The sequence below is a fragment of the Thermobia domestica genome, chromosome 8 (assembly GCF_964235325.1).
Source record: "Thermobia domestica chromosome 8, izTheDome1.hap1.1, whole genome shotgun sequence".
In the NCBI taxonomy this organism is placed as follows: Eukaryota; Metazoa; Arthropoda; class Insecta; order Zygentoma; family Lepismatidae; genus Thermobia; species Thermobia domestica.
This window is the reverse complement of record NC_137461.1, coordinates 106,184,268-106,256,356: the sequence shown is the minus strand read 5'-3', so window position 1 is coordinate 106,256,356 and position 72,089 is coordinate 106,184,268. Positions and strand designations below refer to the sequence as shown.

Genomic DNA, 72,089 nt, shown 5'->3' with positions numbered 1-72,089 from the left:
TGCAGACTAGTTAGGGATAGACCATACCACCGTCGAGTGGCGGCTTCTTGCAATCGGTAAAGTAGTAAAGTTGAACTCATAAGTGTCACATCAGTTGACATCAGCCAACAAGAATCACCATCTGAAGATATGCAATCCTCTGGGTGTACGTGGTAAGGAATAACTGGGAATGTTTTTTGCATCGGATTGTCGTCTCAGATAAAAAAGGAGTTTAGTATAATAGTCGTAAATGGTAATGGTAATGGTAATGGCTAGATTATAATTAACATTCAGGAAGGTGTCCTAAATTACTCCTCCAGCCACAGTGTGTTGTTGCTGACATGTTGATATACCTGTATAGTGGCAGTGATCTATCATAGGCAAGGTGAAACCATCAATGTAGATAGTTACAGTACTGACTTCCATGAAATGTACTGCGAACTTGGCCGCCAGCATACAGCAATGCTCAACAGGCATGGTGTACTTCAGCGGATGGTACAATCCGCGGCAAAAAAACCTGCAATATGAGGATGTAAGTTTATTGTGAAACTACGCCTAACAGCACAGGGAATGAACATAACGTCTAAGTGGAACGAATCACTCCAGGATAAACCTCGGCCTCCTCCCGTACACACTTATTTTGGAGCAAAAGACTTCGTCATTTCACAATAAACTTATATGCTCATGTTGCAGGTTTTTTTGCCGCGGATCGTACAAATTCTCCGTGAGTCGCAATATGAAATCCTTCCTCAACCCTGATATCTCTACCACTGACTATCATCTCTTCTGCGTCTCGCTTACTTCTTGGAAGGGAAGACCTTCCTTGATTTTTGACAGATGGAGTGTGTGGCTGAGGAATTCTTCGCATTGTAGACTCCAGACTTCTTTCGACAGGGAATTCAATAGTTGAGACTGAGCGATGGTAAAAGTGTGATTGAAGATGGCGATTATTTTCATTAAGCAAGTATTGTAGTTGACATTTCTTAGCCTTAGGAAATGACGCACCTGGAGTCGGTATTTCATTAATACCAAACCTAGTATAAATATTCTTAATTTACTGTAAACATCCAAGTATTAAACACGTTTAATAAAGACATAAAACTTAGGGGAGCAGGAAATCGTTTGGGGAGGCGAGTTCGTATCTGTCCTTCTCCCCTTACCCCTTTGCTACACCCCTGTTGCTATTCCATAAGCTTCGATTAACCTAATGCAAGGGGTTATTTTCCATACACCACAAACTACTCTAGGCATCTAAACAGCCTTCGTCCGTGTAAACAAGCAAAATATACATTTTAAATAATTTAGTTCTCACAGAAAGTAAAGAAGCGCTGTCGAAAAAAAAATAATTTTTCTAGCAATTCGGTGTGCAACATTCGACTAATCATAGACCTGGCTTTAATTTTTAGCCAGTTGAGCAATAAGATATTTGGTTTTCTCAAACATTTATACTTTCTAATGACCAACTAGATTACAATCGTTAGCTCTTATGAAGCAACTACGAATTCCTAGATAGAAGTGATAGTTCAACCCTTTAGTTATGAAGTGCTTTGATCATTTTTATTCTCAAGCAGACCAAATTAGCTAATACATCCTTCATACATTTCTAAATTATATTTTAACATCGAAATTTGATTCCACCTTATTATGAAAAAACTTTTCTTTGAAGTTAAATTGTATGGCTACTGATCTAGCTTTGATCCACATATGCTAGGTAAGTTGCTTTTCCCCACTTGTAATCTTTTCACTATTAATTGTCGTAATGCAAGTATTTCTTCCCTTTTCCGGTGTTCTTCTTCAAACCAGTAGTCCTATGATAGTACTTCTATTTTGGCTTTCAATCATCTATAGATTATTTTTGTCAAGATTTGGTAACCATAAATAAGTAAGCTTATTGCCCTGTGATTCACACATTTTTAGCTCTTGCTGTTTTTAGCACTGCCCCTATGTTCCTCCTCTGGAAGTCTGGGGAGACATCTTCCCTTCTTCATAAATGCTGTTAAAGAATTTATACATCTGTCCTGAACCATATGTCAGGCCGTCTAAAAAGTATTGAGCCTTTTTCGTACGAAATGGCGTTAGTGTCCCAAATCTCAGAGTATGTGATACACAGCGGGTCAGGCATAACGTCATTTGAAATCTGGCAGTTGATGCTAGTAGATGTGCAAAAGTTTTGGAATTCATAGGATCAAACGAAAGGTAGCTAATGCGCCGTGAAGACGAGTAAATTTTCTGCTAAACTGTGGCGGAAATGCTGCACAGGCCCGTGAAGAAATTTATGCTGTTTAAGGGAAGGATACATGATCTAAAGCAACAGCAAAAAATAGTTCAATGACTTTCATTCTAGAAATTTCGATGTTCAGGATGCTCCTCTAGGTGGGCAACCAATCATAGCAAACGTGGATGATATTCTGCCAAAAGTCGAACAAGACTGGCATGTAAGCAATCATGACATCGACAATAACCTAAACATTTATCACCAAACAGTGTTAAGCCATTTGAAGAAAGCTGGCTACGAAAATTAGCTCGACGTTTTGATGCCATATGATCTGACTTAGAAACACGAACAGGATCGAATTTCTATCAGAGAATATCTACTAAAACGATACGAATTCGATCCATTTGTGAAGCGGTTGATCACGAGTGATGAAAAGTAGATAACCTACGACAAAAATGTGCGAAAAAGATCGTGGTCGAAACGAGAAGAAGCTCCACAATATGTGGCAAAGTCCATACTGACGCCCGATAACGTCATGCTGTACGTTTGGTGAGATTGGAAGCGTTGGAAGCGGATCGTGCAATACGAGCTGCTTCCTTCGGGAAGAACGAACTGTCGGCAATTAACGCAAGTGCACCTAGCGACTGGAAGTGTAAGTAGTAGGCAGCAGGAAGAGTAAGTAGTTGAACAGCAAGGGTGTAGTATACCACTTGACAACGCCAGATCGCACACATATTTAATGACTTGTCAAAAATTGAGAACTTGACTGGAAGGTTTTAATGCATTCACCATATATGCTGAATCTGGCATCGTCAGACTATAATTTGTTTCGGTCTCTGCAGAACACTCTAAGTGGTGTAAAGTTAGTTGACTTACGAAAATTAGTTGTAACAGTTTTTTCGCCAGAAACCACAAAATGTCTATCGCGTTGGGATTATGGTGTTGCCAGAAAAATGACAAAAGATTATCAAAACGGTGTATATGTGATTTCATATTAGTTCCAAATAACAATGATAAATGTATTAGTTAGATATCCGAAGACTTAACACTTTTTTGACAACCTGATATTACATGAACTAACAATATGACATGTTGTGTTTATATCATATTTGAAGTTTTTTATAAGAAAGAATTGTTGTTATTTAGAAACTAACTAACAATGTTTGTTTTATTATGTTGAAATAGGGATCGGTGGAGTATACAAAGGTGTTACTGCTACTATTTTGAAACAAGGGAGCAATCAAGCGATTAGATTTTTCGTTGTGGAGTCTTTGAAGGATTTTTACCGTGGTGGAGATGCCAATAAATCCGTCCCAAAAGTTGCCGTAGGATTATTTGGAGCGATAGCTGGTGCAGCATCCGTGTTTGGAAACACTCCTATTGATGTTGTTAAAACTAGGATGCAGGTTGGTATTCTTGCATCCTCTTCTGTAAATTTCAGTTATAAATTTTGGAATAAGTACCCACAATGAATAACTAGTTATGTTGCGTAACAAAACAAAATAGTTGAGAATTTTTCAATTATGTAATAATATGATATACGGTATTTAGTACATGCTTTTTTTTTTTCATGTTCCTTTCTGTCTCTAATTCTATGTACATTTTTTTAACCTAGTCTATGATAATTACGACGATTAATAACTTGTATATTTGATTTCGTTTCTATATTTAGTCTTTCTTTAAGATACCGAAAGAAAGTTTGGTATTGACTTTCCATGTGGTCATATCGCATACGTTCTGTACATTTCCCACTTCAAGGTAAAAAAAAAAAAAAAAAAAGTTACTAACGTGCTTCCTCTTGTAGTCGAGTACTTGAAGGCATTTACAGCTAAAGAAAACTTTAGTGATAGCAGGTCAAACAAGAGAACCGTAAACAGTGTTATAAGGTCTTTATGCTTTATAAACTCGAAACAAACAATATTGAAGCAGGAAAAATATGCCGAACATTTGGTAGGAAGATGGTAAATGACTAAACAGTGCAACAGTGGTTTCGCATATTTAAGAATGCCGATGAACCTCTCCAAAATGCGCCACATATGGGTGTTCATAAGCCATAGATAACTGGGCAATAACTTAGTTATTAAGGCCGATGATGGCAAAGGTATTGAAAGAGACATTTAATTGCAGTGCAGACACATTACAATTTGCCAACCGTCCACCAGTTTACGAAACTGTATAAGTGGGACGATAGCTTGCACATGAGTTGATTGTGCCATAGAGAGTAACACAAGTAAGTGTCTGTGTTTTTTCGTCAGATAGGATCTATTTCTGGACAGAATGCTAAAGTAGGTTCTTTACGATATTGACACGACACCACATTATTTTTGATACCAATAAATTTGCTCTCCAAAATAACCAAGCCTACTACTGCACCAGCAGAAGCTTCGATGTGATTGATGGAGGGCGCAGGGTATCGTGTATCGCACCCTGACCAAACAACTAATACAACTTAACAAAAAATTGGCTACTTACCAATGAATCCTCCCTTGAAAAATTTAAAGATTTTGAGGTTTCGGAACTCTCAGCTGGTTCCTTCCTCAGTGGCAAGGTAAAAAGGATTAAAACGGAAAGGAGAAAAGAGGAGTAAAACCAGGAATACATACCACTATATAAAAGTAACGTACTAAACAGATCCTAAAATGAACAGAGCAGTGAAAAAAGAATGAACTGTATAAAAATGAACATGGTGTCTATGTTGGGCCACTATTGCCAGATCCAAAGTATGCATCAAAGGTAGGTACCCAAGTTCGATCAATGTTGCCAGTATCAAGGTTCAATGCAGGTTTGTATTTATGAATAAAGAACGATTCTTTAATTTCCCGTTTTTTTTTTTTTTTTTTTAAATTTATTATTTATTTTCTTATTTTACTGAACCTATTACCTTAACCTGTTTTATATTATGTGAATGTTGTTTTAGATGAAGCGCTAAACCCGACATGCCTTCTTCTTGTGACTTTTTTGATTGTCTAACATGTTCCTTCACACGCGTGTTAATATTACGTTTAGTTTGACCAATGTATGAAGAATCACATTCGCAATGGACGCGGTAAATACCTGCCTTATTTAATAGATCGACAAAATAGCTTTTAAATCCAGTGAGATGTTTTTGTAAATTTTGGGGGAATACTTGAAGCAGATATGTTATGCTTTGCAATAATACGTTGAATTTTTATTGAAAGTTGTGGAAAATAAGTAATTTCAATCCAAGTTTTTGTTTCTTTGGAAGTTACCGTTTTGATTAAACCATTTTTTGTAAAATACACCGCTTATAATCGTTTTCTTGTCCTATTTTATATAAAAACTGTATTTCTTCATTGAGATCTTTTTGACGGTCACAAATTAATAATGCTCTACGAAAGAAGTTCTTCCAAATATTGGCCTTGTACATTGGCCGATGAGCTGACTGTTGATGTATGTAAGTAGTGCCTGCATTGGGTTTTCGGTATACTTTTGTAATAAATTTATTATGTGATCGGGTAATCAATAGGTCTAGAAATGAAAGGCCGTTATCAGATTCACGTTCAAGGGTTAACTTCAGCCTAGGATGCTGATTGTTGAATTGTTCAAATATTTGTGTAAGTGTATTTTCGTCACGAACTAGTAGTAGAATATCATCAGCATAACGGTAATATCTAACGTATTTAAATGTGTCCTGCCGTAAAATAGACGTTTCAATCTGATTTAAAACGATATTTAACAATATTGGGGATAATGTGTTACCCATGGCTAAGCCACCATCCTAAGAAAAGTAATGATCTTCAAATTGGAATATATTAGTTGTTAAACAAACCTCGAGTAATTGTAATAAAAAAATAATTTCATAGGTAGAAGCGCCATTTTGTAATAACCAGGATCGAGTACTATTAATAGTAAGTTCCAGTGGTATGGACGGATACATATCAACATGGTTTTAATAAAAACCTTTCTAAAATCAATAAATAGTTGATGTACCGGGGTATTGTATTCTCACTTCTTTTCGAGTATTTGTCGAATGGTAAATATTTGGTCAATAGTTGATCGATTTCGCCTAAATCCGCACTGATAATCTCCAATAATTTCATTTGCGTGTGGGGGTCAATCTTGCTAATAGAATGTTTGAGAGGATTTTATAGGATATTGACAGAAGAGAAATGCCTCGATAATTATTACAGTCAGTTTTGTCGCCTTTCTTGTGAATTGGAACAATGATTGATTCTTTCCACTCTTGTGGCAGTTTTTCCTTGTTCCAGATAAGGAGAATGAGTCTGTGTATCCTGTTCCACAATTTTTCAACTCCAGCTAAAATTAACTCAGCAGGAATTTCGTCTTCACTCGGAGATTTGTGTTTCTTTAATTTCTTTATAGCGGTTTCTACTTCTATTCGGTTAGGTTCTGGGATATACAGTTCTGCGATGTGTATGTCCCTTTCTCCACGAATATTAGTTTTTGACCGCGTGTTAAGCAATTCGTCAAAAAAATCTTTCCATCTGTTTAAGATGTTATCTGTGTCAGTGAGGACTGTTCCGTCAGCTTTCTTTAATATATAGGCACGAGGTTGAAAGCCTTTCTTAAATTCGTTGATTGCCTTGTACATGTCCCGAATGTTTTTATTTTTACTCTTATCTTCAAGTTCCTTAACTTTAGCTTTCAAAAAATCTCGTTTCTTTGTTCTAAAAGTTTTGGAAGTTTCCCGCCTGATGTCAACGAAATTTTGTGTAGTTATTTCATTCGGATTTTGTAGCCAACGTAATTTTGCCTGTTTTCTCTTCTCCGCTAGTTGAACGCATTTCTGATCGAGCCATGGTTTGTTCCTACGTATTTCCGCGTGTTCTAATTTTTCTTTTGCAGAAATTTTAATGCTATCTCTAATTTCAATCCAAGTATCCTCAACACTAGTGCACTCCGAATCTTCTAAAACTGAGAATCTATTCGAAACTTCAATTTGGTATTCCTCTCTTACCTGGCTCTCTTCTAATTTCTTTAAATTAAATCTCTCCGTTTTCTGACATTGAATATTTTCTTTATTCAACGATAATCTCTCTCTCATTATTGCTGCTACCAGGTAGTGATCAGTGTCACAATCAGCACCTCTAAACGACCGAACATCAATAATGCTAGATTGTCTTCTTCTATCTACTAAAACGTGATCGATTTGATTATGTGTTTTACCGTCTGGTGAGGTCCAAGTATACTTATGAATGTCGCGATGTGGACACTTTGTACTCTTCACGATAAGGTTTTTGGATGTTGCGAAGTTCAGAGTCTAACACCGTTGTCATTACTTTCCTTATATGCAGACTTTCGTTCCCTATAATCAGTTTGAAAATATCCTCTAGTCCTACCTTCGCATTGAAATGACCTAATAGAATTTTCATACGGTATCGCGGGAGTTGGTCAAATATCCGTTCCACTTCTTCGTAAAATACATCTTTTATATCGTCATCCTTATCTTCTGTTGGGACATATACATTTAAAACAATAATATCACACCACCGACCCTTAAGAGTAATAAAAGAAAGTCTATCATTAACAAATTCAACCCGTTTAATTACTGATATTATTCGTTTGTGAACGAAAAACCCTGTTCCTGATTGGTGATTTTTATTTCCTTCCCCGTAAAAGAACGTAAAATTTCTGGAATACACAAGTCCATTTCCTTCCCACCTAACTTCCTGAACTACTAGGTCCATCCTATATTTCTCTAACTCGTTCGTTACTGATTTTAACGTCCCTGCCCTATAAAGATTTCTAATATTCCATGTTCCAAATCTCAAGTCCATTTTCTTTTGCTGAGGTCGTGCCAAGTTATCAGTCCTGGTCCGAGGCTTCTGTAAATGTTTCTGAACAAGTGCCTTTTTTTTACAGTATGAGGTTGTTAGCCTCACCCAAACCCCCAAGCTGGAGGACCACTCCTTGTCGTCTGTCCGCGACGGCTTATTCAGTATATTCGCAGCTAACCTCTCTATCTAAAGGCCTTCTCCTCGATCCGCAACCTGAGGACGCGCCTTCTCGTAGTCACATTCGTTTGCTTCAATCATCCGTCTCCTTTAGTTTAAAGGATGTAACCGTGCGACGTTAAATCAAAATAAATAAATAAAAAGTATGTGTACATAGTTCGAGAAATATTCAACAATCCTGTCGCATCTGTCTGACCTGAAAATGGCCCATATTTAAATCTAGTTGAAATTCTGTGGGACTATGTGGACCAGTGAGTAAAACAAAAAATAGAAATTCTCATTTAATTGATACGGATCTACTGATGTAGTATTTTAATGTAGTATTTTTTTTCCATGAGGGATCCGTTTATGAATGACCAGCATTTAAATATGAGTTCTTGCACAGTCGGATAAAAAACTATTGCTTATGAATCATAAACGGTTAAGATAGTACGTGATATAAGGAAATATAGGGCGCATTGAATGGAGATTACTGTTTTCTGAACAGGGGCTTCGATACTGGAGCACTGGAGATCACTCGAAATTTTAAATGGAGAGGTATGTTATTTATGTATCATTGAAAATATTACAAATACAAACAATTTCGTACTAACTTTTTGTGTAGAAAGGGGCACCCTTTAGAAGATGTCCACTACTCAAACGTGAGCTCTTGCACAGTAGCTGGTAATATAATATGATATAGGGGAAAGACTGCCAAACCAAACCAGATATCATTACAAAAGTCATAATTACGCAAAGTATTCAATATAAAAGTGTGTTTTGGGAAGTGTAATAGAAATCGCATGGTATGACTATAATAAAGCATCGAGTGTAAGTGCACATACTGTAGTAAGTACGAGTGTACAAGAGTGTAAGTGCAAATACAGTGTATAAGAGAATAATAATAGTACTAACACGGACAGCATACAGATATCTCCACTAACCATTTAGTTCATACATAAGATCGGATGGGCTCCGCCAAAATTGGAATATTCTGTCTAAGTTAACTATTTTAAGTATTTTGTCCTTTTTCTGTTGTTCATTTTAATTAAGAGGGCTCATCCCGGCGGAATTAAAATACCGCTAATTTTACAGTAATTATGTGATATCTTCAAATAGATAAAAGAGAATTGAAATGAGGAAACAGAGTGCCCTAGACAATATTATTTTGCGTGAGGTACCGTTATCACAAGTCATCTAGTACCTTTCCGTTTTCAACCGTTTAAAAACGTGAAAATAAATGCCGATTTTCAAAATGGCTGGAAATCGAAAGCAGATAAGTGAGTCGTGATAACGGTATCTCATGTAAAATGATACTGTCTAGGGTGCTCTTGTTCCACATTTCAATTATCTTTTATCTATTCGAATATATCACATAATTACCGTAAAATTAGCGCTATTTTAATTTCGCCGGGATGAGGCCTCTTAAGGAAACAATTTATGAAGCTTGAAAGTAGCACTTTGACTTTGAGGCATTCGTAAAACTATTGAATAACGTCCAAAGAAATCAATGTACTTATTAAATTTGAAAAATATCTTGCTTTGCTCAAGTGTTAACAATCTCAGCCGTTGGATCTCCCCAGTTGTCATAAACGGTAACCTACAAGAAGAACTGTCTGCAAAAAATAGTTTGCTTTATCCTTTTTTTTCTTTCTTTTCTTTCAATGATGTGTCCAATACTTACTAGACGTTTTATCTAACTGCAAGAATTCACATGTAAATAGTGGGCATTTCGTAAACGGTACCCCACACGAAAGTACTTTTCCTACAAAAGTTATTTGTTTTTCTAAGATCTTTTCAATGATATGTTATATAACACATCTTCCCATTTAAAATTTTCGAGTAACCCCCCAGTGCCCCACGCTAGATGCCCTGTGAGACAGTACCCTTGACTCAATGCGTCCTGTAACATATCTCATTTTTTGTTTTATCTTTTAATTTTCATCTGTTTATAACCACGGGGCGTTCTATGTGAAACACTGTGTATATTTTGTTCATCGTTCAAAAATAAATAGTACAAAGTTAATAAAATGAAAAATAAACTATCCATAACCGATAATAAATGATAAAACCTGACCAAATCATAGCTGTATTAATAACAACTCGTGTTACATTTTCGGCAATTTATTGTTGCCCTCATCAGATAATGTGTCTGACGAAGTAAATGATAAATTACCAAAACTGTAACAGATATTATTAACGTAGGTAGTGCTGTGGTCAGATTTCATTATTTATTCTCACTTAAAGGATCTTAACAAATGCTGAAAGTAGCTTCACAGTTAGTTTTAATTCAAAATAGTAAGTTATTATTTTCTGGTCCGTTTATTATCATCTAATTTTCACTTCTGTAGGGCTTAGAAGCTTCAAAGTATAAGAACACTGTAGACTGCTTTATGAAAATTTGGAAGAACGAAGGACCAAAAGCGTAAGTAATTTATTTTTATTTTTTTATTTTATTTATTTTATTATTATTATTATTATTATTATTATTATTTTTTTTTGGGGGGGGGGAACCTCTGAGCATGCTGGTAGATTTACAGCATATTATTATTAGTATTAACCTAAGGAGTATCTAAATAGCTTGGTGGATATATGGATCCATAAATGCTGCAACTACTAGGGGTCATAAGGGTTTGGGAAAGGAAGATGTAAGGAGGAAACCTTCACAAACCATAAGTTTACAGCTCTTTTCCTTTATCATACTAATTTGTTTACAATCGTTTAATTTAAGGATAATTGACTAGCTCCTTTCATAATTTAGGAATTAGAGACAAATGAGTGATAAGTTGTTTTGTATATAGTCACCAATAGAGGAAAGTAGTATACAGTTAGGCGTCCGACTGTATAGGCGTCGTTAGGTTACGACTTAAGACCACCTGCACTAACAACCGCTTGTGCATATTAGGTTAGGTGATTATTATTATCAACTACCTATAATAATAATAATAATAATAATAATAATAATAATAATAATAATAATAATAATAATAATAATAATAATAAAATAAAAATAGTAACAGTAATAGCATAACAATAATATAATGTAATATCACTAATATAGAATAACTACTGTCTCTTGAGATTGTAGATATATAAACAATTTTGTAGATGAGAGGAGCGAATTCTGATAAATGTGACGTAGCTTAAATTGTCGGCCGACGATTGGTCAAAATATGAGTTTATACTATAATGTATAGTAAGCCACCACCTGACCGATTTAGACCGCGCAATTAGATCCGAATTCGGACGACTAACTGTATTTTATATGCAATATGGTATTTTCTTTCCTCGTAGTCCTCGCAATTTTTCTCTTGACTCCAAAAAGGTTTCCGTTGCAATCAATGATGATTTCATATTTTCTCCGTGGGATTTTCAATACATGAGATGAAAAATAGTACTGCGAATAAACTAGTAACTCACGTTGAGCATAAACAGAGATACTGGGATGAGATGGATCCGGCCACCACCTGTTATTTTGCTTTTCCAGAAATCTCCACTCGTGTTACTGCTTTTGTGAAGACTAATCTTGTATGTATGGCCTTATCTAGGTGGTATGATTTTAAAAGAAAAATAAAAGTAGTTTTTGTTAATTCAAATATATCTTTTTGATGTACTTTCATTAGTACAAATGAGTACTTTTTATTGGCCTAACAGTTGTGGAAACCTTCAGATTGACAATGATAATTTCACGTAACACAAAATGTTTACGTAATGAAACACGCAATCCGTAACTCTCATATAAGTTTTTATCCTTATTTTTGAAGCAGCTTATAATCATGAAAATGGCTTAGACCCCATCAGTTATATTTTTGAAAGGAACCTACAGAACTGTTTAACTTATCCTTGTAGGTACATCTCAGATATATCATTGTAATGACTTCGCCCATATTCATTACAAAACTATACTAATGTCCGTACTAAAATTGATCTTGTCCTTTGAACGTATCATTTTTCTTGTATAGACAGTTATTATATAGGAGCTCAAAGTGGCATCCCGTTCCGCGTTCGAGAGGATGAATTTCTAGCATATTAAATTGGGTGAATACGTCGAATTGCTAGATGAATTTAATTGGAACCCTTAAAACAGGATTTTATCAGAAAATGCTTGCTCAATGTCAAGAAATTTTAGGAGAAAGAATCATTCCGTTTTTAAAATATGTCACATAATTCGTATTGCCAAATAAATTTTTAAAATTGGAATCTGGGGTGATCTGTGGGACATTTATACATTCTCCACAGAAAGAGACTTGATTTTTCACAGCTTGTCAATTGCTTCCAAAATAATATGACACGAAGAACTACTACATGGAGAACAATGTGCAATTTAGTCAGGGGATTTTAAGTTGCGGAATAAATACAAGAAAGCCCATCTTCGCCAGTGCAATTAGGTGTTGGTTCGTTTGGAGTGTAGCATTTCTTTTCAGCACTGAGACTATCTAAGACCTGGACGTATAGCTCAACGTGAGATCCGAACCACATGAGCTCCAATCTTTGATCCAGGCAGGTCTCCCACACAGAACGATATAACAGTAAGCACTTAGAAACGTAAGAATTCACTCAGTGGAATTAGAGATATTAATAGTAAGAAATCACAGAATCCTAGCAGTGATGGGAGCTTCGGTTCAAATATTGGAATAGGTTCTTTTTACTCATCTCCTTTGGATCCTCTGAATTGAATCATTGGATACCATCAAGTTGAATAGAACTCCTTTGCGTCCGTATGGTTAGTTTACGTGCTGTCAGCGCGGAAGTACCGAATTTGATTCCCGGTGCGGGCTCATGTGGTTTAGATTCCACTTTAAGCTGTAGTTCCATGTCTCATATAGTATCGATAATGAACGGAACGCTAAACTCTAAATTCGAATAATTTTTCGAACGAATTATTTCGGAACTACTCGTCACATTTCTTTAGTAAAGTTTTCCTTTCCAACGAACAGAATAGTGTCAGTGTTCATAGGTTAAATTTACAAAGGGCGCTCAAAGTTTTGCACAATGAGCCGTAACTTTTTTATTAGTGATACTAGGACATGAAGTTTTGTGTGCATATACTTGTCCTCTATGTACACTCATGTCCAAAATTATTGTCGCATGTCTATAAATATGTTGGTGTAGAAATATAATTTGGTAACGAATTCGCCCGGTATTTCTTATAATGTTAGTATGTGTATAATCGGCAAAGACATGTATATGGCGAATTTCATGTCAAAAGAGCAGTAAATAAGAACAATGAAACGAAAATAAAACTTTCTTGTCCATTTAGCAATATTTTGTTTTACTTATTTTAATTTTCGTATGTATAATTCTTTTCGTATGAAATTTACCATAGATATACATTTCCCGATTATACACATAGTATCAGTATTAAAAGTACCCTGCAAAATCATTATCAAATTATATTCTTACAAGAAGACAGTTATATATATGCGAGAATCATTTTGGACATGAGTGTACGTACACATGTTACTTAATGTATCCTCCACCCACTGTAACACACTTAGCCCACCGTTCTTTCCATGCCGTTAATTCACTTTGGTAAAACTCTGGACGCTGACTATTAAGCTACCATTTTATACACATAACGAGGTCTTGTTTACTGACAAACTGCCCACCACGAAGGTGACCCTTCAGACAACCAACAGAAAGAAATCAAACGAGCCTGGATCCGGACTGTAGGGAATAGAATCACTTCCCACTCCATACTTCTGATTATCTACTGTGAGATCATCTGAGTGGGCCCTCACATTATCTTGGTGCAATTTGATGACTATTTTGGAGCTCCGATCTCTGTCTTTAGAGCACGTATCAGCTTAGTCCGTAACAGGCAATATAACCCAGTAGCATCAACAAGCTGTTGTGTGATTACACGTCTGTCATTACTGATCAATGTGGTCTGCTGGACCGTGGTTGGTCCAGCATACTGAAGTCACTGTGAAACCTTTGTATCCATCACTGGATATTGTGATTCAATGTCTCATCTCCATGCAGAGGAAACAGTTCGCGTCGAATAGATGTGGCTGAGTGGTAGCCAGTCTTGTACAGGAATTCATTGACCTACCGTTGGAGAGCCAGGCTGTCTACTTCCTTCTCCATTGTGGGCGTATGTATAAATAGAAGAAAAATTTATAAAGCTTCAGCATAAAGGACACAAATACACGCACAAAAAAAGATTATGATACTAGCCCTAATCATAAAAACGTTATGGTCCATTGCACAAAATTTTTGAGCGCTCTTTGTAGTTGTGAAGTACGGAGTAGAAAGAAAGCAATATGCTCATATTTGTAGAAGGTGAGTCTGCATATATCATTAGTTTAGCTTTGAGCTTACCTTTTTCAGAGTAGTCCATTCTTTGGAGGAAGTAATGCTGTCCATATTTTGTTAAGTTTGTGCGTAGTAACATGAATTTACGTATTCAAAATCGTTGCAAGAAGAAGCAATTAGTGAATTCCTGTCCTTTCATTTTCATCATTTTACATTATAGTATGTAAATAGTCTGGAATTCAAACCGAAAATAATTGAAATATCCAAAGAGAAAAAATGTCAAAATGTATACAAAAGTATAGTAATTTTTGGAAGAATTAAGACTAGCTTCAAAACAGAGGAAAGGATTTCTGGAGTTGATTGTTTTGTGTATATATATATAGTGTTGAGAGTGGAATTTGTGCTAACATTTTTTAAAATTTTGTTTGCAGCGAAATGTGAAAAATCTATGATAATTTGCAAGAATATGTATTCTACCAAGGTAAATTCACAAATCGACACGAGATGTGGCACGGAAAGTGGAGTTTTGGATAGTAATGTTATTACAAAATTCAGAATGGCGAAGAAAATTTATAATTTTCAGGAAATATTTTAAAATTTCAGCATAATCTCGGATTATGTTCGCAATTTACAAAAGTATGATTAGCTCATTTGGAATCCGTCGTGTTTGTTTATTCATTTATTTATTGTTTAAATTATAAACAGAAACTTTTCGTAATTATTATTTTGCTAATAGAAAATTTGAAAAACTCACCGAAAACTAAAATAAGTTTAAAATTAAAAGAGAGTTAGTTATAATTTCCTAATTTGAAAGTATTAAAAAAAGTGTAAGTTCTAACAAAAAGGCCTTGCAGCGCATGTCTTCACATTATATATTATTAATTGATTAATTTATTTTATTTATTGAAGTAGAACAAAACATATTATACGTAATTACAGTGCTCATATTTTGTGATAGAACTTTACTTTTTATCCTTGTAAGACAGACAGCATAAATATTTGAATTACTTGTCTTTTTTATGAATTTGTTTTAGGGTGCAGTCATCCTTGATGATGAATTATTTAGCATAATAATTGTCCTTGTATTAACGCTACTATTTACTGGAGCTGTACATATAGTGTAGACAGATGCAAACTTATAGATACTTTCGTTGTTTGAAAACCAGGTGCTCCTATAAATAATGGAACGGAAATGACTTTCCAAACTTTATCAGTTTGGTTGTGAATATGGTTTCTCTCTCTCTTTTTTTTCTTTCTTTCTTTCTTTTCTGTCTGTATGTATATGTGTTTTATTCCTGATTTATTTTATACTTTCAGATTTTACAAGGGAACAATTCCTCGACTTTCTCGAGTGTGCTTAGACGTAGCTATCACCTTCATGATATATGATTCATTCCTAGATTTGTTCAATAAAGTGTGGAAGTGAAGTAGATCCCGTCTTCCTGAAGATAATGGTATCTCTTATGGTGTAGACTGGTACTATGCACATTCCGAAACTTCATTTTATTGTGCTTGGAAAGAATGGCCAAATATTTGCTTTCACACTGGGTAATGGTACACAAGCTGAGGAATGTTGTAATGCATTTACTGCTAATTCCTTTTTATTTCCTACTTTTAAAATAATTCTTTATTTTTCTAAGATTTTAAATATTATATGTGTTATTCTTCCTTTTACAAAGTTTATTATAAAGTTGAAGAATTTAGTTTGTTACATTCTCTACTTTCCAAATCATTTTGTTGATTGTTTTATTTAATTATATAAATTGTTTGTAGAGTCTATGATTGTTGCACTGTTTAAAATTTTATTTTGTGTTAAACACGCATAAAAGTGTAATTGTCGCTTTAGAGGTGCAATAGTTGAAATGTCTATGAAGGGTATATATGTGTTTAATGCAGGAGTACTAAGTGTGATATAATTTGCAAGTATAAGATAGTTATTTTTAGTACGAAACCTAAAAATCATTTAAAACATAATTTAAGTAACGACATTGAATATGGTTGGATTTTGTATTGGTACAAAAATCTACGCAATGTTTTTTATAAAATTAACAAATTACATTTTGAAATAATACAAACTTTTTTATAGGAAATATTCTTTTTTTCCTACCGTAAATTAGATATAATTTTTTATAAATTTGAAATTACGGAATATTCCGTAACCGTAACGTATATTCTTAATATGGGGTAAGTTTTCTGTCAGCTCAGGAATCTTACTTGTTTATAATACAGTCAACAAAATATACAATGAAGAGTATTTTGTGAGAACTGTTGTATGCGAACAAATTACATATATGTATATTTTTTACATATCAGCGCACTTTAAAGGCATATATCTAGTAAGATACATAAAGTTTAAAGAAAAGTCAAGCTCAAAGTCGCAAGCAGAAGCGAATTTTAAAATGAAATTGCAAATTTCCATTACATTTGTATCTGCTCTATACAAGGTTACCAGATTTTTATTTATTTATTTATTTATTTATTTTTTTATTTTTTTAAGTACTGATACCGGTTTCTATTTCTGAGTGTGCAAAGACCATAACGTCGCTGTTGATTACTTCTTTATTTCCGGTTCAGAAAGTTTTTAAAACATGTCTGTCGTATATGTATATTATTTTTGGATACTAATGTATATATTATATAGCATAATATAAGTTATTGTTTTCTGTGCATTTTAGCACCATTAGACACAGAACAATAATGAAATAACATAAGTTTTTTTTTTTTTTATCACAAAGGAAATGAAAAAGTGAAAAGATAACAAAATTCAACTAAAATTTGGAAGGTCTGGAATCGAATATTCCACAAATAAACTTTGAAAATTGTGAAAATAAATGGTAATACAGGAAATTGTCATCAGGAAACGGGGCCATCTGGTAACCTTAACCATGAGGGAAATTTCATTTTTAAAACAACAAAATGAAGGTTATGTTGAAAATGATTTTTGTTAGCTAGCTTGATTAAATTGTTATTTATAATGATTGTAACGTTGATTACACTGTACAACCAACAAGAAACAGATAGTTGTTTATAGATGATTGTTAAATAAATTGATTTTATTGCAAAATATGTATTCTTAACCACATTTGATTTAATGGTATGTAAAATTTTCTTGTTTGGCTTTAATTACTACTTTTTTCCAATTTTCTTCTAAAAATCACAGAAACGTATTTTCCATGCTCCAAATGTATTTTTACATTCATAATACGTTCAAATTGAAAATATGTAATAAATATCACCCGTACTATTCCAGTTAGTTTTCTCTGGGACTTTTTTAAACATAAGACTGTTTGCAAAATTGTGTTTATTTATTCTATGCATCTTTGATAGAAGTCATAACTTTGTCATTTGGCCAGATGATCACGACAATGATGATCCATCAAAAAGGGATTGTTCGCATGTGTCTATCTTTTATCCTCTAAATTCACCAGTCTTCTAAATTGGAGGTTAGACGTCTCAAACATATCACTGACAACGTTTTTGTTGTCCCCGTACATGATTTGACAAATACACCAAATGAAGATTATATAAACCGATATGAGCCTTGTCTAATAAGGAATAAGCAGACATATTATTGCTTACCTTTTTACGAGAGTTATTGTTAAAAACTTAAACTCTGTGGCATATTACCAAGACAAGATAATAAAGGCATATTGTATGTTCATTGCTGACAAATTGACTCGTGAAATGAACGATTGGAGATAATTCCATATATTCTCTAAAGTTTCTCCAGATCGATTCTACAGAGTGTCCAATATACAATGCAACCCGGAGTTTGGGATAGTAGAACTTTTGAACCTGAAGAGATACACAAATAATGGTTATACCAAAATGAAGCTTTGTTCATGCATATATTTTTAAGCTAGGAAGCAATGATAGAAGTACACTAGGAACCACACAGTGTTGCCAGATGTAACCGAAGGTGTAAATCAATTTTTTTGCAAAACATGTAAATTGACTTAACTCATACGTATGGATGCTCTATCGTTAACTTCCAGTTTGTTTAGTTGGAGTAGCTTGGAAATTATGAAGCAGAAAAAAAAAATCATTTTCACCGATAATTAATTGGATGAGGCCTCTGTAAGGAGGAAATAGGGAAATCGTAGTTTTCATAAATTAACAATGTGAATTATTCATGTTTCAGTGCATCAAAAGGTGTGTGAAGAATCTGTCTACATTATGCAATTCCTGAAAACAATGAAAAATAAACTTTGAAATTATCATGATAAAACTTTTACTTACATGCACCCGGCAACTTTGTTACTATGAGAAATGAGCTACCAGCTCTACAACAGATGCCGGAATTGTCCCCTGTTTGATCCAAACACTGGTACACATGTTTCGCCAGGTAGGCAGCAACTTTATGAAAGGAGAAGTGTTAATGTTCTCAATTCCAATGCGAATGTTCGTTTCCAGGACTTGAATAGTTCGAGAATTGTTCTTGTATACCTCTTGTTTTAAGTAGCCCCACAAGAATGAATAGCAGGGTTGCCGGTGCATGTAAGTAAAAGTTTTATGATAATAATTTCAAAGTTCCTTTTTCGTTGTTTTCAGCAATTGCATAATGTAGACAGATCCTTAACACACCTTTTGATGCACTGAAACATCAGCAAGGTTGTCAATTCAGAGTGTGAATTTATGAAATCTACGATTTTCCTAGTTTCCCCATACAGAGGCCTTATCCGATTAGTTATCGGTGGAAATGAAAAATTCTTTTTTCTGCCCCATAGTTTCCAAGCTACTACAACTAAACAAACTGAAAATTGATAGAACATCCATACGTATGAGTTATAAGTCTATTTACATGTTTTTCAAAAAAAAAAAAAAAAACACTTTCGGTTACATTTGGCAACACTGTGTGGTTCCCAGTGTATTTCAATCGTTGCTTCCTAGTTTAAAAATATATGCATAAACAAAGCTTCATTTTGGTATAACCATTATTTGTGTATCACTTCAGGTTCAAAAGTTCTACTATCCCAAACTCTGGGTTGCATTGCATATTGGACACTCTGTATCTTACCACCGTTACACAGCACCAAATGTATTTATATGCATTAGTAAATATTATGAAATTTGGTGTAATTAAATTCTTCTACAGAGTGGTGTGTATGTATATTACTATTATGAGATTATTTTTACCTCAACTAGTTCCTATTTTACATTTATTTGAAGTGTCAACTAGTAGTATGCCCTTTTCACTTTCAATATCGTACATAAAATTGCATACATCAATACAGACCAAGATAACAGAGAACAGTGAAACACACTAGAAGCGATACGGAACGGAGCAAGTAGAAAAGATAGAGAAGAGAAATAAAATTCAAGCAAAAAAGAATAATAAACAAAGAGAAATACGGAAGTCTGAAGAAAACATTAAAAATAATAGTCTAAAACTAACAAGGGGACAGTCCGATTTGGTGAATTCAATTGCTGAAAATGATTGCTAGCACTGGATTCAGCACCAAAAGGAACAGAGAAAAAGAGGGTGTTTAGTGACAGACCGCATACAAGGTGAGAGATAAGTGAGGGCAAAGTGCGAAGATAGAACAGAAAATATCTCGAAATGTCACGTTAATTTTGAAACGAGTAGAGGGATTGAGGTCAAATGTTGGATATGAGGAACATGTGTAGAGCTCCACTGAATAGACGTAATGTGAATCATGGGAGACATCTGAAAAGCCGTCATGTTGGAATTAGCGCAAAAAGAATATACTGGAAAGGGATCGTGACATATGGCTTTTGACGCACACCGTCTATTGAAATCAATAGTGGCCAATACAGTTTGAGACCTCTGTAACACGTTCCACGCTTTGGTAATGTAGCAATACTGTCGTAAAGGTGACGTGAATAAGGAACAACTATAAATGTGAATGAAGCCACTTTCAGCCAACAAACATCCCAATCCACCCAATATTTGTTCATATGTTGGTCGAAGTAAATATGACCAAGGACAACCTGAAGGAGTTCATGACTGACGGTTTCTGGCCCTCTATAGAGCAGATATAACTACTGCTCCTCGTTGATTCATGGAGAACCAATAAAGATAAAGACTTGGTGAAAAAAAACGAACAATGTAGGATTTACCCGACTCTTTATTCCTGGTGATTGCACACCATTCATACAACCGTTCAATGTGTTCTTCTTCCGTCCGTATAAGAATTTCGTAAAATATATAACATACATCGTTTTTCTGTCATCTGACTTCAAAATATGACAACGGGACAACTTCATTAACTTGCAATCACTCACCCCTTCCAGTTTACAGCACCAGAGTTCCAAGCTGTAATTAGATATGCTTTCTACAAAACTGGATAATTCCAAACAGCACCTGGCACATTCATGACACCTGTCGACTCTGCTTCAATTTCAATACCGGAGATAGCTGTGACGAGCCCGATTGTCCATCTTTATTGGTTTTCAAATGGGTCTACTGTTGTCTCCATTTTTGTATCAACCACACCATCATTCTTAAATTCCATAAAAGTTGCAATTAGACAGAGGTCTCAAACCGTATTGATCTCTATTGATTTCAATAGACAGTGTGTATCAAGAGCCGTATGTCGCATAACCCCTTTCCTGTATATTCTTCTTGCTCTAATTTCAACACGACGGCTTTTCAGATGTCCTCCCATGATTCATATCACGTCTATGCAGTGGAGCTCTATATACATTCTGCATGTCCAAAATCCATCTACTTGTTTCAAAATTAACATGGCATTTCTAGACATTTTGTACGTTCTATCTTCGCTCTTTGCCCTCACTTATCTCCCACCCTCTATACGGTCTGCCACTAAACACCCTCTTTTTCTCTGTTCCTGTTGATGCTGAATCCAGTGCTAGCAATCATTTTCAGCAATTGAATTCACCAAATCAGAATGTTCCCTTGTAATTGAAAAAGTAGGGAAAGACAGGCGCCAAGACAGAGTCCCCACTCACCAGGAAGTGCCAGGGAATTCAGCTCATTCGTAAAAACACCTGGAATAATCGGGTAATATCATGAAAAGCTGAAAAAATCTTAAAAAATAACGAATTTTAAATACCGATTTTTACTTAGATTCAGTTTCTTCTTTTGCCTCACCTAATTACTTAATAAAAATAAATTAGTTTGTTTTACAAAACTTCTCTACCAACACACTATATATGTATACCCTACTTCAAAAAGAATGACTGCATTGATTATGACTGTTTAGAGCTAAATATTTTCTAACCGGTAAGTTCAACTGCGGGTATCTTCGGAAACAGTAAATCAAAAATGCCAGGTTTGAGCCGCCAAGCCAACCTCCGCAATCAGGAAAAATTGTGCAGATGTTTTTGTTTGAAGTAAATACACTCATGCTCAAAAATTAAGGATAATTGCAAATTGTTGTACTACACAACGTGGCACTACACAAAACCGGCGCTAATAGCATAGGCACATAGTGAACACAACATACGAACAAACGAAACATATCGGTACCACGGTATTGGTGATATCCACGGTATCCACGGCATTGGTGATAAGTTGAGAAACACATGTGCTACACAACGCCACTGTTTCCTGCGCATGTACACCGACATCAATATGGGATATGATCACCATACACACGTACACAGGCCGCACAACGGGTTGGCATACTCTGGATCAGGTGGTCGAGCAGCTGCTGGGGTTTAGCCTCCCATTCTTGCACCAGTGCCTGTCGGAGTTCCTGAAGTGTCCTAGGGGTTTGAAAACGTACAGCGATACGTCGACCAAGAGCATCCCAGACATGCTCGATGGGGTTTAGATCTGGAGAAAATGCAGGCCACTCCATTCGCCTGATATCTTCTGTTTCACGGTACTCCTCCACGATGGCAGCTCGGTGGGGCCGTGCGTTATCATCCATCAGGAGGAAGGTGGGACCCACTGCATCCCTGAAAATGCGAAATACTGATGCAAAATGATGTCCCGATACACCTGACCTGTTACAGTTCCTCTGTCAAAGACATACAGGGGTGTACGTGAACCAATCATAATCCCACTTCACACCATCAAACCACTACCTCCATACAGGTCCCTTTCAAGGACATTAGGGGTTGGTATTTGGTTCCTGGTTCACACCAGATGATAACCTGGCGAGAATCACTGTTCAGACTATACCTGGACTCCTCTGTGAACATAACCTGGACTCCCCTGGAACCACTGTTACATTGACCATGTACTGTGTTCTTGACATCAGGCTTTACGAGCTCTCCTGTGAACAGGGGTCAGTGGAATGCACCTTGCAGGTCTCCGGGCGAATACACCATGTCTGTTCAGTCGTCTGGAGAATGTGTGTCGGGAGATAACTGTTCCAGTGGCTGTGGCAAGGTCCCGAGCAAAGCTACCTGCTGTACTCCGTGGCCGTCTGCGGGCACTGATGGTGAGATATCGGTCTTCTTGTGGTGTACACTGTGGACGTCCCGTACTGTAGCGCCTGGACACGTTTCCTGTCTGCTGGAATCGTTGCCATACTCTTGAGATCACACTTTGTGGTACACGGAGGGCCCGTGCTACGACCTGCTGTGTTTGACCAGCCTCCAGTCGCTCTATTATTCTACCCCTCATAACGTCATCAATATGTGTTCTTTGAGCCATTTTCAACACACAGTCACCATTAGCACGTCTGACAACATCTGCGCACTTACACGCTGCACCGTACTCTGACATGCACCAACACATCTCTGCGTATTTGGACTGCTGCCAGCGCCACCGTGCGACGACCGCACCGCATGCACCGCACCGAAGGGCCAAATGCACCGCATGGTCCTACCCCGAGGTGATTTCCAACCGAAAACCGCCCACCAGAGCGTTGTTTCACCATGTATCCGCATTATCCTTAATTTATGAGCACGAGTGTACATATTGAAATGTCATTAAGCGTAGAACAAAGCAACATTCATTGAAATAGGTAATGATACTAGCTAACTAACTCTATGGCCTATGAAACTCGGAGATTCAATGCCGCGTTCACAAAAGCTGTCCATCAACTTCCATCCTTAGCCAACTGGATCCAATTTCTATTTGTATTTCTATTTCTGCGAGATCCATCTTAATATTGTTCTCCCATCTGTGCCTAGGTCTTCCTAATGGTTGTTTTCCGGTTGGTCTTCCAGTCAAGACTTTTCAAGTGTTTCTACTTTTCATCCTAGCTAAATGACCTGCCCACCTAGCCTCCTAGACTTGACGGCCCTAACAATGTTTGGTAAACCGTATAAATTATATAGTTCCTCGTTATGAAGTTTCCACATTCCCATTCCTCTTGGGTCCAAATATTCGTCTCAGGATCTTGTTCTCAAATACTTTCAGTATGTTCCTCCCTCAGAGTAAGCGACCATGTTTCTCAACCATACAGAACAAGAGGCATGATTATTGTTTTTTATATTTTAAGTATCAAATTTCTCGACAGAATTCGCGACGACAAGAGATTTTGAACTGAATAATAACACAAATTCCCTGCTTTTAGTTGACATTTAATATCTTCTTGAATATGATTTTCGTCTGTTAATATTGATCCTAGATATTTGAAAGTATCCACTTTATCAAAAGAATTATTTAGTATTTTAACGCATCCATAATTTGCCGTATTACGGTCCCGACGCATTTCCATGTATTTAGTTTTCTTTGCATTTGCTTCTAATCCAATGTCTCTGCAAGCGTTTAATAAGACCCTGTGTCCCTGCAAGCATTTCTATGTATTCTTCTATCATCCCCTATTAAATTTACATCAGCATACAACATAACCTGGTAAACACCGTTCAACTCTAGGCCCTGGTTGCTATCTTTGATTTTCCTTATAGCGTATTCCAGGACAAAGTTCAATAATAAAGGCGACAACGCATCTCCTTGTTTCAGGCCATTCCCGACGTGGAAGCTCGTAGACAAAAAGTTTCCTACTCGGACTTTACTTTGGGATTCATTTAAACATACCTTAATTAATCTAATTAGCTTTTTCGGTATTCCAAATTCTGTAAGAACGTAGTACAATGTTTCTCTCTTAACCGAGTCGTAAGCCTTTCTAAAATCAATAAATAGTTGATGTACCGGGGTATTGTATTCCGATTCCTTTTCGAGTATTTGGCGAATAGTAAATATTTGGTCGATAGTTGATTGATTTCATCTAAATCCCCAGATAATCTCCAATAATTTCATCTGCGTGAGGGGCCAATTTTGCTAGTAGAATGTATTTCGAAACTATGTATACATGTGAGCGCATACTGGTTTTGTCACATTTCCACACGTAAAAGATTATTTCCAATGACAGGAAAGACTGCGAACACAGTAGAATGATAAAAATAAAACAGAAAAAGAAAAGAAAGCATTTGCAACTGATATGAGTGTCATTGTTGTGAAAATTCAGTTATATTTCTTCAGAAGGAGCTCGGAAGGGATGTTCATGTTAGCTCAGTGGCAAAGTACGGGACTGCTAATCGTAAGTTCGATTCCCGTCTTGGACAAACTTTTTGGTATGTAGTGACATATTCCTCAATGCATGAATGATTATATACGATAATTACATTAAAATTAGTTAGTTTTCGTATATATATATATATATATATATATATATATATATATATATATATATATAAAATATACAGGGTGGTAGGTAAGTCCACCGACAAACTTTGGGAGGCGATTCCTTATACGAAATGAAAGAAAAAAGTTCTAATAAACATGGGCCAAAAATACCTCCTTTCAGAGTTATGATTCATTAAATATTCAAATAATCATTTTTCAAAACTACCTATCTTAGTTTTAAAACACATTTTTCTGACCAGAACAAAATGAATTTTTTAATAACTATACGATTTTTGTTACAGTTTCAAGGACCTAACGTCCTCTTCATCAGACATTGAGAAAAGACACATGACAGCAAATCTTATATCTTCCTCAGCCGTTAGTTAGCATTTTCATTTATATAATTTTGATTCATATATATAAACGAGGAGCAGCCCGTTTACTAATGTCAGATGATACAATAGCAGCCCCTGACACTTCAGTGTTTGAGACGTTGTTGGAGAAACATCCAGCCCACCCTGGAACATTTACTTCACCGAATCTTCCAGAAGATCAAAACAGGGTTCAAGGAGTTTCAATAAACGAAGTTAAAATGCTATACATTCTTTTCCATCTGGCAGCTCGGGAGGTCTAGATGGTCTTCGCCCTTCGATTCTCAAAGATCTTTTATCTTGCCAAATACTCGAATCGAAGGAAAAGCTATTAAAATCACTCTGTGATCTGTTCAATCTCATTATTTCGGGAAAAATACCCTTAGAAGTTCGACCTTTGTTTTTCGGAGCCAGACTTATCGCTCTTAAAAAGAAGTGTGGTGGAATCAGACCTATCGCCATAGGGAATATTTGGCGCAGAATATCAGCCAAAATTATATGCTTCAGAATACGAGAGCCTGTTAAGAACTTTTTGTCTCCCCATCAACTTGGAGTTTGTATTCCCAACGGAGTCGAAGCAGCTGTTCATGCAACCAGGATATATTTCTCCTCCACACACAGAGCTCCAAAGGCTATCGTAAAGCTGGATTTTCGCAACGCTTTTAATGAACTTCGCCGGGACTCCATGCTTTCTGAGGTGTTGAAATATTTTCCCGCAATATACCCATATGTTCACCAGTGTTATGCTCAACCTAGTAACCTATTCTTAGGCCAAGACACTATTTCATCCCAGAGAGGAGTACAACAAGGTGATCCCTTGGGCCCAGCACTTTTCGCCATAACAATACATTCTTTAGTAAATTCGATTAATACTGAACTAAACATCTGGTATTTGGATGATGGGACTATTGCTGACACACCTGAGGCAGTCCTTTCAACGTTAACGCATATAAATGAGAAAGCGTCAGATCTGGGCTTACATTTGAATTTCTCAAAATGCGAAGTTGGTTTTCTTGGATCAGATGAAGTCACATCCGAACAATTATTCAGAAGATTTGGAGAAGTTGCACCAGGAATACGTCTCTTAAGCAAACAGGATGCTTGTCTTCTGGGTTCTGCTCTCACAAAGGAAGCATTTACAACTGTGCTATCAACCAAAATATCCAAACTAGAATATTTTCTATCTCGTCTTGACTCGATTTCAGCACACGGAGCTTTTTTCCTTCTACGTGCTTCATTGTCAATCCCTCGCCTAAACTACTTTCTACGGTGCTTTCCATCTTGGAATGAGACTCCACTGCTGAAGAAATATGATCATATCCTCAAAATGGGTCTGGAGTCAATTTTGAACTGCTCTTTGAGTGACGAATCTTGGATGCAGTCATCCTTACCTGTTGGATTAGGAGGCCTTGGTATTCGACGAACCGTTGATATGGCGATTCCTACCTTTTTAGCGTCCTACCACGGATCCCTTCGTTTAATCGAGGCTCTCCTTCCTCAAGGCTACCACCTGGACCCAGATGGGATAGTTGAAGAAGGCTCTACCAAATGGATAAATATAGCAGATACGGACCTTCCAGAAATCAGCAAAAGAGGTTCTCAGGCATCTTGGTACACACCAATAGCAGTACATTTCCATAAACTTCTTTTACAATCCGTTGCTGCTCCAAAGGATAAAGCTAGACTTCTTGCTGCGTCATCTCCCCATGCTGGTGCATGGTTAAATGCGTTACCTTCTCCCCAATTAGGTCTTCACATGTCTAATGAAACCTTTCGAATCGCAGTAGCCCTAAGACTAGGTTCAGCTGTTTGTGAGCCACATCGCTGTCCAGCTTGCGGGGATCACGTTACCCAACGCGGCCTGCATGGCCTCTCATGCATGAAGAGCATAGGCAGAAACACCAGACATTCATCTGTTAATGACATCATTTTGCGAGCCCTCACGACGGCAGGAATTCCTTCAATTCGTGAACCGTCAGGCTGTTGTCGTTCCGATGGTAAACGACCTGATGGCATGACATTAATACCTTGGAAGAGAGGCAAATCTCTAGTATGGGATTTTACATGTTCGGACACATTCGCCCATTCAAGCCTGCCGTTGACCGTTGTGAATGCTGGAGAAGTTGCTAGACGTAGAGAGACAGAAAAGGAAAGGAAATACAATAATCTCCTCGATAAATTTATATTTGCTCCAATAGCTATCGAGACCAGTGGAGCATGGGGCTCTAGAAGCCTTGATTTTATCAGAGAGGTAGGCAGACGCTTATCTATCGTTTCTGGAGATGTTCGTTCAGCATCCTTCTTATTCCAACGTATATCCATTGCGGTCCAACGTGGCAACGTTTCGTCAGTTCTTGGTACGTTGCCACCTGGAAAGGAACTGGAGGAGGTGTTTCTTCTCTAGTGGAACAGAAACAAGCGAACAATAGAATAATAAAAATAATATATCAACTGTTCAGAGAAATTTTACATATATATTATATTGTTATCCATTGTTTCTAAATACTACATACTTCATTTCTTATGTTTTATGTTAATTGTGGATGTCAATTGTGTCGTAAAATACAGCAGGAATAACTGGCAATAAAAAAAATTAAAACACGAAAAAAAAAAAAAAAATAAAACAACTTACTTTCGACAAGATAAATTTTCAAGCAAAGCACGCAACGCAAGGTTGAATGGAAATCAACCTTTACACGGCTGTGATCGTTACAACAACGTTTGATCAATCGATTGCCAACGATTTCATCTCGACTTCACCCAAAGCATGAGAAAGTCGACGCTAATTCGCTCTGGGTCAGGAAGGAAATCCAATGCAATCGTTCGATGCATCAATGAATTTTAATTTTAATTGTTATTTTTATATATATAAAATTTAAATTTGTAATATGGAACAATATCATACAATTACATTGTTAATACATGTTAATTGTCAATGCAATTTTACAATTCTATTGATCTTTATATAAAATAAAATAACAGAAATTTGAAAATATTCAAATTGCACTAATAGCCTTATGCATTTTTCTTTTCTATCACTACTAATAATTTCTCCCATTGTTCATGTATATTTATACCACTTGTCCAGTTCATTAAGTTCTCCTCTTGTTCTTTCTTTATTCCTCTCGCTTCCTTCCACTTCCTAATAATCTTTCTTTTTTCTCTTTCTAAATCTCTAGCCCCTTCCCAATCTATCCTATGTCCCGTTTCTTTCACATGTTTGTAAATAGCATTTTCTCTTTTCATTCGAACATCATCTTTATGTTGTTTCAATCTGTCCATGAGCCTTTTTCCCGTCTCCCCTATGTATTTCATGTCACACTCACTACATTTTCCTCCTCTATATTGCTTTCCCTCCTTTTCTTTTTCTTCCTTATACACCTCAACAACGTTTCTTCTCCTTTTCTATATGTCTTAATACCTCCTTCTCTTAATAACCTCTTTAGCACTTCCGTCTTTTCTCCTATGCTCTGAATTCCATACCATTTTTTATTTTCTTCCTCTTCTTTCATTTTTATATTTTCTTTTTTCTTTCCTTTTATTGGTTCTATCCTATATCCATTATTTTAAACTTGTTTATAGAATAGAGTGCAATTTGAATATTTTCAAATTTCTGTTATTTTATTTTATTTTATATAAAGATCAATAGAATTGTAAAATTGCATTGACAATTAACATGTATTAACAATGTAATTATATGATATTGTTACATATTACAGATTTAAATTTTATATATATAAAAACAACAATTAAAATAATAGTCCCTCAGAGTATAAACACTGCATCCAGTTCTTTGCCAGGTGGTAAAGTGCCCAGGACCGACGAGACGTTACCACGTTGGATAGAAACGGATATGCGCTGTATTAGATAGGATGTGGAGCGAACTTCGCCGGAAACACAAGAAATGCGTCTTCCTACCTCCCTAATGAATTCAAGACTTCTTGCACCCCAAGCACCACTTGTTTCAATAGCGATTGGAGTGAAAACAAACTTTTCGAGGTTGTTGTATTTTCTTTGCTTTTCAGCTTCTTTGCGATTAGCAACAGCTCCAGCGTTCATTACTGACAGAGGGAGACTTGAAGGAGCGTATGTATCAGCACATGTGAAGTCCCACAATAAACATTTACCTCTCATCCATGGAACCAGTGTCATCCCATCCGGTCGCTTTCCATCCGAACGACAGCAACCAGAAGGTTCCCGTATTGAAGGAATTCCAGCTGTGTTGAGGGCTCGTAGTATTATATCATTTACAGAGGAATGTCGGGCGAATCAACCAGCGCTCTTCATGCATGAAAGGCCATTGTTTTTCTTTTGACGTTATAAAAAAAACTGTAATTGTTGTAAATAAAAAAATAACAATTAAAATTATGTAAATGAAAATGCTAACTAATGGCTGAGGAAGATATAAGATTTGCTGTCATATGTCTTTTCTCAATGTCTGATGAAGAGGACATTAGGTCCTTGAAACTGTAACAAATATCGTATAGTTATTATAAATATACCACATTGACTTGATCCCTAGTCCACCGTTGCAAGTGCTGCTATCGGCTGAAGGAACTTCACTCGCTTTCTCTCGCTTAGCAACAGCTGAACCCTTATTGGCTCAACGCGTGGGTGTGTGAGGGTGTGAGCTTTAGTTCTCATTTTTGCCACGGCTCGAGACATTTTGGCAGCACAATAAATGATTCGTTTTGTTCTGGTCAGAAAAATGTGTTTTAAAATGTTATTGTGATTATCCAGAACTATGGAGTATATATATTACATATCTTAGAAACTATCGGGCCTATCCCAAGTGATTTAAGGAATTACACAGGAACTGGTATACGCTCTATCTAAATATCGACGTTTCAGAATTCACCGGTACCAGCGAAACGAACGCACAACTAGTACTTAAAGGAGTATTCCTATACTTCAACTTCCTTTTTACAGTTCTTTTCACCGATAACGGAGGATGGTAAAGCATGGATATTTAGATAGAGAACATACTAGTACCTGTGTAATTCTTTAAACCACTTGGTATAGGTCCTATAAGTTTCTAAGTTAGGGAGTTTTGAAAAATGATTTTTCGAATTTTTAATGGATCATAACTGAAAGGAGGCATTTTTCGGCCCATGTTTACTAGAACTTTTCTTTCATTTCGTAGAGGAAATCGCCTCCCAAAGTTTGTCGGTGGAGTTACCCACCACCCTGTATATGTATAATATATATATATTCATACAATCATTTCAAGACAAATAATCATTATGTTTAAAATATAACATCTGAGATGTGGTGTGTGTTGACAGAACGTCGGTATATTATATCTGAATCTTAAATACAAATTAAGTAAAACTATAATGGCAATAACTAAGTATATGTTATGTATTTGTCTGCGGCTATTTGTCATATGGAAGTTATTTGTCAGTATTCTTATTACAGATTGTAACTCTCAATCTTACCGGGGTTTGAGTTCGACTGGAGTCGAACCTCTGTTCCACCGAAAATGCTACAGCAGCGAGGATTCCTTCACTGGGCACTCCTGAATCTTATATCGCCGCCTACTTTACTACAAGGCCAACCTTCTCCTACGGATCCCAGAGATTTAGAGAAAGGCATGCTTTTCACATTAAAAAGAGGTGCATTCCCTTTTAATACATTATAATAACATTCGCAAATACTACAAATCACTGAAGAGTCTGCATTGGCTACTATAGCTTTACGTAATTTAGGATTTGCTTTGCTCAATGTACAAAGATGATCTCCGTGTTTTACTCTTGGAGACATATTGCCAGAATGAACAAACACAGTTTAAAACTAACATTATAAACACATATTCTTCTTCTATTTTGTTGGAACATAAACGTGATGATAAATATCATCAGGAAAGATATTTGTGTGAAAACGAAGTTCATCTGGCGTATCCTGTTTTAAATCAATAAATAAATATCCATATACTAACTTTGTTGCGTCGCTGAAAGTTTCTTGAAGAAATTTTGGATTCTCAGGAGTTAGTTGATAACTCATATGTTTAATTTGTGATTTACCTCATGGATTTTTATATAATAGGATATAAGAACAATTCAAGCTCATATCTCTGCTTCCTTTTCCCTGATGAAATATGTTTTGTGTAATAAATAGTACACTAAGATTTCTATGATGAGAACCCTTTGTAAAGAAAACAACTAGATTGCGGTTCACTTCACACACATGATCATCAATAATAATAAGATGAGGTCCAGTTTCAGGTAAAGTCTTTTGTTCGATATAATCCTTCAATAAATTGTACTTTTGTCGAAATTTCTCTGTATGCATTTTGCCATTCTGCGTAGTATACCAATAAACATGACGAAGTGATGTATTAACCCTACGTGATAAATTAGACAGGAATCGTATTACAAAGGAAGTTTTTCCACATCCACTTGGTCCTGCATCAATACATGAAAAGGGGTGTTTTCACTCGTATTCATGTTAAGAAGTATGATAATTCTTTCTTCATGCGTATATTTATAAAGGGCCATATTACATTTGTCTTCTTTTATTGGAAGGAGTGTAGCCATATGGAAACGTTTCATATGAATTTGGAATTCTTCGTTTTATATAATTTATCTTATAAACTTTTGTTACGGGCATGCTGACGATAGTATGATCTTTCCTGCGGCAAATATTTTTCTCGATGGTAATTTTAACTTCAGTGGGACGAAATTCTCCTTCTTTTCTTCTTCTGCCTTGTCTTCATTATCTACTATCATTTTCTTCATTACATCAAAATTTAGGTGTTTAGATGATTCATAGTTTAATGAAAAGCCCCGTATCTTGCATACTTGAAACTCCTTCTTCGTACTTGAATCAAAAATACGTAACGCATAGTCCTTGGGTCCAGCCGAAACGTGTTCTGAAATATAGGCCTCTTTACCATATTCGACCAATTCATTTGTTAAATCACCTAAAAAAAAGTCACCAGTTGGAATTGTACTTTCACCAGGCTTTTGCGTATAAATTACTGAATCAGTATCAAAATACAATACTCTTTCTTGTAGTTGATCTAAATACTTATACAATTCTAATCTTGCTTGTGCTGTTGTGTACGCGGCTATGACTACGTTTACTGTTGGTAGTGAGACAGAAACTTCATCTGTGTATTGCCAATATACATATATCATGTCATCATTTACTGGAAATATTTGATGTACAAATATATCATGAGATATTAATTTCTCATATAATTCCTTGGGGTCATTAATAATGCTAACATGCCCCATGTTCTCACGTTGACCAAATTTTCCCCAAAATGAATTTAGCATTAATTTAGCTAAACTCGTAAGTGCTGGATTATGTTTAATTTTCTTTCCATCTAGACGTATTCCTTCCTTTTCATAAAATTGCTGAATATACTACTCCTTTAGCTCATCTGCTTCACACCATGATGGCCAACCACTAGCTTCCGTTTTTGCTTTCAGGAAGGTGTTTATGTACTCTGCAAATAAGCCGCCACTTTTTGTTTGTTCATCATATTGAATATCATCATATGCCCAAATTTCATGAATATCTATTACTTTGTATCCTTTTTCTATTGCTTTTCTTACTTCATCTGCTACCCATGTACCATGTAGAACTTGGTCTTCATCGCTGTGATTACAAGGTGTCTGGTTTAATTCATCACAACATGTACGACAAAATGGAAACCAATCTATTATTTGATTTGTAAGGTAAAACTGGATGAAAGACAGTTTTTGGAGGAAAAGTACTTAGCTTAACTAATCCGTCTACTTTATCAATGCTGGGAATATTTGAATCTCCAGGCAGATAGATAGTGGGATGACGAATTGGAAATTTCTTAGTTTTACTTTTATACAGATAAAGACTAATATCATCCTTGTAAGAAATAGTTTCTTCTTCAGACTCTTGTGCTTTATGATACAAACGTATGGAATTTACACGTCCTCCATAAAAAGCGTCGAGGATTCAACGGTGTTTTCTTTGTCTATGGATGATTACTAACATACTTCTTCATCTCATTTCCTCCCAATTGTTTTTTAAATTCACAGCTCCATATTTCATGCACTTCACAGCCAAAATCTTTTAATTTTTGAATCTTCTTCTTTGTTGCTTCATATCGAAATTCCATGGTATCTGTAGCATTGTTATATATGGGTTTATCTCTGTCGTTAGAGTAGCAGAAAATACAGTTATGGGTCCAACATCCTTCATGCTCCCATATGTGTATTCTTCCTGTATCAGGATCTGTCCATTCACCATCTACTTTCATTGATGCAATTCGTTTTTCCTTACTACGTGCAGCATTGGTAATTTGGATGTTTCTTGTTTTTTCTTCCCAAGCTATCCATTGTACTGCTTCAATTGATTGTACATCTCTCCATCGATACCCGTTCTTTGCTATGATACCAATCGTGTTTTCCTTTGAGAAATTTCTTCGATACACCAAGTTACATGCACTAGCGATTGTAATGCATTCAACTAAGGGATTTACATTCGTTTCAGATTCAAGTGTATTCATAAAGGAAATACATGCTTGGCGTAAAACTTCAACATCCTGTACACAATACTTGATGAGTTCTTTCATTTTAAAGGTGTCGTTTCGATGTTCAGTATACCATTGCAGAAACTTGAGTCTTTCGTCTACTTTCATGGTATCTGCTCCATAATACCTAATGTCTGGAAGTGTGCATTCATATGTTTCGTTCTCACGTCGATTGAAACAGTGTGGGAAATATCCTTTGCAGGATTGAAGACCAAATGCACCACTTAATTTACTTGAGGGCATAGGAAGAAAACTTAGTGAATCAATAAAGGTTATGTTCTCTACTTTACGATAGAATTTTCGCCCCATTCATGATCGCATCTGGAGTCCAATTCATCTTCTCAACCATGGTCTTAATGATGAAATGTACATCATAGCCCTTAGAATTGTGTGCAATACATGTTTCTGATTTAATGTTTGGACGTCGTTTTTGTAGATGTTTTAGAAAACCTTCTATTACATTTTCTCCATCAAATATATTTTCTCGTTTTACACAAACGATACAATCATTTTTATGTTGTCTTCATAACAACGGTAATATGCATGCTGACTAACCAAGACATTAGGTATATGCTCATATATGTTTGCGTCATCCTCTTCTATTTTCGTATCTTGTGTACATCCAATATCATAAAATACAATCATAGCTTTCTTCTCCATGATTTTTTTCGTTGTTTTTTATTTTCTTCTTTCATTGACTTTCATGTAACATTCATGATTAGGTGGTACTGTAGTATAGCAAATATTTCAATACGTGAGATCCTTTTTCTTTCACTACATAAATTTTCAAACACTGGGCACAACATTTCCCAATGGAACATAAAGGCTTTTCATTCTGATAAGGAGCTGACTTGTGATAATCATAGTATGACTGGCCACAAAATTTTCGATTACAATCATTGCATGCAATATGGGCTTCTTTAAAGTTACATGGTGGCTTCTGATGACAACGATAACATACAGCTGTACAATGTTTCAAATGTTCATGCTTTGTTGTATATTTCTTATGACAGCTTTCGCAATATCCGCAGCTAAAACATGCTGTCAAGCTTTCAGTGACGTTGTATTGGTTATCTATGTAAAGTAAATTTAAAGATGTTCTCTAATTATCACTTGGTGGAGCTTCGAACATGACATCACTTCCTGAAAAGCCCCTATACACCGTGATTTTATAATCCTTTAAATATTCCTGAAATTTACGAACTTCAGGAATTCCACCACCATGACTGAGATCTACACCGGCAGCTTCACACAGATCTTTTGCTTCTTTTTCTGATATATTTTGATCTTTTACATATCTATAATATTCAGTTTGATTTCTTCCCTTGTGTTTTTCTCAGTTCTATGGCAACGACGATTGCATGCGCTAAACATCTTGTACCTGTGTTCTTAATTGTGATAATACCACGTTTTGCCTTTACATATTCCTCGGTATTCATAATATGTTGTTTCAAACAACCTTGTCCTCTTGGCATACGTATCCGGTGCTTGGGGTCCCTGGTTCGATCCCAGCACGCGCCGTGTGGACTTTGTGGTGGACAAACACCGTGCTCGTGGGTTTTCTCGGAGATCTCCTGTTTCTTCCTCCTGTCTTCATTCCACCATTTCATTCATTTCTCATCATCACCGTCTCCTTTAGCCTAACCGGCATAACCGTGGCACGTAAAACTTAAAAAGAAAGATCTCGGCATACGTACACGATGAAAATTCACTATACAATCTTCGTTTATAAGAAAAGCCGCATTACTTTGCAATACTTTCTCATAACTTGTCGATAGAACCTGCTGAGAGATTTCTTGCTTCTCTGAACAAGCAAAAAGGGCGATGTCCTCTCATTTGTGATTATTATTCCTACGTAATCATGCTGGTCCACATTACGTAGCAAATAATCTATTAGAGCCCGTAGACTTGTTTCAATTGCAGTAAAAGGATTTTCATCTGCACGCACGGGGGATAAGCGAATTCTTAGCATTGTACCTTCCATATTGTATCTTCTGTATTGTCTTCTACGCTATTCTATTATATGAAATCTATTGTTTCCATGCTTACGTCTGTTATTTCCAAATCCCACTTGTGCATTTGTGTTTCGTTCTGCTTGAAATTCAGATAGCAATTCATCCATTCTTTTTTCTATTTCGTCTAAATCAACTTCTATTTCTTCATGTTCTCTATTAGCTTCTGCTAATATTTCCATAAAGGATGGAGATATTTCTTCTTCCTCTTCTTTTCCAGGATTGGGAAACAAATTGTTAAGCCAATTTTGAAGTTCATTTTCGTAAAATTCTTCGTATTCTGTCTTCTTCTCTTCTTTATTGTAAGCCTATCCTATTTGTGAAAACGTGAGACTTAGCATCTCTTCTTCATTTGTCCTTTGACGTCTTCTTCTTCTTCTTTTCCAGGATTGGGAAATAAATTGTTAAGCCAATTTTGTAGCTCATCTTCGTAAAACTTTTCTGTCTTCAAAGCCTCTCCTATTATTTGCGAAAACGTAAGATTTAGCAACTCTTCATTTGTCCTTTCTTCGACGTCTTCTGCTTCTTGTAACCATTTTTAATTTTTTCAATACAGACGGATGCTTCCTTTCCCTCTTCCTGTGTTATCATTCTATCACATTAAAATTTCCAATATGTCTAATAGTTCTTTATATTTCTCTTCTTTTTTCTTCTTCTGCAATTTGAATTTCATTAACTGCATCTCTCTTCTTCTTTGGCACTGGTGATCATTTCTTCTGCTATTTCAATTTCATAACTACATTTCTTCTTCTTGAGCAAATGCATTTGTTGGTAATCCTACTTCTTCCTTGTGTGTTCCTTTGTTCTTTCTTTCATTAGGGGCCGCGGTGGCTCAGTGGTAGAGCGTTCATCTCTGGTGCTTGGTGTCCCGGGTTCGATCCCAGCCCCCGCCAAGTGGTGGACAAACACCGTGTACGTAGGTTTCCTCGCGGTTCTCCCGTTTCCTCCCACTCTTCATTCCACCATTTCATTCATTACTCATCATCACCGTCTCCTTTAGCCTAACCGGCATAACCGTGGGACGTAAAACTCAAAGATTTCATTTCATTTTCTTTCTTTCATCATCATCTTCTATCCCGATTACGTCATCTTTTTCCCTTAGCAGAACTTGTCTATATTTACTACGTCATTTTCTATGTCGTTAATAAAGGCCGTAATCTCTTTTAATAATTCTTGTGTACCTTTCTTGTTTTCCATTTTATTCCCCCTATATGTATATAAGTAAATGAAAAAGGATATTTTCCTATGTGTATATGCAGATATTTATATAGGATATATAAGTATTATGTAAAACGGAATATATATATATATATATATATATATATATATATATATAAAGGATATAAGTACTTTAAAAGAATATATAGGTATGTAAAAAAGAGGATATATATAAGTATTTAAACAAAAGGAGTAACAATATCAATAAGGATAAGGATAACGAATATACACGTATCTTTGTTTATTTGTATTCAACCTAAAATAAAAAAGAAATGGATCTCGTTACTTATAACCATATTCCAAATAAATATAAACAGTATATATACACATAGATTTCAATTCGTTACACGAAAAGAGAAATTTCAAGGGAAAAATAGCATACCTTTTAAGTAGTTAAAATGTTTTGTAACTTTTTTTTCGTATTCCATAGGAGTGAAACAAATGTACTTCACAGTTTGCTTCAAGTGTGTTGTCTAATATACAAACGTTCTGCACATGAATTTTATACTTATTCTTTCAGAGTTTCAGCGACCACGAAAAATATGTATTTGACACTAATATCGTCCATTTTACAGCGTAAGGAGAATATTTGTGGGACGTTAAACTGAAAGATTTCATCTCTCTCTCTTACAAGGGTATGATGTCTGAATGATTACGAAAACTCACTTAACTCAGTATGATATTTTTATTCCGTAGCAAATACGGAAACTCAATTTAGAAGGCCGTCCAACCCCCTTTGATGGTGTGCTAATGAGTTCAGAGTATCATCATTGAACACAGCAGCCCCGAAAACTATGAATTTGACACTGATATCGATCATTTTAAATTATTTTTACGTGTCTCGATACCACCCCTAAGGACCGTCAACTCCAACCCCTTTAGATGATGTGCTAATGAATTCGGAGTATCATCATTGAACACAGCGACCCCGAAAACTATGAATTTGACACTAATATCGATCATTTAAAATTATTTTTACGTGTCTCGATACCACCCCTGGAGACCCCGAACTCCAACCCCTTAGATGATGTGCTAATGTGTTCAGAGTATCATCATTGAACACAGCGACCCCGAAAACTATGAATTTGACACTAATATCGATCATTTAAAATTATTTTTACGTGTCTCGATACCCCTGGAGACCCCGAACTCCAACCCCTTAGATGGTGTGCTAATGTGTTCAGAGTATCATCATTGAACACAGCAGCCCCGAAAACTATGAATTTGACACTAATATCGATCATTTTAAATTATTTTTACGTGTCTCGATACCGCCTCTGGAGACCCCGAACTCCAACCCCTTAGATGGTGTGCTAATGTGTTCAGAGTATCATCATTGAACACAGCAGCCCCGAAAACTATGGATTTGACACTAATATGGAACATTTTAAATTATTTTTACGTGTCTCTATATGACCCCCGGGGGACTTTCTTAGATGTTGTGTTAGTGAAATCGAAGTTTCATTTCTCAACACAACGGGCGCCCCAAACTATGAATTTGACACTAATATGGAGCATTTTATATTATTTTTACATGTTTCGATAATCCACACTCCTATTAGTGGAGTGTTCCTTTCCTCACGAGGGTTGAGATAACTTTGAAAGTAACGTAAACTCGAGTTTACCACCCCCCAAAACGCTTCGTCTTAGTCTGAGACCATGACCAAATTTTGGTAACTTTTCGGCTCCTTTGTCTGACCACCCAGATCACAGACAGATACACACTTTTATTTAAAGCTATCATATAATACCAATGGCTAAAACACACATACACATATCTTCGCTTCGTCTTGGTCTGAGACCATGACCAAATTTTTTATCACTTTTCGGCTCACTTCTCTGATCCACAGACCACATACAGACACAGACAGACAGACAGATATACACTTTTATTTATATTTCATACGTATAGGAACGAATGTTCATTGTTAAAACATTCATGGGGTGCCAAAACAATTATTGCATGCGTGTTGTGGTTTGACCTCTCTCTCGTTCTAGGGGGCCTCGGTGGTTCAGTGGTAGATAGAAATGCAAGGGCTCGGAAAAAACGGCTTTTTTTTTAAAAGAAAAACTCGGTTTTTTCTGCTTCGCTTTTTTGCTTGGGAAATTTTGGGTTCTTTTCAAAATTTTGCTTTAAATTGATAAAGCAGACTTTGTTTCGTTTTTCTACAACACAAGCTCATTTAATTAGTGGTTGATGCAGTTAATAATATAAAACCTCTAAAATAAACAATGAATTTCGAAAAGATTTTTTAAAAAAAAATTCTTAACATATTTATATTATGAATTCCAAAGGATTAACCACTATATACAGGGTGTTTCAAAACAACACCTACAATGTTTGGGAGGTAATTCCTGACACCATGATAAGACAAAAAGTATAGACCAACCTGGGTGCATAAATCTTTCCTTTCCGATTTATAGGCTGTCGAAAACTTGAAAAAATGAAATTAAAAGTCTATAGCTCCAAAATTATGGGACCTACCGTAGTCGGGTCAAGACTTCACTTAGAAACTAGTATGTGCACTATCCAAAAATACATGTTTCAGAATCCTAAGGTACTCACGCAACAATTTTTATAGAGTCAGTTTGGCTACAGCAGGCACGTAGCCAAGGGGTAGGTCCGGGGGGTCCGGACCCCGCCCTTCGAGACCAGAAATAAAAAATTAAGGAAGGACGAAACAAAAAGAAACAAGAAATAGGAAGAAATCAACGTAAAAAATAAAGCTAAAAATAAAAATAATTTTTTATCATCGCTTCCCTGCAGCGGTGGATCCAGGACCGACTTCGGAGGGGGGGGGTATCATACTGCTACTTTTAAGGGCTCCAAATATTGGGGTGAATTTTATTTATATATAAAAAATAAGAAAGTTTCCTCTTCTGAGGGGACGATCGCCCCCCTGGATCCGCCCCTGCTTCCCTGTAGTATCAAACATGTTATTTCAGAAGCGGTTTTCTACTGCTCCTTTAACTTGTTATTTGGAACAGACAGAAGTTGACAGAATAATGAAAACAAAAGTGTTACGTGGAAAGCAAGTCCTGTTAACATTTGATTCAACAGAGAAAGGAACGCAGATATTATAAAATGTTTTACAAGACATTATTGGATACGTACTTTTTTTTAATAGTTGTCATAATGAAAGGAAAATGGTTATATTTGGATGAACAGAAGAAGGAACGTAGATATTGTAATTTTTTAAATATTTTTATAAATATTCTTTTATTTTAGTTTTCTTCATAGTTTGTTACTAAATACTTACTAACATGCATGGGCGCCAGTCGTGGGGGCCCGACCGCAAAAAGTCATGTGGGCCCCCTGTTGTATTTATGAATATACAATATATTGGCATAATTTGAATACAATTTGTCTTAAAATCCTCATATATGCCTTCTGCATCTGAATGGACACCCCAAATTTACAGAGAAATCGGCGCCCTTGCTAACATGTCCTAATTTTAAAGTCTTAACAAACCAATATATGTTGCTAGTAAAATAGTTTAAATTGATCAAGTCTCTGGTGTTCTAACCACAATATTTCATATCAAACTCTCCCACTTCCATCACGAAATCTGACTAGACGAACCAATATATGTTACTAATAAAATAGTTTAGAATAATCGAACTCTGGTGTGATAACTACAGTATTTCATGTCTCGGATCCCCCCCCCTATTACGAAATCCTGGCTACAGGCATATAATTTGAAGCAGGGGCGTCATTTAGGGGGGGGGCAAGAGTTTGAAGAACACATATACTTGAATCAATTGTATACTAATATACTAGTACAAAACGTGAAAGTCTTATGTCGGTGGTGCTTTTGCCCCCCCCCCCCCCAAGCGAAGTCTGAAATGACGCCCCTGATTTGAAGTATTCACCAACTACCTTTATAAAAATCGTTGCGGAAGTACTGTAGGATTCTAAAACATGGATATTAGGATAGGGCACATATTAGTAAAATACCTAAGTGAAGTCTTGACCCAACTACGGTAGGCCCCATAGTATTAGAGCTATGGACGTTTAAAATTATTTTTTTCATGTTTTCAGCAGCCTATAACTCGGAACGGAAGCATTTGTGCACCCAAGTTGGTCTATACTTGGGTCTTATCTTGGTATCAGGAATCACCTCCGAAACGTTGTCAGTGTTGTTTTGAAACACCCTGTATAATCATTTTTTAACCTCTTATATACAAAAGTGATTACTTTTTTAAATAAAATCACAACTAGCGAAATTGTATGTAGTATTTTTACTCCAAAATATCGCATACCCTCCTTTCCGAAACAAAATAAAATAAAACGTGAGAGAAATAGATTTATATAATATCTTAAAGGCTACACATCAAGAGCTTCGTTTCGGGTGGTTCTGTACATTCTTGAAACTTTTCAATTGTTTTGTCATATACATTGTATGAATATTTCGAACAAATTTTTCATTGATTGATCACATACGTAATAATCTGTTACCATCTATCAGGTGCTTCGAATTCGCAAAATCGGTAAAGTTCCGAATTCTGTCATTAAGCTTGTTCAGAATCGGGAAAGTACCGAATTTTCTGTTCATGAATCATATGCGTGATAGACTGTTCATCTGAGCTTGTGGTTTCCTAGGCTCTACCCAGTCCTGAAGGTTTCTGAATATTTGAATATTTAACAATATTTAATAAGATGGAATTCAACATATCGTTACGAAAGTAGTTTTTTTTTTTTTTAAAGAAAAACTAGGAGACAAAATTGATTGTAATAATTATCGAGGCATTTCTCTTAAGATTCTATCAACAAGATTTATCCCATATGCAGATGAAATTATTGGAGATTATTAGTGTAAATTTAGGCAAAATCGATCAAATATCGACCAGATATTTACCATTCGACAAATACTCGAAAAGAAATCGGAATATATTACCCAGTACATCAACTGTTTATTGATTTAGAAAGGCTTACGACTCGGTTAGGAGGGAAACATTGTACAACATTCTTACAGAATTTGGAATATCGAAAAAGCTAGTTTGATAATTAAAATGTGTTTAAATGAATCCCAGAGTAAAATCCAAGTAGAAAAATGCGAGCTTCCACATTGAGAATAGTCTGAAACAAGCAGATGCGTTATCGCCATTATAATTCAGCTTTGTTCCGGAGTACGCTATAAGGAAAATCAAAGATAATAATCAGAGCCTAGAGCTGAATGGTATTCATTAGGTTATGTCGTATGCTGATGTAAATCTAATAGGAGATTATAGCAGAACAATAGAAAGAAATGCAGAGGCCTTATTAAACGCTTGCAGCGACACTGATTTAGAAGTAAATGCAGAGAAAACTAAATACATGGAAGTTCACCAGGATCGTAATACGGCAAATAATGAATGCGTTAAAACATCAAATAATTTCGACAAAATGGATACCTTCAAATATCTGGGATCAATATTAGCAGACCAAAATCATATCCACGAAGAAATTAAATGTCAACTGAAACCAGAAAATTCGTGTTATTATTCAATCCAAAATATTTTGTCGTCGCGAATTCTGTCGAGGAATTTAAAGCTTAAAATATATAAAATGATAATCATGCCTGTTGTGCTTTATGGTTGTGAAACATGATCGCTTACGCTGAGGGAAGAATGCAGATTGAAAATATTTGACAATAAAATCCTGAGAAGAATATTCGGACCCAAGAGGAACGGGAATGGGAAATGGCGGACTTCATAACGAGAAACTACATAATTTATACGGTATACCAAATATCGTTAGGGTCATCTAGTTTAGGAGGCTCAGGTGGGCAGGTCATGCAGCCAGAAGGAAAGAAGGTAGGAACACTTTCAAAGTCTTAACTGGAAGACCAATCGGAAAACGTCCGTTAGAAAAACCTAGGCGCAGATGGGAGGACAGTATTAAGATGGATCTCGCAAAAATAGGAATCGTCCTTAAACTTGTTAAACCATCGCTGCACTCTCCACGTACACACGACACCCTCACCAAATGCCCGGCCTATCTTCCGCCCCGCTGCAATGGCGTTTGACCCCAGTTTGAACTCGTACAGTATACACTCCTATATAAAGCACTGTGGAGGTTCCATGTTTACAATGTCCTTACGCAAGTTCACGGTGTAACTGAACTGTCACAACCAGGGAGTGTGTTTTATACACCCACACCAACAACTGGCCTGCGCCTTATCTTCATTTGCATTCAACTAACAGTGAGAGGGCGAATTGATAATAGACCTCCACAAACAGCTACATAACTTTCTTGGTTACCTATATATATATATATATATATATATATATATATATATATATATATATATATATATATATATATATATATATATATATGCTTTTACTGTTTGTTCCAGTAACTCGTTTTACAAATAATATTACAACCTCGTTCCAAAATAACTGCAAGGAAATTTATTTAGCTTGCAAATAAGATATTAAGAAAAGAGAGTAGGCTGATAAACAAGGAAGATAATGTTTATTTGGCTATCACTGTCACTACGATTGACCGAGATTTCATCATACAAACATATTAGATATCATATCTCAGGTATATTTTTGCGATTTCCTTTTGTTATATCTCATAATATAACAACGAAAATAATTCTTATTTCTTGAATCGAGTTGTCCGCCATTTTGATGATGTCATCATGTCTATACACCATACACCAGTGAGTGACACCATCGAAATTATTCATCAGAAGGCTCCTCTAAATCAAAAAATCGCCCTCTCATCTTATCTTCACGAAAGTTGCCACGGGATGACATATGCTCCCCTACTATATGAGAACATATTGAAGCAAAGTCGTACTATGACCGACGTACTACTTCAAAGTTAAAATAACTATTCTAGAGTAGTAGAGTACCGTATACTGTCATTTTTTCTTGTTATTATAGAAATAATGTAAAATTTCAAATATTAACAAAATAAAAATATTAATCTTTCAAAGGGTTACTTATAGTTTAGTCGCTCCCGTACATTACGACACAAGGAGTGTTGAATCTGTTCATTATGAATTTCACCTATATTTGTAAGCAACCATGCAAATATTGACAATATAATACAAGAATGGAGATAAATTGATTTGGCCCATTATTGTACTGAGAAATATAATTGTTCTATAATGCATTGTTTCACTCGTTCCCAGGCAACATATCAGTGAACACCAATATGTGAAATACAATTATTAGTGACATTACTTTAAAATATAGATGACTAGGATGCATATCCCTACCTGAAGAACAGTTTTAGATGTAATTTTAAAAACGAAGAGAAGCTTGCAGGGACAATAGCAAAAAGGAATTGAATAATTTAATTAAAAAAAACGTGCTAGAGAGGAAAATAAGACGGAGACGGAGCCTGTATTGATGGACGGTATCAAAGCAGAAACTTCCTACGTTAAGATAAAGATACTCTCTTACTGGTCATAATTTTAGGTATAAGAACGTATTAAAGCAAATAGGTTTGAGGTCTATAATGCCTATATTCCATCATGGACAAACACTTCACTCTTGACAATCGGTGGGCGTCTCTTCATTATACATCTCAAAGCGTTGAATACACATAGAAGTAAAAGAATGTATATAAAACCGGTTGTTAAAAAATTAGAATAACATCACTGCCTAACTACAATGTATTTACACAATATTGTTTAATTAACCTTCGCATAAAACCCTTAGTTAGCCAGTGACATGTTTAATAAGAAGGTAAATCAAAATGAATTTACATAATATTATTTAATAACAAAGTAGATAATTAGTGTAGAACCTACATGTAATTTTGCATACATTAATTCTAACAGAATTTCAAGTGCTGATAAAGATTAATCTAGAAGCTAAAATGTGCTACTAAAATCAAGCAATTACAATTTGAAATATAAGAATGTATTAAAGACGCTTAAGGTATATCATGGCTACCTTCAATCTCCGACATACAATATATCTTGCAAATTGGTCGACAAAGTTGGGTTATAGACAGCGTATTCAAGAAAAACTCGCGTAATGTTTTAATGGCTATCTTCAATCTCGGACATGCACTCCAATCTTGGAAATTAGTTGGCGTCACTTGGTTATAGACTTCAAGAGCGCGGAGAGTTGTATAGCCATTGACGTAAAAGCAACGAGTGCTTCAAAGATTTTGTTTATTAACGACGTACCGTAAGAGAAATGAATTTATATGATATTGTTTAATGAAATATAGCATAATACTGTAGGTAATTAGCGTAGAAGTAATTTTCTCTATAATAACTGCATTCCAAGTGCTGAAAATGCTTAAACCAGCAGTTGAAATGTGATTTTATTAAAATTCTACTAGTTGTAATTTTAAGTATATGAACGTATTGAAGAAAAACTCGCTTAATGTCTTAATGGCTATCTTCAATCTTGGACATGCACTCCAATCTTGGAAATTAGTTGGCGTCACTTGGTTATAGACTTCAAGAGCGCGGAGAGTTGTATAGCCATTGACGTAAAAGCAACGAGTGTTTCAAAGATTTTGTTTATTAACGACGTACCGTAAGAGAAATGAATTTATATGATATTGTTTAATGAAATATAGCATAATACTGTAGGTAATTAGCGTAGAAGTAATTTTCTCTATAATAACTGCATTCCAAGTGCTGAAAATGCTTAAACCAGCAGTTGAAATGTGATTTTATTAAAATTCTACTAGTTGTAATTTTAAGTATATGAACGTATTGAAGTAAAACTCCCTTAATGTCTTAATGGCTATCTTCAATCTTTGACATGCACTCCAATCTTGGAAATTAGTTGGCGTCACTTGGTTATAGACTTCAAGAGCGCGGAGAGTTGTTTAGCCATTGACGTAAAAGCAACGAGTGCTTCAAAGATTTTGTTTATTAACGACGTACCGTAAGAGAAATGAATTTATATGATATTGTTTAATGAAATATAGCATAATACTGTGGGTAATTACCGTAGAACATAGAAGTAATTTTCTATATAATAACTGCATTCCAAATGCTGAAAATGCTTAAACCAGCAGTTGAAATGTGATTTTATTAAAATTCTACTAGTCGTAATTTTAAGTATATGAACGTATTGAAGAAAAACTCGCTTAATGTCTTAATGGCTATCCTCAATCTCGGACATGCACTCCAATCTTGGAAATTAGTTGGCGTCACTTGGTTATAGGCTTCAAGAGCGCGGAGAGTTGTATAGCCATTGACGTAAAATCAACGAGTGTTTCAAAGATTTTTTAATTAATGACGTACCGTAATAGAATTGAATTTATATGATATTGTTTAATGAAATATAGCATAATACTGTAGGTAATTAGCGTAGAAGTAATTTTCTCTATAATAACTGCATTCCAAGTGCTGAAAATGCTTAAACCAGCAGTTGAAATGTGATTTTATTAAAATTCTACTAGTTGTAATTTTAAGTATATGAACGTATTGAAGAAAAACTCGCTTAATGTCTTAATGGCTATCTTCAATCTCGGACATGCACTCCAATCTTGGAAATTAGTTGGCGTCACTTGGTTATAGACTTCAAGAGCGCGGAGAGTTGTTTAGCCATTGACGTAAAAGCAACGAGTGCTTCAAAGATTTTGTTTATTAACGACGTACCGTAAGAGAAATGAATTTATATGATATTGTTTAATGAAATATAGCATAATACTGTAGGTAATTAGCGTAGAAGTAATTTTCTCTATAATAACTGCATTCCAAGTGCTGAAAATGCTTAAACCAGCAGTTGAAATGTGATTTTATTAAAATTCTACTAGTTGTAATTTTAAGTATATGAACGTATTGAAGAAAAACTCGCTTAATGTCTTAATGGCTATCTTCAATCTTGGACATGCACTCCAATCTTGGAAATTAGTTGGCGTCACTTGGTTATAGACTTCAAGAGCGCGGAGAGTTGTATAGCCATTGACGTAAAAGCAACGAGTGTTTCAAAGATTTTGTTTATTAACGACGTACCGTAAGAGAAATGAATTTATATGATATTGTTTAATGAAATATAGCATAATACTGTAGGTAATTAGCGTAGAAGTAATTTTCTCTATAATAACTGCATTCCAAGTGCTGAAAATGCTTAAACCAGCAGTTGAAATGTGATTTTATTAAAATTCTACTAGTTGTAATTTTAAGTATATGAACGTATTGAAGAAAAACTCGCTTAATGTCTTAATGGCTATCTTCAATCTTGGACATGCACTCCAATCTTGGAAATTAGTTGGCGTCACTTGGTTATAGACTTCAAGAGCGCGGAGAGTTGTATAGCCATTGACGTAAAAGGAACGAGTGTTTCAAAGATTTTGTTTATTAACGACGTACCGTAAGAGAAATGAATTTATATGATATTGTTTAATGAAATATAGCATAATACTGTAGGTAATTAGCGTAGAAGTAATTTTCTCTATAATAACTGCATTCCAAGTGCTGAAAATGCTTAAACCAGCAGTTGAAATGTGATTTTATTAAAATTCTACTAGTTGTAATTTTAAGTATATGAACGTATTGAAGTAAAACTCCCTTAATGTCTTAATGGCTATCTTCAATCTTGGACATGCACTCCAATCTTGGAAATTAGTTGGCGTCACTTGGTTATAGACTTCAAGAGCGCGGAGAGTTGTTTAGCCATTGACGTAAAAGCAACGAGTGCTTCAAAGATTTTGTTTATTAACGACGTACCGTAAGAGAAATGAATTTATATGATATTGTTTAATGAAATATAGCATAATACTGTAGGTAATTAGCGTAGAAGTAATTTTCTCTATAATAACTGCATTCCAAGTGCTGAAAGTGCTTAAACCAGCAGTTGAAATGTGATTTTATTAAAATTCAACTAGTTGTAATTTTAAGTATATGAACGTATTGAAGAAAAACTCGCTTAATGTCTTAATGGCTATCTTCAATCTCGGACATGCACTCCAATCTTGGAAATTAGTTGGCGTCACTTGGTTATAGACTTCAAGAGCGCGGAGAGTTGTATAGCCATGGACGTAAAAGCAACGAGTGCTTCAAAGATTTTGTTTATTAACGACGTACCGTAAGAGAAATGAATTTATATGATATTGTTTAATGAAATATAGCATAATACTGTGGGTAATTACCGTAGAACGTAGAAGTAATTTTCTATATAATAACTGCATTCCAAATGCTGAAAATGCTTAAACCAGCAGTTGAAATGTGATTTTATTAAAATTCTACTAGTCGTAATTTTAAGTATATGAACGTATTGAAGAAAAACTCGCTTAATGTCTTAATGGCTATCTTCAATCTTTGACATGCACTCCAATCTTGGAAATTAGTTGGCGTCACTTGGTTATAGACTTCAAGAGCGCGGAGAGTTGTATAGCCATTGACGTAAAAGGAACGAGTGTTTCAAAGATTTTTTTATTAACGACGTACCGTAAGAGAAAAGAATTTATATGATATTGTTTAATGAAATATAGCATAATACTGTAGGTAATTAGCGTAGAAGTAATTTTCTCTATAATAACTGCATTCCAAGTGCTGAAAATGCTTAAACCAGTAGTTGAAATGTGATTTTATTAAAATTCTACTAGTCGTAATTTTAAGTATATGAACATATTGAAGAAAAACTCCCTTAATGTCTTAATGGCTATCTTCAATCTCGGACATGCACTCCAATCTTGGAAATTAGTTGGCGTCACTTGGTTATAGACTTCAAGAGCGCGGAGAGTTGTATAGCCATTGACGTAAAATCAACGAGTGTTTCAAAGATTTTTTTTATTAATGACGTACCGTAAGAGAAATGAATTTATATGATATTGTTTAATGAAATATAGCATAATACTGTAGGTAATTAGCGTAGAAGTAATTTTCTCTATAATAACTGCATTCCAAGTGCTGAAAATGCTTAAACCAGCAGTTGAAATGTGATTTTATTAAAATTCTACTAGTCGTAATTTTAAGTATATGAACGTATTGAAGAAAAACTCGCTTAATGTCTTAATAGCTATCTTCAATCTCGGACATGCACTCCAATCTTGGAAATTAGTTGGCGTCACTTGGTTATAGACTTCAAGAGCGCGGAGAGTTGTATAGCCATTGACGTAAAAGGAACGAGTGTTTCAAAGATTTTTTTATTAACGACGTACCGTAAGAGAAAAGAATTTATATGATATTGTTTAATGAAATATAGCATAATACTGTAGGTAATTAGCGTAGAAGTAATTTTCTCTATAATAACTGCATTCCAAGTGCTGAAAATGCTTAAACCAGTAGTTGAAATGAGATTTTATTAAAATTCTACTAGTCTTAATTTTAAGTATATGACCGTATTGAAGAAAAGCTCGTTTAATGTCTTAAATTTCGCTTAATGTCTAAAGCGCTCGACATTTCGCTAAGTGTCTAAAACTCGCTTAATGTCAAAAATTTTTAAATGGAAAGGGGGATCAACTTGCATATCGTATGAAAGTTGCTGTTAAATGAAAGAAGATAAATCAAGTCGCGACTCTTTACGATAAGCCTGTACAAAATAGCGGTGGGTCAAAATATCAACATAATCTTCATTGCAAATTCTATGACGACTCGTATATATGTGTAGTGGTTATAGGTGGAATAGGTGTAGAAACAAAAACACGGATATGTCGTTATTTCAAAAGTATAATGATTCAAAGTAAAACAAATGTTCCAGGGTCCCTGGCAGGGTCACAGGCGGGGTGCAACTCAAATTGTTGAAATGGAAACGGATTCAAGTTAAGTGTCGTATGAAAGCTTATGTTCAGTGAATGAAGACAAGAAAAATCTCGACACTTGATGAAAAAATCTATCCACTCCTATTAATCTGAAGCGGTGAACGGACTTTAAGACACGCTTAAAGGTGTTAATAGAATGAGTAACGTGCTGCCCTCAAGTGGAATGCTTGAGACCTCGCCAATTTTGGTAACCGGTTTTGATCTTACCCTGACCCAAACTTTCAGCAAATATATATATCATCCCCACTTTTGTCGGTTCACGTTCAAGTACATTCCGTGTACAAGTTGAGACGACTTCCTTCACGGGTGAAATGTCAACAACACAAAATCACGTCATCCGTATCAATCTTCGGTCGTAACTGTCTGGGAAGTAACGTGTTTGGACAAGAATTGATTAATACATAAGGGATAAACACGTCCTTACTGCTGTAGTATGGGCCAAAAATGAGTTCCAAGGAATTGTTCCTAGCTGTGCACAAATTGCAAAAAGTGATCGAACTTACAACGCTAGTCACGGGAATGATCCTATTTAAGATGTCACTTCACCTTTCTACCTAGACAAGGGCGAAACAAAATGCATTACTGTTATCAGCTAACAAATATTTATATCCCATTTCTTGTGTCATAAAATGATAATTCTATTCGTAAATCCATACACGTAATAATATTATTGCGTTTATGTGTAAACCTAAGAAGCATCTGAAATATTGTATATTTTTCTGTTCCTATGAATACCTTCGACTATTTTACTTTTTCTTTCCTTCTGTGGTAATAATAATAATAATAATAATAATAATAATAATAATAATAATAATAATAATAATAAAGGAATAACATAAAAAACAATACCAATTACATAAACATTATCTTCCCATTCAGAAAAAATAATAATTGCCACGACGGGATTTGAACCCAGATAGATGCAATGGAAGTTTCCTGCTTTCACAATTCTTTTAAAACAAATCGCCCCAACCGGAGTATTGTTCGCCACTGGCACCTCATGTCACTTCGACACATTCCAAACACTACAGGGACACGAACACAGAAATACTGAGGACAGTTAAAATTCCGACCTTGCTCTTCAGAGGAATTCGAACCCCTAGTTGATTACGCCTCATGATCAGAAGCCGATCAAGAGTCAGCTAGTGCCACCGGCTCAATTTGCCATAAATTCCTCATGTGAATACAAGAAAATAAACTAGTAGTTATGAAACATAAACATAAAACTGTCTATTTGTACACGTGTTGATACAATTCAAAGAATGTGAAAATAATTTCTGTCGTCTATTCTTCTTTGGAAATTAGAAGTTAGGTAAATGCGATATGTGATGTAAATCGGGACCATCCCTGCAAACGATGACGTAGTCTCAACTTGAAGAACATTTCGTGATATTTTCCTCATTGAGGAACATCTATATAACTTGTTTTTGAGTAAAACAAAGAAATCTCGATTAAGTCATTAAGATACTCACACAAGCATTAGTATCTTGTTTGTTTTTTCCATAAAACGATTTTGACTAGGTATTAGTTTGAGTGGAAGGTTAAATAGTGCGATAGGTGAGTGGTTAGCGCATTGAACTTCTATTCGGTAGACACGGGTTCCAATCCCGGCCAGGCTGAAACTCTTTTCAATTGTTTGTGTTTCAATTTCAATTTCAATGCATACTCACTAGTAAGTGAAAAAAGAATTTGAGGCAATTTTGTATATTGATATTTCTAATTGTAATAATAGCAATAGGACTTATACTACTACTTGGCCTTGGAAACACAGCCTGTGAGTTTTAGAGGAACAAACTACTGGAAGCAATACATTTTTGAATCACTGTAATATATAAATTATTATTTAAAAAATAAATGTAACTATGTGTGCCTAATCATCAAGGCCAAATTGCAGTCAAATAAAATAACTTTAGGTATATAGTTAGGCCTTAATACAAACTGTGATGTTATCATATTGCATTCATTGTAATAATATCCTAAGGGATAGTGGGGATCCGAATATTTGCGAAAAAAATATGTATCTCACAAGCCGTTAAACTTATGGAGCTGAAGTTCACTATATTAACTCTTTATTGGAAATGAACAGAACGTCTCCTAACATTTTTTAACATTCTCCTTTATGGAGAGGGGTGCAGTTTCTACATATGGTAAATAGATAGTGGGCTAGTTTGTAAAAATTATCGAAAATGATCGATATTAGTTGAGAAAGATGAACTAAAGCCGGGTTCAATTCCCGGTGGGAGCTCATTTGGTTCGGATTCACGTTAATCCTACTTCATGCCGTAATCGTCGGTGGACCACCGATGGGCAACTAGCGACATCTCGCCAAAAATTGGTAGCCTCGCAGCGACGATCCGCGGTGGCCCTTCTTCCGTTTTAAAAATTATACCACCAGTGGCAGAGACTCGACAGAACGCCAATGAACCACAAAATTACTCTCCCAAAATGTTAAATCGCCTATATGCATATCATTAAGGTATTTTTAATTTAGCTAATCAGGGTGCTCCTGTAACCATAATATTCGACGATAAACGTTTGAGATCAGATAAAGTCCATTCGACATGTAATTTTATAACAAAATAATGCGCGTCTATTTACTTTATTTCATGGTTCTTCCATATTTACTTTCAAATGATCAGCTACAGTTGTCATCTAAATTCATACAATTATATGCACTCATCAAGATTTTTCACTTCATAATGTAGAGGCAGGGGTTACTCTTGACCCCCATAGCTCACTTTAGAAACAATTCGTCTGGAAAAAACAATATATAATAATAACCGCATGCACATGACTGGCCATAGTTCGTGTTGGTCCTTTCGCGATTGTCCGCGACAAATCGAAGAAGCGCGGACCAGAATGAAGTCCTCGCTGCTATGAGGTGCTAACTTCAATACTCCGACTCTAGATATCTCTTTCGACTCGACGAAACCCTGCCACCAGAGGCACACTAGCGGCAGTCTTTCAACGCGTCGCTATAGCGACCATCGACATTTACCGGCAAGTGGGCCACTAGGTGTTGGCGACGTTTACGGCATGGGGTTTCTATAAGAAATTCAAAACTCACATTTTAATTTTTCAATTGTTACTTTTTATTTTACAGGTTTTTAAAATATAATACAACTTGCAGAGCAATCTTTATGCTTTTTAATGGTTTTTGTCCACGTCTATAGTACACATATTAACCATTTTACGACAATTTTTAATAATCACTGTAACTGAAAAAATGTTCTTTTTTTGACATTTTTAACACCCTGTATGGGAACACTTTCAGGAGGAGAGAGGTAATATTTGGGATTTTTTCATCTCCCACTAAAGCTGTGAATTATTATTATTATTATTATTATTATTATTATTATTATTATTATTATTATTATTATTATTATTTTTTTTTTTTTTTTTTTTTTTTTTACAAGGTAGTGCTTAGATCCACACCCCCTCAAGAGAGGCAAGAGGATAGAAACTATCAAACTTTGGGAGCTGTATGATGTCACTATTCATAGCAGCCAATCACTTTTTCCGTATCAAAAGCAAAGGGTGAAGAAGGGTTTTACGTCATATGAGCGGACATATTTGAATGAAAAAAACATAGGTGAGTGCTGTTTGTTTGTTCAGTTTTATCACCTTGTATGTTTAAGTTATTAGTAGGTATGCTTATTATTTCGCGTTAATTTTTTGGTCTTTGGTTAAGAATAATTCGTCAATATTGGTGAATTTACGGTTAAAATGAGTGAGTGCATATGAAAGGAGAATTGAGAGGATATTAATTTCCATTGTAGGATTTCTGCACCATGTAGGAAACCCTTAATTTCTGTTTACAAAGTATAATGTTACTGTTGTGAAACCATTACAAAGGCCATGGTAGAGTTTACGTGGATGATTAAAAAATCAAGTGTTTTTTGCACTATCTTAGTTTTCTGCATATGCAGGGTGGCACGGTGGCTTGCTGGTATTCTTATTTTTGGTGCGTTGGCTCCTTCGATCCCCGTCCAAGTCCGTGTGGTAGATAACATCGGGACATTTATTTTGAAGTTGGTCGTCCGTCTGGTTCTCCACCGAAAAAGCTAAATGCTAAAATTTAAAAATTTTCAATTTTTATTTTGTGTACTGAATTTCTGTTCGCTTTCGTCACCTCGCAAGGTGGAAGAGAGCTTAGGTTCAGTTTCGTTAGGTTGGGAAGGTTCTAGAACAAAGATCCCGCCATATAGGTTAGTAGTTACATTGGTTTCTTTCTGTACCAAACTTTAATTCACATAGTGTTGCCGAGCGAGCGTTAGCGAGTCAAGGCGGGTTAGAGACCCGCAGGGCACGTTGTTTTCTGTCTTTATTACAGTTAAATGGGAAGGGAGACTATTATATTAAAAAGTGTGGTTTAAGTTTAGAGTTGCCCTCCAGTTTCAAACCTACAAAAAAGCAGTAGAAACATTAAAGCGTGCAGTTTTATTAGACAGATCCATAGTATAAGTAGTAGTAGTAGTAGTAGAAGGAGGAACGGGTTAGAAGCCCCGCAGGGGTTCGTTGGGTTCTGCTCTCGACATAAAATGGGCATGCTGCTGAATCATGAAATCTTCCGAGTCTTCCAAATAGTACCAACTTCCACACGTCTTTCCTCGTATTAAACATAACATAAGAACTCCAAATCATATATATATTTTTTTTAATTTTATTTCTCCTGTAAATTTTCCTAATTTTTATGAAAAACAGAGGGGCAACTCTAAACTTAACCCAAAAGCATAACTTCCCCCGCGTTTCTTCGCACTTACTTCCTTACCACACTTTCTGCAATTTGTTTTTAGATTCATTTGTCCATGATTTTTCACAAAGTTTTAAAAGATTACTCGTTACTTTTACACATTGCAGCGGCAAGGTTCTAGAACACACGTCCCCCCTTCCCATTTAGCTGTAATAAAGACAGAAAACAACGTGCCCTGCGGGTCTCTGACCCGCCTTCAGTCGCTAACGCTCGCTCGGCAATACCATGTGAAATTAATATTCAACTTTGGTACAGAAAGGAACCAACCTAGCTACTAACCTATATAGGGGGGACCTGTGTTCTAGAACCTTACCCATTGAAACCATTCAGTAACCTTACGCGAAGAAGTTCCTTTCGCTTGTTAAATAGTTCCATGTTTACAACCACACGAACGAGCAAATTATCCATTTCTTCCCGGTAAATTTTCAAAATTTTGCTAGAAACGGACGACCAACTTTGGAACTTAACCCAACATCGGTGACCGTAGTTTTTTTCGGGTGCTCGTGTTGCGTCCCACATTCTCATTTCATCACTTCTTTCATCATCATTCACTTGCCTTATTCATCCGTCTGTCTCAGCCTAAAGAGCATAATTGTGGGATGTTCAACTGGAAGGTTTCTTTTGGTCGGACAGGCGTTGGGATTTGGTGTAGAAAAACAATGAATTTCGAAAAAGTTTAGGCTTAACAACTGAAAATGTGTTAGTATGCAAAAGTAGCCTAGATGAGTATTCTAATGGGGTTCGGAGATACCTAATTTACTCATTTTTAACCTGTTTTGACGCTAACCTTCCGCAGATGGCGGCCCCGGATGAAACACAAATGAACATGTTTTTAACTTTGTATTACTAATTACTTATCTGTTGTTACATCATTATACTTTAACTACAATTACTCCTGTTTCTTTTCCAGTGGTTACTTTTCAATTTAATCACAAATATTTCTTTTTTCTATGCTTCCTTTGCTATTTCCTACATCCGTATCCATTTATATAATATTACAGCGAAAAATTGGTACCCTCCAACTGTTAAACGTTGTAAACAGCGCATTACTCAGAAATTACTAAGGCAATGAATCGTTACAATATTACGTAAATAAGTGTTTAGAGATGAGTTTCGGCGTGGTGCCCTCTGTCAAACACATGCCCTTGTAATAGGGGCCTATGTTTAGCAGAAGGGGTCCAGCTCTTTTACTAAAAAAAAAAAAAATGTTACAATTTTGCTAATGTCTGTTCCCATTAGGTTAGGTTAAGTTAAAAAAAAATGGTTTAAACCAAGAAACCAAATATGTTCGTAAAAGTGTAGGTGTTCGTGAAATCTTGGTAAACACACTTTTGTGGGTTATCACGTTTCACTCCCATATATTATTCGCATTATATTCAGACATAAATTACCCATTCATTACTCAGAGATTATACTGCAAAAGCAACTTTTTAATAAGTTTATGAATATTTCTTTTGTGATTTTTTATAGTTTATTATTATTGTTATGCAATTGCAAGGAAAATCTAAATATTGTTTCGTTTCAATAATGTTTACTTTTCATAAAATACATCGAAATGCCGTACTTTCAGGGGGGGGGGGTCATAAAACTCCACAAGAAGTATTTATTGAAATCAGAAGTATCTTTGGTATCTATTTATGTGTAAATAGGTCAGAACCAAAGTGGACTCAAATAATTCGCGTCTTTATTCACTTTTCTTTCTCATATGCAAATTATGTCATTGTATTTCTTTAACTTGGACTAATAACAGTCGTAGTAAACTAACTTGGACAAAATTAGTTCTTCTGTACCCTGCAGTACTTTAAAAGTGTCCATATGTGATTCTTATAATGATTTCACTTGTGCAATTGTTTATCTTCTTGTCCTCCTGAAATGATTCTTGACAATTATATTATCAAGTATATAAGATCAGTACAACACACTTTTATTAGGAGTCTTCCGTGAATGAGTAGGCAGACGTATCGCATTTGTGGCCAATTAGTCCCGGTTTCGAGTTCAAATGGGGGACAGTTTCTTTCGGATGTAAGTGGATTTGGATTCCGCTTTAAGCTTATGTGACTCCTTCCAGCATAACCCGGTTGTTGCATAATGAGGCAAAACAAACTTATTTCTGCCATATGTGATATACATAGAGCAAATTATTTAAACCAAAAACGTCGTGCACTGTAAATTAGAAATTACTAATAACATCGGTAGACAGAGGGGTAAAGCAGATAATATTTATGTTATTCGTATTTATAATGTAAATTTTTAGATGACTCCGATGATAAGTAGTAGACACTTCAAACATGTACGCATTGGCGTTGGCTTGCCCTATGCTTGAAAATGGTCGCTTTGATGAATATTATTCATACAACGTAGTAATCATGTACAATTAGAAGACAGGAGTAAAGCAAGTGTCTTAATTAAGTAGTGCACTCTTACATAAAAATTGCAATGTTCACACACAATAGCAGGTAAATTACAATTTTGTACGTGTTTTACACACGTTTCTGATTAAAATACACATATATTAATTTCTGCGCAAATCCTATTCAGGATCCTTATTCTGTTGCTGCTTCAAATCAGGTTAAAACATTGTTATCATCCACGTCTCCTTTAGTCTACACAGAATAACCGTTGGACGTAAAACTCAAATGTTTCATTTCACTTAGATTAAATTTCCAAACGGTGTTTCTGTGGGCCTGAAGTTATTTGCAATATGTGTAGCATCATAAATGGCATAGGTCATTTTTTCTTTCTCCTAATTGGAGACATTATTCTTTTATCATTCAATACATGTGATTCTTTTTTCAGACATGAAATTTACATGCAGCTAATTACCATCGGCTAATTACATGCAGCTAAAGTTGACTTCAAATACTGGGAGTAATAGAGAAAACGGTATGGAAAGTTCAGCCACCAAGAGAAACATGCTACCGTGAAAGGACAAAACTAAAGCTAATGCATTGGAGATTACTAGGATAATTCGTCAAATGCATACTTTAATATATGTGAAACTAGTATCATTGCTATCCCATTAACCAGTACCGTATATGATTCGTATGTTCGTTTTCATGCCTCTATTGTTATATTTTATATATTATAAGTATTTATTGCATGTATTTCTAAACAGTAATGATTCACATTCTTAATAGACAAGTATAAAAATAACTTACACAATTACATATCATCAACGATTTAAGCTCATATGGGCAAATTGACTAAATTATTTGCCAAATATAAATCTCTTATTAAGATTGCGAATCCGTTTAACTGTTGCGTAGGTTTATTAATGTTATTTGCTTGAGAGTGATGTATCAGTTGTATATTGAACATTATTTGTGAGTTACATATGTCAGAACAATACTCAGAGAATGCAAGACGAGAAACTTTCCAGTATGAAGAAAAATGTGCTTTACTCATTATTGTTCGTGTTTTAAAGAGATAATTACAATTAACATTTCACGTTAATACACAATTCATTTATTACGATCAGAATTGAAAAACAATTCATATATTTATGTATGCATAAGTAAATGTAATTTTATTTGACCAATATTTATTGTGCAGCCTAACGTAACAGTACTCAGGCTATTATTTTACGTAATTGGTATACTGGGTTTAGGGCAATCTCAGTGAATTTCATTAATTGTTAGTGGGTTGTTGCTTACCACATGTCACCACTTATTGTTAACGATGCATGCAGAAAAATTTACTCCCAAGATGGAATCGCGTTCTCTTTTAGAGAAGGATCACTGAAGTACATATTTAGCTCGATATGAACTAATATGTGGTGGCCAGGGTGTTGGTTAAATATATGAATCTTCCGCAATAAATGTTAAATGGCTTAAATGATTTTCAAGGTGGTTAGGGCATTAACTTTTGTACACTATTTGCGGTGTTTGCATTGTTTTGTTTTATTGTTGGAAAATATATTCATGGTGTCAGTTTGAAGTGTTTATTGTATTAATTGTCACATATATTTTGCACAACTGGGAGCGACGTCTGCCAGTAAACTTGGTATTGAGATGAAGCTGAGTTTCATGAAACAAAGGCAGTTGGAAATCATGATGTGGTGCTTGTAATTAGAATTGAGCATCCTTTGTGATTAGTTGTTGCGCTTTGTTTATTTCTTCAAAGTTAGAGTAGATAATTATGTGACATCTGATCCAAGATAAAAGAAGAAAGAAAATATATATATAGCAACAATTAGCCGGACAACTGACAATGAATAGGACATCTGTAGTTTTTAAAGAGATCGATAACTATGGGAATAGACAGAAAATGATGAAGGCACTATTCTAATCTGTTTAAACAATTTATGTGGCCACCTACGCTGTGCTTCAAATCTGAGCATTTTTTATCATTAATATCCTTTTGTGTCATATTTGTGGCTATAGTACTATGAATACTGTCTTACACTTGTTTTAAATATGTATTTTCCTTTCAGGATATTATACAAAACGAAGTCTGATCCCTCCAACTCAAATTTGCATCACTGTCCTCCAGAGTGAAAATATGATACATGTTTAAGGAAGGATCTGTTGCGTGGTGGCGCATAGCTTGATATCGCAGAGACTCATGTTCGTTTCTAATCCCAATCACACTTTTTGCTTTTTGAAATTTGGTCTGTCCATTATTCTCGTTCATCTGTGTGTATTACCCATAATTGTAATATTAAAAGTAAATTTTAGCTCAATTCTACCAAATATATTTAATGTTCAGAAACGGAGCATAATAAAGTTCTATTAAGCTATTTACTAAGTTCAATAAAATAAATAACTAACCCAAATGTTTAGAAATATGTAAGGATATGTAATCGAACGTATTTTTATGTGATAAACTCATACGAATATACGTAGTAGTGCAGAAGATACACAGCGAAGAGAAAACGAAGGTATTATGACATAAGGTATACTTCACTTATAATACAAGATGTCCAAGAACTTCTTGTACTCCTAGGTTTGAATATCACAGAGAACAATTTCAGTTATAGTGTTGATAATACTGCTTTTATGGTCACAACCAGCACCGTGTCACAACTCTTTATTCATTGTGATATGGAGATTTTCAGTTGTAAGGCCATGACTGATGTGAGGGGTTGCAGTTACACAATTCGATCCCATTGAAATGGCCCCCACGAATCCCGGATCTTACACCAGATAACTCGTTGTGGAGAATAATCAAGACATATGTTTCTCATCGTTGGTACACGAGAGACTAAGAATTCGGCGAAAGTGTGGAGAACAACTATCGAACGATGACTCATCAGATGCTCCGCAACATGTCAAGGAGAACATGAAGACGTACACATCTGTGTGTACATTACAATGGAACACATACAGATCTACTGGATTTGTAGTTCCTATATGTGGACCTAAACACTCAACTGTAATGTACACACACATTATACTACAATGACACCGACATTGCTCTCTGTGATGCACACACCTAAGGATAGAGGAACTTCTCAGACATCCTGTAACAAGCAACGAATAAAATTTAATAAACTTAAGGTAAAAAAATGAATGAGTAATGTATATATTCAAAAGAAAAAAAAAACGAAATGAAATCTTCGAGTTTTACCACGCTTATGCCGGTTAGCCTAAAGGAGACGGTGATGATGAGAAATGAATGAAATAGTGAAATGAAGGAAGTGGGAAGAAACGGGACTTCACTTTAATTCAAAACGGTGGATTTCAGGATGGCTGCCCTCAAGGTTACCCTTACCGTACCACTTCACTCTAGGCCTAATATGTATTACCGAAGCTTTTATTCACTTATCATCATCATTAATACGAGGGTTAGAAGCGCAGGTAAGGGACTTAACGCACACAGTAAGTATAAACTATTAATATGCCTGTAACTTTTCCCCAAATGTGTGTATCTTAAAACTAACTTCACCATTGTTTTCCTGATTAAATTCTAGCCCGAAATTATGTATCATATTACCCTACAGTGCTGGAAATTGGTATAAAGGCAGAGGTACATTTGATAATAGAAGGAGGCAAGAATGCCGAGGATGGATAAAGATGATATATTTACAAAGTAACATTGTAGACTGTACAAAATCAAAAGCATATCGTTTGCTAATATGTCACTGGCACGCATAGTTTACACAAAAAGCGAAATGAGACGATTGTCGGGTGGAAATTGGTATAAAGGCACCCACGGTTACTTGTTGTTTGGCGCCCTCTACACGTTCATCATTTCTTCTGATGCCACTTTGAGAATCAGCTGACATAGTGCGATAAGAGAAGTGCGGGTGTGAACGTCTTTGAGCTGTTGTGTGGGCCATGCCTCGTGGAAAATTGTTGTAGAGTGAGGAACAAGCTCGTGTCGGTGCGTACAAGGACATGGGCATGTCAAATCGGCAAATTGCAAAACAGCTAAATCGTTCAAGTTGTGTAATTGATAATTACGTTCGATTGGGCTCACAATACGGAAAGAACGGGAAGTATGGTAGAACAAGAAAACTTTCCGAGGCTGCGAAACGATTAATTGTGCGCAAGGCAAGGGCCGGAAATATGTCATCTTCCCAAATTGTGGCTGCTTGCAACTTACCTGTCACATCCAGAAGAGTGCGTCAAATTTTGAATCAAGATCCACATCTTATATTCAAGAAACGGAAGTGTAAGCCCTCCCTTAGTGCGACGCCTAAGCAGGCGCGACTCCAGTTTGCGGAAACACATATGTTGTGGACATCTGAATGTAATCACGTTGTGTTTAGTGATGAAAAGAATTTTAATTTAGATGGTCCGGATGGTTTTCAATACTATTGGCATGACCTTAGGAAAGACGAGCAAGCGTAAATGAGCAGAAATTTTGGCGGAGGAAGTGTTATGATTTGGGCAGCGTTTTGTGTTAATGGTACATCCAACATTGCATGGCTCAACACCAAAATGAATTCATCTACGTACATAGAGATGTTAGAAATAGAATTGGTGCGGATGTATGAGGAGTTAGACGATCAGAACCCGATTTTCCAGCAGGAAAACGCTGCTATCCACAAGGCAGCAGCAACCCGACTGTGGTTTGAAGGTAAGGGCATCAAGGTTATGGAGTGGCCAGCGAGAAGCCCGGATCTTAACCCGATAGAAAACCACTGGGGAATCCTTGCGCGCAATGTTTATCGCAATGGTCGGCAATTTGGGACGGTTGCTGAGTTGAAAAACGCGATACAAGAAGAGTGATCAGCTATTCCACTGCAACAACTAACATATCTCATAAACCTAATGCCGAAGCGTATATTCCAACTCATTCAGAAGAAAGGAGGGTCAATCAAGTACTGAACATCTATTTTTCTTTCTGTACCGCGCACTGTATTTTTATTTTTTGCCAAAGACAATGGGTGCCTTTATACTAATTTCCATCCGAAAATGGTCTAATTTATATTTTTGTATATACTACGCGTGCCAGTGACGTATTAGCAAACGATGTGTCTTTGATTTTGTGCAGTCTACAATGTTACTTTGTAAATATATCATCTTTATCCATCCTCCGCATTCTTCCCTTCTTCTATTTTCAAATATCCCTCTGCCTTTATACCAATTTCCAGCACTGTATTCCTATTTAAGAAACTTGACCTTAATTCAAAATGGTGGATTTCAAGATGGCTGCCGTCAAGGTCGTACCTACCATACGACTTTCCCCTAGGCCTTATATGTATCCACTGGTTGTTTCTCACTTTTTTCATTAACAATCCGTTTACAAAGGGTAGTTCGGAACTTCCGCTGTAATCTCTAATAACCACATCACAACTCTTAAAAATTATTTTTAAAAAATAAAAAATATGCACCATGGCAAAAATTTCTGTCATCACAAGTAATGCATACATGCTCTCTATCAGAAAAAAAAAAATCATTGAAATCGGAGCCGGACACCCGGGTGATGTCCTTGTTAGATCATATTTATATTACGGTCTATACTAAGTTTTGCTTCAAACCACACTAGTTGTTACGCGTCAGCTTTTACACTATAGGTTAAAATCGTGCTTAACTCAGTGGCGCCCGGTGAATTGATACCGGTTGTTGCAGTAAGACAGATCGAACAAAAAATAGAAATTAGACTCACTGAATAACCTTAGCCTTAGATCAAAACACTATATTCAAAGAAATAAAATTGTGTAAAATAAATAAATAAATAAAAGAACAAACGAGAAAAATTAATAAGTTTTATCAAATTAAATAGAAAGGCAATTCTCCTTTTATTTTAGCAAATCTCCTTATTGAACGCTGGTTGAAGTCTGGTATTCTCATTATTAGGTCTTTTGCGATGGGAAGCGTGGTAATCTCTCTTGGAACATTGAATTCTTTAAGAACGTTTTTATTCTCTTCAATGTGAAGTAATGCTTTCTCCTTCTGTTAACTTCATAGATGCAGTTAATATACATTCTAAAAGCTTTGATGATTCATTATATATTTTTTTCTAGATTAATGTGAACAATGAATTCTAACAAACCCATAACTCCTGCTAATCTTAATTGATCTGTAGGTATCAGCAGCGTGTTTCAGATTTGGTTGAGAAATATGGGGGGAGAGGATCTTCCGATAAAAGTAGAGATTCAGTTTTTCATTGTATACTAATATCCTATTGATTATAATGTATGTAAAAATCTCAAAGTCAGAGGAAGGGGACAAAATGATGCAATTGCGACATAGGCTGAAGGCTGGCTGTACAGTTTAGTGTTATTAAAGAAAAAAATGAACACATTTTATTCAGGCGTTTCTAGGAAAATTTGAGATATACTGGAGAAACATATCGAATACAAGCAACATTGCTGCTATAAGATGATTTGTGAATTTAAACCAGGCTTCAGCTTCGCAAACACATATACTTCTCTTGTTTCTCCATTCCATGCTGTGCTCTTTGTAGATTGTACTTCCTTGCTCCCGTCATCATCAATTTGATCTCCTAAAACTAATGTTCCCTTCAAAGTTTGAAATCACCTATTGTGCAGAAGAAGAATCAATTTATCTTTTGACACTGCCTAACAAAATTTCCACGAGTATCATTACTTTGTTGAAGAAAGATGAAGCAATTAACTAAAGAAGCATACAAGGTATCCAACAAAGGGGCTTACACCGTTTGTCCTCGTCGGTCTATCCACCTCTCAACAAACGTTTCATCCAGGAATTGCCGACGTCTCAATGTTAATGTGGCGGTACGCCATCTTGTTAAAAAATCTTCATCTAGGTACACCTTGTCTCAAAAAGGTTGAGCGCATTCTTTATTGCTGTTTCGAGGCAAAAATTTTCTAAGTCCAACTTCGGGTATCTTCGGGAAAAAGTAAACCAGGTTCGAACCTCGAAGCCAACCTTTGCAATCGGGAAAAATCTTGCAGATGTGTTTTTCTTCTTTTAAATATAATAAGACTTGTTACCAATTATATATAAAAAAGCAACATTGATTGAAATACTTAATGATACAATATTTCGAAACTGTATTAATGCCAGCACATGCTTGTTTGTCATTTTGCTCTCCATATTTAATGGAATATTTAGATACGTAAACGAATCTTTCCGTATGTAAAAGAATAGTTAAAGTTAAGACATAGAACATTATTCTCTCCTGAGTACTAAAATAAACGTCAAAGTAGAACAAAAACAGCGTTTGCAGTGGATATGAATGTAATTATTATCTTAAATACCGCTATATATCGCTAGAAGTATTATTCGTGGAGCGCTTATGATAGCTCAGTGGTACGCCGTTGGATTTCAAATCGTAGGGTTGAGGGTTCGATTCTGAGTCAGTTTTTTATGAAATTCTATTTTCCGCAATGCATGAAAAATTATATAAAATAATTACATTAAAATACGTCAGTTGTATATATATAACATACAATCATTGCAGAACAAAGTGATTATTATGTTTAAAATATAACAGGTGTTCACAGTACGTTGGTATTCTATGATATATGTGAATGTTAAACACAAATTAAGAAAATAATATCATCGCAATGAATAAATTATGTAGTGTATTTATTTGGAGCTATTTGTCATCGGAAGTTACTTCTGAATTTTCTCATTACAGCAAGTGATTTACGCTTTCTGAAAGGTAAAGAGACTATTCGGGTATAAACAGAAATTATTATACAAACTCCAATCTTCGTTACAGACACAAAACTCCCGATCCCCAAAACTATGTAAACAGGAAATTTACGAACACGAAGTCATGTCTAAGAGACTTATTTATACTCGAGAAAGAAGGCAGAATAGGATTTCTTTCCAAAGGATTTCAGTTCAATAATCTGCAAGGCTTTTGTATATGGATGTGGTCCCTTTCTCTCCGCCAATATATATAAAGTAAAAGCGATCGATATTAGTGTCGAATCCATAGTTCTCGTTGTTGCAGAAATTAATAATTACAACTCCGAAAGCGTTAAAGTCCAAATTTAACTCTCATCGTAAAGCTCCTTTGTGGTTAAGCGTATAGCGTACACGCTTTCGGTGTGGGAGACCCAGATTCGGCCCCCAGCGAGAGCTCATGTAGTTCGCGTTAATTAGTAAGTCTACGTCTCATATAGCCTCACTGCTGACGGGACGTTAAACTCAAAATCAATTCAATTGATTCAAAACCCATTATTATGGCGGGCGATAAAGGATGAAAAATAAAATGTCTCAAGTGACTGAGATTAGTGTCAAATCCATAGTTTGAGTTCGTGACACTGTTACAAACACAATGTCATTTAATGCCACGTTTTGGTATGAGCGACTATGCCTCCTGGATTTTGAATTTACAGGAGCAACATCAAAAGCATTGCTCACACAGCTCTAAATGTTTTGATGTATGTATACGTGTATATTCCAGCGAAACTCCGGAATGTCTGGAGCAAATTTTACCTACCATGGGAGACATATTACTTTCAACCTAAGGAAAAAATATTGTGAAATTCAGATACCTCAAGGGATTGAAGTTGGAAGAGTGGCATGTAAAAAAAAATGTAAAATGACTGATTGTAGAGTGTTATCCATTGTTTTCTCGGTCGTTGAGATGAGTAGTGAGGCACTCAATGGCGTTATATCCAAATTCATCCCCATCTTTACAGGATGAGGGGCTTGGAGATATGATTAATAAAATGTAAAAACTTACTTAAATATTTGTCGAAGTAATAGTTTTCTGGGGTCGCGAAAGCGTTTCTAATAACTTTGGAATGTGGTTTGTAACCACTTCAAGATGGGCTCTTTAATCATATCAATTTCTCACCTTAAGAAGAAATTACCATCTCAACTAGTATATGTATCAAGCTAGCCTTCGCAATCGAGAAAAAATTGTGTAGATGTATGTTTCGTCTTTTAAATGATATACTAAATGTAAAATCAGAGATTGAGTTGGTCGGTGGGTCAAATGGGTCAAGATTTATGAGTGGGTCAGTGGATCGTAGGTCAGCAAGGCGTGACCCACTGCGAAACACCATCACTGTGACTCACACTGACCCATTGAGCCACCAACCCATTCTGCTCAGTACCTTCTAGATAGCATTTTCTGAACACTGGCAACTTTGTCTACGTTTTACTTTCAAGACCTCCATTTTTCTTCTTTTTTTCATTTGGTTGTAATGAAGAAAGAAGTTCAGGCTCTTTTGGATTTTGATATTTCCAGTTGTAACAATGGCAATAGGACTTACTGCTTGGCTTTTGAGATGCAGACTATGAGTTTTTAGAGGAGCTAACTACTGGAAAAATTGGTTTATTACAAATATAACCTCTTAAGTCAGTAGAGAGGATGGCGTGGATAATGGATCAAACTTAATGACGATGTATTTTAGTGGGTCGGAGTTGGTCACAATGGTTCAGAGTTGTTTATAGTTGGTGGTGGGTCAGAGTGGGTCATGGTGGGTGAATGGGTCACGTTGGGTGTCGAGTCATTGTGGGTCACGATGTGTAGTGGGTCAGTATTTTGTGGATCAAGGTTTCATTGACCCACACCATCTCTTGTCAACATTGCACTAAAGAGGAGAGTTTCCGAAGGTGCGCGTCGGCGATTTTCTCAAATTTTGCACATAGATAGTACCCCACCAGAAAGCAATAAATCTCGAAACGGTTCAGAATACCATCTCACAGAACTCGAGATAGAGGGATTTGTTTGATTGGCTAAATTAAGACCTCAATAATTTATCCTTCTACAAGCGAGATTTTCTTCATCGATTCCGGGGCGAAGTCAGAAGAATATGCGGCAAGTAAACTTAAGGTTGAAGGTTCGTGCCCACCTTGGGATACTTGCTTTTCTCCCCTAGTGTTTTTTACACTCACCTGAATATAAACAAATCAAGCATATGGGCGATTTAACATATTTTGGGGGAGAAATTTTGTGGTTCGTTGGCGTTTCGTTGAGTCTCTGCCGCTGGTGGTATAATTTTCAAAACCGAAGTGGGGCCACCACGGATCGTAGCTGCGGGATCACCAACTTTTGGCGAAATGTCGCCAGTTGCGCATCGGTGGTCCACTGACGCTTACGACATGGGGGCTTGTATCTGAAAACTAAGAGAATAAAGAAGCATGGTATCCATGAAGCCCGTTGACACTAATAAAAGTCTGAAACGATGAAACAGATGTCAACACCGGAAAACATGTATTTTATAATTTCAAAGGTACCCCGTGTCGAGGAAAAAGATTTGCCCCAAGGTTCCCCGGTGGGTCTCAGGAGGGGTGCAACTCAAAATTTGAAAATGGTAAGGGGAATCAAGTAGTATGTCATTTAAAAGTATTACTAAATTTTTTTTAAAAAAATGGTAAGAGTCCCGAGTCTTTATGCTAACTTGTGCAAAATAGCGAGCGTTCAAGATGGTAATAAATCCTTCATTGAAAACTCCTTGACCACCTCTACAAATGTGAAACTGTGAAACTACCCAGAAGAGGTAAACACTTGTCTTACCATTGCAAAAGTATAATACACCAAGGTAAAACAAGAAGCGACCCATTATGGGTTTATTACATCACTAATATTAAATTCTACGTTCCACGATTGTGTCTTTAAGCTAAAGGACAGGGTGATTGCGAATTATGAAATTAATGGTAGAATATAGAATTGACCCACAACCAACTATGAACCACTCTGAACCATTGTGACCAACTCCGACCCACCAACGTAATCAACTCTGACCCATGATCCACGTCCTTCTCTCCATTGACTAAAGAGGTTACACTTGAAATAAAACAAGACTGTGAAATTTTCACTTATCGGAGTTTGAATTCCTACCGTCAATCGCTCAAGCACCGCTCTGTTACAAAACCGGTGGATCTGACCTTTACGATATACAATGGTAAAGTGTTTCTCATCTTCCAAATTAAGATGAATTTAAATTTATCATATATAATTATTTCTTTCTTGGCTTACATATACATTTCAGTAGAAAACAGGATTAAATTTGAAAGTATGAAATCAAGATAAAGTAGACCAACGTAAGAAGAAAAGAAAGAAAAACTAGTTTTCCATATAATTAAGCATGCCGTACTAATTTAAAATGCTCATGAAATTAAGCTTGGAATACAAATGTTATGTCTATTTTTCTCACAACTTTATGGTTTGATTGCCTTATGCTCTGAACGATCCATATATTAAACACCAGCTTCAGCAATTATTATATTAGAAAGCAGTGGGTATAAAATGCAAAGGACTGTAGTTTTCATTCCTCAATTAGTTTCTTAACTAATATCAATCGTTTTCGATAATTTTTACAAATCAACCCACCACCATTTTCTAATATATAGAAAATCCCCCCCCCCCCGCTCAAAAAATACATTTTTAAAAATGCCAGGACACGTTCTGTTTATTTTTAGTAAAGAGTTGTATACTGAATTTAAGCTCTCTAAGTTGAACGGCTTGTAAGATACTTAGTTTTTCGCAAAAATTCGGACACCTACTCCCCACTAAGGATATGTGTTATAATGAAAATGATATGCGTATGATAACTTCCCAGTTGGGATTGGGGCCTGATTATATAAAAAATGTCATTTCATTTGACTTTGCAATTTGACGGTGATAATCACGCAGACATAGTTACTTTCAGTTTTTTATACTAGGTATAATAATTCATATATTACAGGTGATTCAAAATTTTTTTCCAGCAGTTACCTCCTCTAAAAGCTCATAAGCTGTATCTCAAAATTGAACTCCTATTGCTATTGCCACTCTTACAATTGCAAATATCAAAATCCAAAAATACCTGAGCTTTTTTCATTAGAAATGGAGATTCAGAAGAAGAAAAATGGAGATATTGAAAGTAAAACGTACACAAGCTCACCAGTGTTCAGAAGATGCTGTCTACAATGCGCAGAACAGAATGGGACGGTGGGTAGTTGGGGGTCGTTTCGTCCAAAGGATTTTCGTCCAGAGACATTTAGCCCAAACACATTTGGTCCAGGGACATTTGGTCCAAAGGGCAATTTCTCCAGAGAACATTTTGTCCAAAAGACAACTGGTCCAAAGGACATTTCGTCCAAAAGACATTTGGTCCAAAGGACATTTCGTCCAAAACACAATTGGTTTAAAGAACATTTCGTCCAAAGAACATTTCGTCCAAAAGCCAATTGGTCCAAAGGACATTTCGTCCAAAAGCCAATTGGTCCAAAGAACATTTCGTCCAAAGGATTTTCGTCCAGAGACATTTAGTCCAAACACATTTGGTCCAGGGACATTTCGTCCAAAACACAATTGGTTTAAAGAACATTTCGTCCAAAAGCCAATTGGTCCAAAGGACATTTCGTCCAAAAGCCAATTGGTCCAAAGAACATTTCGTCCAAAGGATTTTCGTCCAGAGACATTTAGTCCAAACACATTTGGTCCAGGGACATTTCGTCCAAAACACAATTGGTCCAAAGAACATTTCGTCCAAAACACAATTGGTCCAAAAGATATTTGGTCCAAAGGGCATTTCGTCCAAAAGACAATTGGTCCAAGGGACATTTCGTCCAGGGATGTTTAGTTCAAAGCACATTTCGTCCAAAGAACATTTGGTCCGGTAACGCTTGGGGGTCAAGGGTTTGCTTCTATTAGAAGAGTAAAAGTGATGTATATAACATTATGACTCACAAGTAATACCTCCCAAGTGTAGCACTCCGATTTTGAAAAAATAGGCAGGTAGATACTACACACAAAATAAACGAATACGTGTTTTTCTGCGGAAAAGTGGTTTTAGGGGGGCAAAAGCCCCTACTCAAAATTTTGAAAGTTGACGCCCGAAAGGCAAGAAGAGGTGGACCGAAGTGAACGAAATTGTGCACAGATATTGCAGACGTAAAATGAGGAAATACGTGTTTCGTATTTTACTGGAAAAAAATGGTTACGTGGGGCACAGACCCCTCCAAACCTTTGATCACGAAATATCAAAAGTACTAATAACAGTATGTCAGATGTGTGTAAAGAACATGAAGAATTGCAACGAAACTTTGAGTAGGGACAATACGCAAAAAATAAATAAATACGTTTTTTTATTTTCTGCGAAAGAACGGTTTTAGGGGGCAAAAGCCCCCATCCAAAAGTTTGAAACTTGAGGCCCGAAAGGTCACAAGAAATGAACCAAAGTGAATGAAATTGTGCAGAGATATTGTAGACATAAAATCAGGGAATACTGGTTTCGTATTTTCCTGAAAAAAAGAAAAAGGTTTGGGTGGGACACAGACCCCTACAAAACTTTGATCGTGAAACATCAAAAGTGCGAATAACAGTATGTCAGAAGTGCTTAAAGGACATGAAGAATTGGAACGACATATTGTGTAGGGACAATACGCAAAAAATAAACTAATGCGAGTTTATTTTCTGAGGAAAAACGGTTTTAAGGGATAAAATACCTCACCAAAAATTTTGAAATTTGAGGCCTAAAAGGCAAGAAGAAGTGTACAGAATTGAATGAAACTGTGCACAGATATTGTAGACGTAAATTGAGGTAATTGGGTTTCGTATTTTCCTTTAAAAAAACGGTTGCGTATATCACGGACCTTTTAAACTGTTGATTACGAAATGTCAAAAGTGCAAATAATTATACGTCAGAGGTTCTTAAAGAGTATGGAGAATTGCAACGAAACCTCGTATAGGGACAATTCGCAAAACAATAAACGAAACGTGTTTTAATTTGTGCGGAAAACAGTGTTGGGGCCTAGGCCTTCTCCGCAAAAAAGTAAATATTATCGTAATAGCGCAGGAAGTAGTGGACCAAAGCAAATGAAATTGTGGGTAGACCTATGTAAAATAAGGTCTTTCGTGCTTCTGAAGTATCCCTATCCGTTTTGCTTCAAATTTGGCACATCAACAGCAAACAGGATATTAATCGACACGTGTTTTTGTTTATGCGGAAAAACATTATAAGGGTTAAAGGTGCCTCCTGAAATGCTATAAAATACACTATACTGTTTGTGCTTGTTGTTAATCTGCCAAATTTGAAGAAATCAGATGGAGAAACTTGTGAAACACGAAAGGCCTTATTTTATGTATCCAATATCTACATACAATTTCATTCACTTCGGTCCACTTCTTCTTGGCTTTCGGGCTTCAACTTTCAAAACTTTGGGTGGGAGTTTTTGCACCCTATAACCCTTTTTTCGCAGAAAATAAAAAACCCGTGTTCATTTATTTTTTGCATATTGTCCATACACAAAGTTTCGTTGCAATTCTTCATGTAAATTTAGGCACTTCTGACATACTGTTACTAGCACTTTTGATATTTCATGAGCAAAGGTTTGGAGGGGTCCGCGCCCCACCCAATCATTCTTTCTAGAAAAACACGAAATCCGTATTTCCTCATTTTTCGTCTACAATATTTGTGCACGATTTCATTCATTTCGGTCCACTTCTTGCCTTTCGGGCGACAACTTTCAAAATTTTGGGTGGGGCTTTTGCCCCCTAAAACCGTTTTTCCGCAGAAAATAAAAAAAAGTATTTACTTATTTTATGTGTAGTATCTGCCTGCCAAATTTTTATCAAAATTGGAGTGTTACACTTGGAAAGTGTTACTTGTGTAGCTTCTTATTTCTAAAGGAAATTTTGAAATAGAGATTTATTCCGCAATTTTCTTTCCGAAAAAACAAATATATGTTGAGATATTCAGAAAAAACGTAAACGCCTGAAAACTAAATGGCCACCTTTCTTTGCTTTCATTAATAATTTTACAAAAATACAGTTTTAGCTTCGCAGAAATACAGTTGTAGCTTCGTTGGTTAAGGAATTCACCTCCCAAAATGATAAACAACCCTTTGAAGAGCATACTCCCTCTTCATTTGCGGACAACATTGCCTCCGCATGGTCATGTGAATTTTGTATTTGGTTTGAGACTTTGCAATGGATATCTTAAATGTACTGTGCTGTACCGAGAAAATTAATATGAAAGCAAAAGTATATACTATATTTGCATAAGGAGTAACACTGAAATAAAAATACAAGACAAGTTAACAATTCTGGTTTGTCATACAACTCACTAATTATGTAGAAACGTCTGCCGAAGTTACACACTATCAATAGTCTACAAATAGAAACCAGACTTGTGGTTAACCTGGAAAGATACGTATATTCTAAACGAAATGTTCCAACTTTCAACTTGTATTTGTCAATCACTTTTCACAATGTTGCAGCCAAGAATGTGACTGTTTAAGAGTATTATCTTTGGACACTAAGAATATATTTCACACATGTGTATTTTTCTATTCTCAGTATTTCTTCAAAGATACTTGACACATAATTTTTCACTTTTCT

The 72,089-nt window shown here is 35.8% G+C and overlaps 1 protein-coding gene and 1 long non-coding RNA gene across 2 annotated transcripts in view; both read left to right on the top strand.

Moving 5' to 3' along the window:
- LOC145693120 (putative tricarboxylate transport protein, mitochondrial) overlaps positions 1-17,431 on the top strand; it is a 137,182-nt gene extending 119,751 nt beyond the window's left edge. The window contains exons 4-6 of the mRNA XM_081768838.1: positions 3,380-3,600; positions 10,461-10,534; positions 15,685-17,431. Of these exons, the coding sequence (XP_081624964.1) occupies positions 3,380-3,600; positions 10,461-10,534; positions 15,685-15,793 (404 nt within the window). The 3' untranslated portion in view covers positions 15,794-17,431. The remainder of the gene's footprint in view (positions 1-3,379; positions 3,601-10,460; positions 10,535-15,684) is intronic.
- Positions 17,432-53,091: 35,660 nt separating this feature from the next.
- LOC145691800 (uncharacterized) lies at positions 53,092-59,155 on the top strand. Its single transcript, XR_014132551.1, has 3 exons — positions 53,092-53,264; positions 57,222-57,467; positions 58,858-59,155. It is a non-coding gene; the product is annotated as an uncharacterized LOC145691800 (long non-coding RNA).
- The last annotated feature ends 12,934 nt before the right edge of the window (positions 59,156-72,089 follow it).